The sequence below is a fragment of the Wolffia australiana genome, chromosome 16, assembly GCF_029677425.1.
Source record: "Wolffia australiana isolate 7733 chromosome 16, ASM2967742v1".
NCBI classification, from domain to species: Eukaryota; Viridiplantae; Streptophyta; class Magnoliopsida; order Alismatales; family Araceae; genus Wolffia; species Wolffia australiana.
In genome coordinates, this window is record NC_135850.1 from 1763786 (window position 1) to 1835874 (window position 72089).

Consider the following 72089-nt stretch of genomic DNA (forward strand, 5'->3'; position numbering starts at 1 on the left):
ATCAATCAAGAGGAGGCAATAACAGTCGAGGAAGAGGAAGGGGAAGAAACAAACCGTATCAGCCCAGATGTCAGATCTGCTCTCAATATGGACATAGAGCCTTGGAATGTCAAGAGTTTACAAAATTGCAAATTGGGAACAGAAGCAGTTTCCAGCCTCCTCCACAAGCATACACTGTAAGTACATCTGAGAATAATGTTTGGTTTCCAGATAGTGGAGCCACGCATCATGTGACAGCAGATTCAAGCCTTATCTCCAATCCAACAAGCTACCAAGGGAGTGAGAATCTACAAATGGGTAATGGAGCAGGTTTGAAAATATTGTCTATTGGATCATCCAAAATTTCAACATTTAATAAAAGATTATTTCTCAAAGATGTTTTACATGTGCCTGGAATTACAAAGAATCTATTGTCCATTCACAAACTTACTTTGGACAATGATGTCTTTGTTGAATTTCATCCCTCTTATTGTCTTGTGAAGGACAAGAAGACCAACAACACTCTGCTAAGAGGAACAATTAGGGAAGGACTTTACTGTTTCGAGCCGCAGAAGAGTCAACCGATGGCATTGGTTGGTGAAAAGGCGGATCCAGAAACGTGGCATTCAAGGCTCGGGCATCCTCAGTTTCGAGTCTTGAGTCAAATTATTAGAAAATTTGGAATCCCATTTTCAGACAGTTTAAAACAAATTGATTGTGATGTTTGCAGAGTTTCAAAGTCACATCGACTATCTCTCTATCCTACTCACAATCGCTCTAAATATCCACTTGAACTAATCCATTCTGATCTATGGGGTCCTTCTCCAGTTTTATCGAATCTTGGTTTTTCATATTATGTGGTGTTCATTGATGATTTCAGTAAATATACTTGTTTATATCTGTTAAAAAGGAAAAATGAGGTAATAGATAAATTCAAAGAATTTCAAATTTTAGTGGAAAAACAATTTTCCACTAAGATTAAGAGTTTTCAATCTGATTGGGGAGGAGAGTATCAGTCTCTCCACTCAATTTTAAAAAGTCAGGGGATCGTTCATAGGGTGTCATGCCCTCACACCCCTTAACAGAATGGGACAGCAGAGAGAAAACACAGACATATTGTAGAAACAGCTCTAGCTCTGCTGAATAATGCCTTTATGCCAAAGAAATTTTGGGATGAAGCAGTAGCTACAGCTGTATTTTTAATTAACAGATTACCATCTCCAATAGTGGAAAATAAATCTCCATTTGAAATTTTGTTCAAGAGATTACCTGACTATTTTTTTTTAAGAACATTTGGCTGTCAGTGCTATCCATATCTAAGGCCCTATGCTCAGGACAAGCTTGATCCACGATCAGAGAAATGTGTTTTACTGGGTTATAGTTCCATGCATTCTGGGTACAGGTGCTACTCGCTGAAAACTGGTAAGATTTACATTTCAAGGTACGTTTTATTTGATGAAAATATTTTTCCTTTCTCGCACTCATCAGATACACATTTGGGAATACTTGGACCAAGTCCAAATTTAAGCCTAAATGTTCCAAATATTGAAAATACATTGCTAACATATAATAATATATCAACAGATAATGCTCGAACTCAAAATTCAAGCTCATCACATGAGCTTGATAATGATCAGGTTCATACTTTATCAGAAACCAAAGACTCTCATACTGATGAAAATGAACAGATCAAACTTGCAGAAATATCGAGTACATTAGATCATACACCTGAACCAGGTGTTAAGATCAAGGTAAAAAATCTCATAGATGTGTATAAACAAGATAGGAACAATAAAGCACTTATAGAGGTTAAACATCCTATCCCAACTTGTTTATATACATCTATGAATATTGTTGAACCTACTTCATATGCTATCGCATCCAAAAACGAAAATTGGATGCAGGCTATGAAGACTGAATATGAGGCATTAGTTCAAAATAAAACGTGGGAGTTAGTTCCTAGACATCAAAGTTTACATATCATTGGATGTAAATGGGTTTTTAAACTAAAATACAAGCCAGATGGACAAATTGATAGATATAAAGCACGTCTAGTGGCTAAAGGTTTTAGTCAGCAAGAAGGGTTTGATTTTAATGAAACATTTAGTCCAGTAATAAAACACACTACAATTCATTTACTGCTTTCAATTGCTATCTCCAATTGTTGGAAAATACATCAACTGGATGTATCAAACGCTTTTCTTCATGGAGAATTAGAAGAGAAAATCTACATGGAGCAGCCGCCAGGTTTCAAAAACTCAACTCATCCTGATTTTGTTTGTTTACTTAAAAAATCAATCTACGGTTTAAAACAATCTCCTCGTGCTTGGTTTTTTAAGCTAACTGATTCCTTACGAAATCTGGGATTTTCTGGTTCAAAAACAGATACATCTTTATTTTTTAAGTTAGATAACAAGAATCCTATTTTCATTTTAATCTATGTGGATGATATTCTGGTTATGTCGCCTAATCATGATGATATTAAAAACATAGTTCATCAGCTACATAAGCAATTTGCTATTCGTGATCTAGGACCTGCAAAATATTTTTTAGGCATCGAATTAATCCCTCATTCAAAAGGCTTCCTTCTAACACAATCAAGATACTTGTTATCTATCCTTCAAAGAGCAAATATGGAAAACTCAAAACCATTGCCGACTCCCATGGCTGTCTCATCAACATCTAAAGGTGATAATAAACCTTTGGATGAAACATTTTATCAACAAATAGTGGGTGCATTACAGTACCTAACTCTAACAAGGCCTGACATAGCATTTGCGGTAAACAAGGCGTGTCAAAAAATGCATGCTCCAAATGCAGATGATTGGATTTCTTTAAAACATCTAATTCGTTATCTAAAAGGAAGTATTTTATATGGTTTACTGATTTACAAAAATTCTAACATGTCAATTAGTGCATTCAGTGATTCAGACTGGGCAGGAGACCGAGATGACAGAAGATCTACAGGTGGTTACTTAGTGTTTTTAGAAAAAAATCTGGTCTCCTGGAGTTCAAAGAAACAAGCCACCGTGGCCAGATCAAGTACAAAAGCAGAGTATAAATCTCTTGCAAACACCACGGCAGGGATAATGTGGATTCAATCCTTGCTCAACGAAATTAAAATTCATGTTCAAAACAAACCAATTTTGTGGTGTGACAACTTAGGAGCAACGTTTTTAGCAGCAAATCCTGTGTTTCATGCAAGGATGAAACACATAGAAATTGATTACCACTTTGTCAGAGAACAAGTGGCTGCTAAAGCGTTGAAGATAGAATTTGTTAATGGTGAAAACCAGGTTGCAGATGCACTAACTAAGCCTCTACAAAGAGTTCGTTTTTGTTTTCTCAGGGACAAGCTCAACGTCGTGCCCGCCGATGATCTTGCAGGGGGGTGATAAGGAGTTTTACTCGGCGAGGATCGCGCCAGGGATCTCGCCATCAACATTCTGTTAGGACTTTAAACAAGATTACTTAGTAAAACTCATGAATATTCTATACTCGTTAGAGGATTAGAAAATAAGATGAAATATAGGATTAAACATAGTTAGGATGAAACGTAGAAGAATTAGGATCAAAGATAGAGTAGGATGAAAGATAGACGGCTAGGATCAAAGATAGGAAGTTGTAACGGCTCAGATTAAAACGTGGGCTGACCATTATAAGAGATGGGTCGAGATTCAAATAGGAAGTATCCGTTATAACAGATGAGTCTCAGCACCGATCGACGGATGCGATCGGTGCACTCATCCTGTTATAACGGTTCGGATTAGAACAAATTTGAACCGTTGGAAACCAACGCAACGGAAATACAAACTACGCTACATGTAATATAAATACCAACCGATGTGTAGAGAAAATTTTTTGCGGAATAAGCAACGATCTTTCTTGCTTCTTGTGTCTACATCTCTTCTTCTCTTCTTCTTCTTCTCATTCATTCTATCTCTCTCTTCTCCCTCATTCTCGAGACATCATGAATTTTAACACTCCTCACTCCCGCGCTCTCTCTCTCTCTCCTGTATCTCTCCCTCGCTCTCCCTCTCTGCCTCGCTCTCTCTCCTCTTTCTCTCGTTCGCTCTTTCTCCTCTCTCCCGCGCTCTCTCTCTCTCTCTGCCTCTCTCTGCCTCGCTCTCTCTCCTCTCCCTCGCTCTTTCCCCTCTTTCTCTCTGCCTCGCTCTCTCCTCTTTTTCTCCCTCGCGCTTTCTCCTCACTCCCGCGCTCTCTCCTCTCTCTCTCTGGCGGTCTTTTCTCTCTCTCCCCGCAGTCTCTCCTCTCTCTCTCCCGCGCTCTCTCTCCGGCGCTCTTTTCTCTCTCTCCCGCGCAGCCTCTCCTCTCTCTCTCCCGCCCAGTCTCTCCTCTCTCTCTCCCTTGCTCTTCTCTCTCTCTCTCTCTCTCTCTCTCTCTCTCTCTCTCTCTCTCTCTCTCTCTCTCTCTCTCTCTCTCTCTCTCTCTCTCTCTCTCTCTCTCTCTCTCTCTCTCTCTCTCTCTCTCTCTCTCTCTCTCTCTCTCTCTCTCTCCTCTCTGTCTCTCCTCGCACTGTCCCCTGTATCCTCTCGCTTTACCTCCAGTAAGTCCTTAATAAGTCACTCTCCCACCCACCACATAAATATTGGATACATTGGCCCATCTAACACCTTGGCTCAGAATGTGGGCTTCAACTTCTTCTCCAAAACGTCGGAGCAAATCTGACCCATCATGTGGTAGAACGAGAGCAACTCGGATAGCTCCTCCACGGACATACTGGACATAACCTTCTTAGCCAGTTTTTCTCTCTCCTCCACCATTCTCAACTTCTGTGCGTAAGAGGACGCGTTCCTCACAGTAGCCCCCATCTGTTTCAGCCTCGTCTCCTGCTGAGAGCTCAGCGAACTATTCGACTGCACACAATAAAACCCAGTGTCGTCATCATCAATTACCATAATTATTTTTTCATTAAATGATAATTATCTAGATGCTGCGACGTGTCTCAAGGATAATCATATAGCTTCGCTTGATTTACCTGAAGGAATTCGGCTCCGACTTCCAGCTCAGACTCGGAGAAATCTAAAGTACCCCTAGAGGCGTAGAGATCTCTCGCTCTGGAGAAGCTCCGCACGATGATCTTCCTCTTCTTCTCCATCTCACAGTCCGAGGTCCCCAGAAGAGTGATCCCAGAGCTCGCCCTGTTCACCTTCTTCTGGTAGGCAATCACCGCCTTCACAAACGCCTGAAGGATCCAAAACCCATCAAAATCACCCTCCAATTGAGCTCCTCAAGCCCTACCAACAGAAAATGCACGGAGAAAGCAAAGACGGCAACTTTTTTTCACCTGGTAAGCAAAAGGGCAGCCAGGGTAGTCGAACTCGTCCGTGACGGGATGCCGCATCCTCTCAGGATGGAACTGGAGACCCATGATGAACTTGCCCTCTTCGGGATTATAAGCGTCCGGGTCGTAGAAAGCCTCAATAAGCCCATCACGGGACATGGCCATGGGCACAAATCTCTCAGCGAGCCGCTTCACGCCTTGGTGATGATAGCTATTCACCATCAACTCCATCCCCGAGTCCTCCTTCAGAGACTCCGAAAACCAGCCATGAAGAGGGGTGCTGTCAAGAACCCTCACTGGGTGTCTATGCCCATCGTAATTATCATAGTCTATGTGCTTCACTGGCTCTCTCCCTTCCTTAACCAATTCCTTGTCTATGTCGTGAAACAGAGTCCCCCCGCAGGCCACGTTGAGAATTTGAGACCCCCGGCAGATACCCAGATAAGGAATGTTTCTCTCTAGACAGAGCTTGGCCAGGCCGAGTTCTATGGAGTCCTTCTCGCGGTCGATGGAGGTGTCGCTCGCGTGGAGCCGTCGGATCTCGTCGAGCTCTTCGGGTGATAGGCCTGAGGTGTCTGCCTGATAGTGGGCCGGATCGATGTCTTCTCCTTCGCAAAGTAGCACGCCGTGGATCGGCTCGAAGCTCTCTAGCATTGTGTGGACGCCGGACACGCGTGGGACGATCACTGGCACCGCCCCATAGCTCACAATCAAGTCCAGATGGTACTCCCCTGCACAGATAATACGCTTAGCATAAGATATAGCTTCTATTAAGAGGAAAATAGATCCCTTAATAGCTTTTATTCACATCGATTTAAGAACCCGTCCCGCGAGAAGATAAAGAGGAAGAGTTATAGCTCTTATTAGCATGGTATCAGATCCCAAGTTAAGGGTTTGAATCCCAGGCAAAATAGGTTGGGTCTTAGCAACAGGTGTGTACTCCCTTCTGCGAAAAGCTTAAGAGAAAAGGTAGAGTTTTTGTTGTAAACTACGGCTTTTAGCGCTGAGTTAGGCCCCTTGAATCTTACCATGGTATCAGAGGCCAGGTTTATGCTTTTATTCCTATGAACGATAGACTAACACTTAGGGAACGTGAAAGACAGGACAACCAGCTCAGAGAAGTTTTTGGAGCTTAAAATTCTGTTCTTACCCACGAAGTCGACGAATTTGTTCTTGCGGACGGTTCTGCGGGACACGATCAGAACCCGGGGAAGAAGCTTCCCCAGCTCTAACGCCATGGACGACGCTCGAATCGTAATCTTCTTCTCTGTATCTCTCTCGAGACCTCTCTTCCTCTCTCTTTCGTTCTTTTTCTTTCGTTCTCTTTCTCGTGTCCGCTGGCTTCCGAGAACTGGAGCTATTTATAGAGAGCTGACTTTTTACTGGCGGTATGGGGACAATCAATCGGGCGGAGAAACGGGCTCTGGAAGCCGCATCCCAAGCAAGATCATCGAGAGCCCTCTTAATGACTGCCGACGTGGGCGCATCTCGGCCGCGCACAAGACGATCATCGGACACAAATCTCATCCAACAGTCGCCATCTCGGCTACTCCGCCATTTAGAAAGTTAGAAACTCTTCCGGCCGCCAACTGGGACGACGATATGTCAGCCACATCGTGATGCTCTCTCTAGTCACGGGACTTATCCTCTGAGAATCGAGCGGGGAAAACGTATCTGACGCGTGTCATGATGTAGGCCTTTGGATAAAACAAGTACCCCCGCTGCTTGTATGGCTCCCGGCACCCCAGCCAAGAAAATAAACCAAAACCAAAACTGATACCACAGCTGAGAATACGTCATCAGAGTTAATATTCTGACAATGAAAATTGTCGGTCAACTGCTGTGTGTTTATGTAGACTCGTTCTTCCTGTTCCGTGAGCCGTTCGGACACAGCTGGAGACAGCTCCCCGGATATCCCATTCGATTCTTTCCACGGTAAGAGTATATTAATACAATGAACAGAAAGATAGTGAAGAGACAGAGAAGATAGAGAGAGAGGGGGAGTGTCGTTGATGGGGAAGTTGTTCCCAAAGACGGCCGTCCACACACTTTCTCACAGAAATCTGCACAAATCCAAGGAAGAATTACGTGTCAAACTGACCCAGTTGGCGTGGGGCGACTGGATGCTCACTGGTAATTCGAAGAAGTCGAATGTACGGTCTAATTTGATAAACCTTTTACTATAATCATGTTTTGAGATTTGCAGAATAAGCCGTCTGAGTCAATACAGCGCATATTGTTATCCACCAATCCCCTACGGAACGCGTCAGCATCATGATCCTAGGGGTGTCGTGTATGATGAGACTTATCTGCATACGCCAACATGTAGTTTCTGTAATATTTGATGAGATTTCTTTTCTCCAACATGTAGTTTTTGTAATATTTGATGAGGGCTTTTTGGCATCTTTAAAATTATAATTATTCATTCAGAAACCAGATCGCGCCATGAAGAATATTTTAGTTTCCGGACCTTATCTACGAATATGAGACTGGTCCACCATTCTTCACCGTAGGCATTGATGGTTTTCTTTAAGCTTAATTTTGCATAATAATATAATTAAATGGTCACATTGGTATTTGTTTGCTTAAGCTTTGGGGGTTGCATCAATCAACTTTAGAGTATGTATGATTTATTCATCATGTGTATTATATTGGGTTTTGGGTTATGCACATGGACGATGACATAACTATGTCCTGAGAAAAGTTTTCAATGGTGTGATTGGGGGATGTATGGAATTGTTGAAAGAGACCATGGTAGTCCCTTCTAATCTATGTGTGAACTATATTTATATTTTCATATTATTTATACAAGTATTGGATGAAAAGGATGCCATTAAAATGGCACTTATAAATCCTAGTTATACATTATTTTTATCATTTGACTAACTATACAATGAAGAGTGACTAATAAATGAAAATAACTTTTTTAGAATTTATTTTACATATTTTCTGCAATAAAATGATACTACATATGTTTTATAGAGCTTAAAATAATAAATATGTTTTTAGAATGATATTTATTTTGTTTGGATTATAGGCATTTTTTGGAATTTCCAATAATATATTCATTAAGTGAATCATGCTGATGTCTGAATCTATTATCATGACTTGATATTGGCATGCCACATGTTGCAAAGCAGTTCTTAGTTGCAGCCAATCATTAGCTACATCCAATCTATGGCTGAGACCAATGGTCGGATGTGCCAATCATTATGAAAAGGTGCCTTTATTGCATTGCATGATGTGCCATCATGGTTTGTAGAAACATATGGCAGCATGAGAAAATCAAAGATTCAAAGTGCTAATAAATGTGAGGAGACACATGGCAGTAGCATAAGATCATCTCATCAAAATTTCAGTGCAGCCTTGAATCTGAGAAAAATTGAAACTATCATTGACAGGACACATTAAAATCTACTTAAATATATAATTCAAATATAAATACTCAGAGGATCTGTGGATTCTACTGACATATAATCTGGTTCATGGGTAAATGAGAAATAGAAAAAAATGTAATGGTTTGGAATCATCTAACTTAAGAATGTTACATTTAGCAATCTGGCTGAAATTTAAGAACAGCTTTGCCTATCTCTCCGGGTCCGTACTTGGAAATATAAATAAACCCACCCCACATGCATGTAAAAGATATATTGAAATTTCTCCTACATTGGCAGTTCTAGTGAAAGAAAGTGATTTTAATTAAATTATTGGTGAAAATTGTTCATTGAACTTTCAAGAAAAAGGATAAGTGGAGGAGCTCTCTATTGGGTTCTAGAGGCCTTGATTTAGATGAACAACTCAAAATGATCCACAACGGAAGGCTTTAACAAAATTTTAACAGCATAAAAAAACATGAAACGAAGCACCTGTGTACAGATCGCATCCTTGATTTCTTGGATCCTCGAGCAAGATGAGTCCATATGTTCTTGTGTGTAGTCTCTAGATGTATCCATGCAATCCTATGTTGATCAAAACTTCCTTCATGTTGACGAGCTCTGTACACGCTCCGTCGTTGTTTTTATGTTATCTCGATCACATTGGGAGTTGAGAGGAGGTATGGGGATTAGTGAGAAGAAGGAAAAAGCCTCTGAACAATTCTGACCTGGGTGAATTTTGTTCAGGGCCTTACCCTATTTATAGTAAATGGGTATTTTTCATAAAAACTCCCCAAACTTAAGTATATCTTCTGATGTTTAAAGACCATTTGTGTGTGACCCTCCAGGCCCATGTATTAGTCTAGTTAATGATTCTAGCAGCCCGATAACCTTTATTGGCCTTCAAAATTAATTAAATATATCATCATATAGATTAATTAAAGTCAGGTCGATTTAATCCAATCCATATGTTGAGTCTCCAACACGTGGAGTGCTAAGCTACTAATGGATATTATGTGGCCATCAAGCCAATCACACTACCATGTTTATTTAAGTTCATTAAATAAAATATTTGTGTTCATTATTATTCTGTGTGATGTTTATAATGAAGTCCATCAATACATGCAATGACTTAGTGAATTATGATGAGATCATAATACAATGATCACTAGTCTTTAAATATGTATTCTAAATATTCATATTCTATTGATAGTCGATACGGACATCGAATTATCCGGATAGAATAGCACTAGCTGATCCTACTTATACGATAAGTATAGCTGATCTTGTGGCTATTAGTGTGGCTACACTAAGGACAAATAGTGAGTACCCTTTGGAGAAAGAGTTCACTGAATTGATCCGTACGAATCCCTGAATGGTATTATACCTAAACGTTAATCAAGTTGATTCAAGTCACGGTTTTATAAGTGATCCGCTGACCTAAGACATCAACGACATCTCGTGAATGGACAACTACGTTTTGACTATGACTTAAGAGCCTTTAATCATGGGATTCAAATAAGTTATAGATCGGATGTGGTAAGAAGCTTACGGATATGATTGAGTTGTCAAGATGGGAGCATCCGCCCTTAGTTTAAGAGGAGATTGACTCAAGGAAGATGATGCAGAAAAATCTCTTGCCAGGGTAGTGAGGATATTAGAGGTATTCTCCAATGATCCATGTTACACATCAATACTAATCAAATGACGGATTAGGGTTTGACGATAAACCATACCCTAAGTCATAAGAGAGTTTCGCCCGGATGATGGATTATACATATAAGGTAATAGATGACGGTAAAGGTTCCATGAGAGAGTTCAAGAATACTCGGTATCTTCTAGAGCACGAGGTGTACCCCAAGGGCTGGAAACTTAACCTATCGATTGGGTTAAATTGATCCTTATTTAATTAATCTATATTGATGGAGCGCATCCAGATGACACCAACGAATTATCAGCGGAGCCATCGACGGCGTCATCAGCATCGCCACCGGTCCGTGTTCGGCCCGACCGACACGCCAAAGCGGCCGTGAAGACGCCTAGGTTTAAACAACCCGGGTAGAGCACATCAGTGCCCGTATCACATGTTTTCGTTATTTGTTTTCAGCCGTCTTGATGTCTGTTTTCAGTCGTCCATTTTACATCGTCTTGTCCGTTGTTTTATTTTATGTGTGTTGTAAATGAAGGGGGAGATCCTTAGTGGACTTTCCTTTCTGAACTCCATGTAAGGGCCCATCATGGCCCAATATAAGGCCATGATGGGACCACGTTGTCTTGAGATCTGGAATTCTGGTTGCAGTTACTTGCGTTTCAGATCTCACCTTGTAGAAGAAGGGAGTAGAGAAGGAAGGGGAGAAGGAAGTAGCGCTTCGTCGCCGCTCTTGGTCTCTCAGGTGCAAGTCCGGTCGTTCTTGCGTCGAGGGCCCCCGGTTACTACCACGAGTCATTGACCCTCCAGTGCAATACCTCTTCGTTACTTGTGCGGATCACAACGGATGCCACACCATGGACCCCGCGGCCCTGCATATCCACGACGACCGAACCGTCGTTCGGTCGCCAGGCGCGTCACGGGAGATTTGCTTGGTATCCAAATGCACCAATTCTGCGTGTACGTGCACTCCCGCGAATGATAGAGGTCGGTTGAGTCACTGTTGTGCATGCGAGTGGAGCCGCCAATCTAGCTGTCACACCACTGTGTTGCCAAGAAGCGTCATCCCGGCTCATCTAGAATAATAAACACATGTGGCAGATCGCCGATTAACCCCACAATATTTGTCACTTCGGGTGCATCATGCATCGCGCAAGGACTCTGGACGGCCAAACTCAGCACCGAAAGTTTAATTGCCGGCCTGGTCAATGCCTAAGTATTGCAACAGCGATACTTCACAACAACCCAGTGTGAACGTGCCTGGCCATCTGGTTGATGCACAAGCCATAGGTTTTGGTCGACGTCCAAGCCAGTGCATAAGTTCATTGTCGTCAGGTCTAGGCTCGAAGATGCCACTAAGGAACGGAACCGGATGATACGTGGCCTTCGATCAAGAGGCGTCACCTGTTGCACGCACCGCCGCGCCTATTGAAAGAAGTGTCGACCTTGTAGTCCAGCCCGTTCATCATCGTTAGCTGTCACCGACAGTCGCCTCATCCGCGCCACCGACTCTCTACTCTACGCTCTAGTACCGCACCTTCGTATGTTGTTGAGTTATATTGTGTACCCTCCACACTTTCTCTGCCAACCTACCCGCGTCGGCCTGTGCATCGACGATGAAATCGACAAAGGATACTATCACCAACAAGCGCTGCAACGACGTACGTTATCGAGCCCTAAAGCTCTTGTTCTTATTCTCGCCGCATCAGCTCACATCGGTACCTGCATTGACGACAACGTGACGACGAGTATCACTATCAATGAGGTACACCGTACCCCCTTGCTCGTCAGTTTAATTAATTCTTTCAGTACATTTTCGACTGCACTCCACCGTGCTCAAGTTAGATTAGGTGAGAGATATTTATCGAGAAAACTACGAAGTTGAGCATCTCCTAGGCATGGGCCGAGCCAGACCATTACGTGCGAGCCCTACGGACTTGTTTCGTTTGGCGCCGTAGTCGCCATCGTGGGTCAGAAGGTCACCGTTATCATCACCAATCGTCTGCTTCAGAGCTTGGAGTTCGGCGAATCATCACGAGTCAAGGCATGCACATACATTCTCCTAGGTTACATCGCATCACGTAGTTACATTCACTTAGTAGTTTTACCCGTCGGATGATGCCATCGTCGATGTCTAACATCATATATGTTGATATAGTTAATTAATAAGTGTATTCAATAAATGTTATTGGGCCGCTAAAGCTATTAACTAGAATGATACATGGGCCTACAGGATCACACGCACAAGGTCATAAGGGCATTGGTGGATATATTTTACTTTGTACAATTTTTGAGAAAAATCTTAAGTGAAATATAAAGAGGGAAAAAGGGTCTCATTTTAAGCACCCAGGCAAGCCTAATTTGAGAGCCCCTCCCTTTCTCCACTTTCTTCTCCACTCATCAAAGGAAGAGTGTCTTCATGGTGCGGAGATCTTCAAGATTTTCAATAAGAGTGGAGATTCAAGCGCTTAGTGTTTGTGTGGATACTTCTAGAGGTCGGACGCATGAACGGCTTCAGAACAATCACAGAGTAGCAAAGTCAAGGGTGGAACGAGTTCCCCAAAAGGTACTTTCAATGTTTTGTTTTAAAGATTGATTGTGAATCAATCTACACGCTTCCGCATCCATGGAACATGTTTTCATGGTTGAACCAAGGCACAGAACCCAACAGCTACACCTCTTGCTCTAGAAGATACAAAAAAGTGTATATTGACTCACTCATAGAACTTGTTTGTCACTAGTTAACATGTATGTATAGTCCCTCATCCACTTGATAATCTTAGGATGACTAAGGGTATGGTAGCATTGCAAACCCTAGTCGATCATACGAGTTAGTACCGATGGATTTAGAAATCATTCAAAGAACTCTTCTCTGATAATTCATTACCTTAGCTAAGGACTTCATCGCATTGTCTTCCTTGAGTTTTCACCTCTTATACCAAGGACAGATAATCCCATCTTGACCACTCAATCATCTTGATTCGCCCAACTAAGACTGTTCAGAATCTCATGATTAGAGACTCGTATGTCTAAGTCTCCATCCACAATGCATTTTTGGTGTATCAGGTCAGAGGACCCCTTACACAACCGTGACGTGAATCAACCTAATTGAAAATTTGGTAGAATACCATTCAGTGATTTTTACGGATCAATTTAGTGAAATCCTTTCACTATATAGCACTCACTATCTATCATAAGTGTCTCCATAGTAATGGCTACGGGAATGACCATACTCATCATATGAGTGAGGCTAGATAGGGTTATTCTATCTAGATACTTTGATGTCTTTCTTATAGAAGGAAATCTCTTTGATCTATCATAAAATAAGGATCTAAGGTGAGTTACATGTGATGGATATTATGTGGTTGTTACCCCAATCACACATCTATATTTTGTTTAAGCTCATTGAAATGAATGTTTATTCATTCTGATTCTTGTGTGATGTGTATAATGAAGTCATGAAATATGTGAAATTACTAACTAGATTTTGATGTGAACATAATACAATGATATCTACTTTTTAAATTTATTCTAACTACACATATGCAAAGGATGCTCGAGACAGACATCAAACTATATAGAAAGAATAACACTATATGATCAGATGTGTATGATTAGTATGGTTGATCTTGTAGCCATTAGTGTAGAGGTATTAAGGATAGAACTGGGTGCTCTTTAGGAAAAGCGCTCATTAAATTGATCCATATGAACCCTAAATGGTATTATACTTGATTGTCAATAAAATTGATTCATGTCATTGTCATATAATTGGTCCTTAGACCTGAGAAACCAAAGTCATCTTACGGACGAAAGACTATGTTTAGACTATGATATATGAGTCCTTAATCACATGATTCAAATTAATCTTAGCTCAAATATTAAATAAATTGTAAAAAGATGATTGAGTGGTCAAGATGGGGTCATCTGCCTTCCATATAGTAGGAGATTGACTTGAGTAACAAGATAACCTTAAATCCATGATCATGGTAGTGGAGATATTGAAGAATATATTATCTAGTAATTACCATTACACATCATTATTAACTCTAACGATGGATTGAGGTTTGATAGTTAACCATACCCAACATTATTTAGGAGTCTCATGTGGATGGACGAATGTAAATATGTGGTAACCAATGATGATAAAGGTTCATAAGAGAATTCAATCACTATTTTGTATATTCTAGATCATGAGGTATAGCTTGGCATCCCAATGCTGAAAACTTAACGTCCCTATTGGGTTAAAAATGTTCTTGATTAATTAGTAAATATGTTGATATAGGTAATTAATTAGGTTGGCCAATAAATGTCATTTGGAAATTAAAACTGTTAACTAAAGTTGGGCCTAGAGGGCCACAAGCATAAGACATGGATTCCCCCACCCCTTGTCTTCTCTTACTCTTAAATCACTCCCTCCATTAGTTGGAAAGGATATGATGGGGATAAGAGTTACAAGATCTTTAAGAAGAGTTAGAGAATTCAAAGAGGAGATCCATTGTTGCATCAATTGCATGGATAATTATAGAAGCTTGGCACATGAATGACCTGAAGACACTTTTGCAAGGAGAAAAATGAGAGTAGAACAATTTCCGCATAAGGTGTTATGATCATCCTTTTTATTGAATCTGATTCAATTTACATTGATTTTATTACATGTAATGGTTTTGAAGGATCAACCAAGCCCAGATAATTTAAAGACCTTGAAGTTACATTTTCATCATATTATCAACATCCTTAGGTTAGATCCATCCAAATAAATTGCATGAATGTCCTAAAATAATAAACACTTATTCAAGAGAGGGCTAGAGTATAATACTAATGAGATGTTTACCTTGCTGAATTCCCCAATTATAGGATGTAAATCCTAATGTATACATATATTCTTTCATTAAAGTAAAATAACTACCATATATGGTTAGATATATCCTTTATCAGAGATATTTTATTTATTTCATAAATAATTAATTTGATCTTAAGAAAAGTATTGATGATTTTAAATCAATATTATAATATTTATAACAAAATCAACAAGCATGTTTTTTTCAAGAAACACAAAATTTGAATAAATAAGAGTGAGAATGCATTCATAAACATGTTTTTATCAGTAATCGAGGCTAATACATTGTAATATCCAGAGTAATGTTTTGATGAATATTTAAATATAATCGTGAATACATGTTCTAAATCTGGTAGTCAAACCCTAGTGAATTTTCAATCCTGGTTGTTCATGGTTTTCCATGGATATATGTTTACAAGATCACATGATGTAATTTAACGAAGAAATAAATCCAAAAGTATTCACCTTCTTCTATTTCTCTATGATTTATGATTTACCTTCATCAAAGGAATCTGGTACCTCATAAACATATAAAGGCACTACTTTATGATTTACCTTCTTCTATTTCTCTCATTTCTAAGGTATCCTCCTGATGAAAGAAAATTACGTATTAACTTTAGTGTCATTGTAATTTAAATTTTCCCCAATAAAATAAATTTGATAAAAATAGAAAACTCTCTCAATTGTATATTAGGAATGAGGTTATGTCCACAGGGACTGGCCTTTATTTGTGAACTCACTAATTGATTTATAGTTAAGGAGAAGTAATAATAGGAATAAATATGGAGCATATAGTAAAAGATAAGTAATTAGTAGGTAGGGGCTAGTATCTAATGTATTAGAGAATTTAAGATTAGATTCAATAATAATGAATAGTATTGATGTGAGAGATAACTAGAGAAATAGAGAATTTACTATATTATTATACGTTTTTGTAGATACTAGAGATAATAAAGAAGTAAGATTCATGAAATGAATTAATTGTGTTAGAACTATAGGTGATGTTAATGTAGATAGTGGAAGAAGTAGATAAGATTTATATGATATATAGAATAGTATAATATCATTGATAGAATATAGGAGGTTATTTATTTAATTAATAGTAAGTTATATCTTAGACAGGAGATAGGTATAATATTGATGGACTTTTAAAATTTAATTACATAGTGAAGAGTAATTTAATCCTTAGTAAGATGTAAGAAGTTAATTAGTAGGAATAGCTATTGTAATAAGATGTTAGAAGAAGAAGAACAAGGGGAGTAGAATTTTGATAGATAGGGAGAGATTATTTAATTGGATATAGATTAGTGAGCTAGAGAAATATTTGTATATGTTAAGAGGTTAAGATTAAGATAAAGATAGGTAGGAGAGAATGGATTATCTAATTTATAATATAATAAAGTATCTAGAAAGATATTAATGAGGTAATAAAGAGTCATATATGTTAATAGCTTAATAGATATAGATGAGAGTATAGATGTTATCTACTTTTTAAGAGGTTATGTAATTAAATTTATAGGAGGCTAAGAGAATTTAGAGAGGGTTAAAAAGAGAGAAAGCTTAGTATATATCTAATTACATATGGTTAGGGGTTTATAATGATAAGATGTGGTTTATAGAAGTTTTTATATATAATATGGAGAAAATAAAATAAATTGAGAAAAGCTCCTCGATGTGTGGCAATGTTTGTGAAGATGTCTCAATGAAGCTAAACTACTGAAAGACATTCAGAACTGGATTGGAACATGGATTCCCACCCAAAATCAGCATAGAATCACAAATATTAACTTGATATCTACTAAAGAAAATTCAGAGAATCACCAGGAACACCGTGATTTGGGCGGTTGAGGATGGGGACGTTGTTCATCATCTAGTGATTTCAGCATGTGTGTCTGCTGACCTCCTCCATGATGGCACACTCCCAAGATATTATAAACCTCCTTCGACACCTTCCTGAGCATTTGGAGCTGTCAGGATGTGTCAAGGCACTCCCCTAGCTCGTCCCACGATAAGAAGGGAATCCCGCCTCCAACGGAGCATACGATCGGAAGATATGTTATAGGGTGCTCTCAAGGACTTTTTAAACCCTTTGGAGGGCCTCTGATAGTCATGGATGAAGTAATCTGGACAGGGAGACCCTTTTGAGGTCGTCAAATTGCATCTGAAAGCCCCGTAGGGCTGGAAACCACCGTCCGACCAACAATGTATGTGGCCAAGGGAGCAAATGGATGGATCTTCCCTTGACCATCTAATCTCCTTCACATGGGGTCCAATGGCTGTGATTAAATTACACCCGTGGACTCCCTTTAAGTTTGGTGCACCCACGAGCCATGTCAGCACCCTGTCATCAGCCTCCTTAGCCATTTTCTCACTCCTGATTTATCGTCTACGGGCCCCAATCATCATTGACACTTGTCGTGGCCAATCAGAACCCTATAAAAGAAATAAACGAACAAAGGTTAAATATAGTGTGGATCATCTGATAGTCGTTAATGGAGATTGGACGATAGAGATTAAACTCTTACTTATGAAGTGGCCCCTTATGGTGTAAGCTTCAAGCCAAATTAGTCTGAAGCCCAATCACAATTCCTTTTAGTTTTATTAATATCGAGGCCCGTTGGGCTGCAATCCCTTTGTTGATTCTCGGCCCGGCCCAATGCTGAGCAAAAAGGAACATGCAAATCTAATCTCATTTCAGAAAATTTTAAAACATATAATGCTATATAAATCATGTCCAATATTCTAGATCAAAATGAATAAAGACTCCCCTCTCGAGCGCATACACGAGCTGTTGTGGGCTCCTTTGTGTGGGCTCCTTGGTGGATTGGCAGGGCTTTTGCCGGGCGCCACCGCTTGCTGGCTATGGATGGGCTTGAGCACCCTGCATTCGATCACCTATGGCTAGCTTGGACGCTGGTGCACACTGACTAAGCCTAGCTGCCCACCGAAAACTATTTTACATTATTATATATATAATTTATCCTTCTATCTTTCTCTCTTATTTCTTTCTTCAACTTTGATTTCATCACTGAGAAATCAAAGATTTATATACTAGAGGGAGCATTAGTCTCATTAAAATTAATAATGTTTTAAACACATTTCTACTACAAATGCTTGGACTCATAAAATATATAAAAATTCCATGAAAGTGCATTGTTTTATCAATTGCTTCATTTAGTGCTTGAGATTAAAATTCTTGTCTAGAGGAAGGCAATACACATGAAATGATCCCAAAATGACTTTAAAATGTGTATTTTATGCCTTAATTAGGGTTTATCAACTCCTCACTACAAAAGGGTAAGAGAATCTTCACATAATTTTTGAATTATTGTTGTGTGTTGTTTGTTTATCTTCATAGTATCAAAGCCCTTGGTACATATGGGGTTTTCCAGTAACATATGATGTGAATATTTGATAATGGGGATCCCTCTATGATACAAGAAACTTTTATCCTTTGTTGTGAATGAGACATGTGTCGATGCCCCTGACCACCTTTTTCTCCCATTGAAAGGGTGATGACGGACGTCGTCGAGGACGTCGTCCGGTCGGCACCGAGTATGATGGCTAGGTACCAAAATAGATGGTGGTATCGAATGTCGACGGTGTCGTTGTCCAGCGGATAAAACCCTAATGGGGTCAATGTAACTACGATGAAATGCGCCCTACATGTGGTACGTACAGGCTCTGACTTAAGGGAGGCGCCGAGCTCCGAACTTGGACGGGGTCACCAAGTGACGGCGATGGTAGCCTCTCAAATCTCGTCAGAGCGACAAAGACGTCTATGGTTGAACGAAATCAATCCGTAGTGCTCACACATAATAAACGGACTCGTGTGTACCAGTAAGACGCTCAATTGAATCATAATTTTCTCTCAATTACCTCTCTCACCTACCTAGCCCGAGTGCAGTGGAGTCAAGATGAAACTGTACTGCAAACTCGTGGTGTAAATATATGTGGTCGGCAAGCCAATCACACATTCCACATCTCATTTTATTTTTTTACTTGAACATATTCATAATGGTGCTCGTATGATGCTTATAATGAAGTCCATGAATACATGATCGTACTTAGTGAATTATGATGAGACCGTAATACGGTGATTACTAGTCTTTAAGCATGTGTTCTAAACATTCCTATTCGAAGGATACGCGAGAAGGACATCAAACTATCCGGATAGGATAGCACTATCTGGCCTCACTCATATGATGAGTATGGCCGTTCCCGTAGCCATTAGTGTGGAGACATCTTGTGAACGGACGCTTGTACTTTGGGTATGGCCAACGAGTCTCTAATCATGAGATTCTAAATTGTCTTAGTTTGAATACATCAAGAAGTTCATGAAGATGATTGAGTGGTCAAGATGGAATCGTCCACCCTCAGTATAAGAGGTGACCGCTCAAGGAAGATGATGCGATGAAGTCCTTGGCCACGGTAGTGAAATATCAGAGAAGAGTTCTCCGATGATTTCCGAATGCATCAGTACTAACTCGGATGATCGATTAGAGTTTAACAGTTGACCATACCCTAAGCCATCCAAGGAGCGTCAAGTGGATGAGGGATTATACATACATGGTAACTGATGATGAACATCTTCCATGAGTGAGTTGATACACACTCCTTTGTATCTTCTAGAGTACAAGGTGTAACTTGGCACCCCACGTGTTGGAGACTCAACCTATCGATAGGGTTAAATCAATCCAATGTTAATCAATCTATATGATGATATAGTTAATTAATTTGGAAGGCCAATAAAGGTTATTGGGTCACTTGACTCGTTAACTAGACTGATACATGGGCCTAGCGGGTCACATGCAAATGATCTTTTGGACGCCAAAATATATAATTAAGTTTTTTGGGGTTTTTATGAAAAATACCCACTTAGTACAAATAAGGGAAGGCCCTGAACAAAATTCACCCAAGACAGAATTGTTCAGGGCCTTTCCCCTTCTTCTCCCTTCTCCCTACACCCCCTCTCCATCCCCGATGTGATCAGTATGACGTAACGATGACGACAGAGATTGAACAGGGCTCGTCAATGAGAAGGAGGAGATTCGACGTGCTGAGGATCGTGTGGATACGTCTAGAGGCTGCACACTTGAGCAGCTCGACTCGTCTCGCTTCAGGATCGAAGAAATCACAGATGTGATCCGTGCAAAGGTACTTTGTTTCAATATTTTTGTTAATGCCATTCAATTTTGCAAAAGTCCTCTGCATGTCATTTTCATTTAATCATCCATGTCAAGGCCTCTAGAACCCAACAGAGAGGACGGTGGGTCGACCAACGGCGGCGTCATGGGCTCGAGCAACTCTGCCAATCCAGTCGGGTTAACCTACGGTAGGCGGCCCGAGTGGTCATATAGCAAGTGCGAGGGGTGGCAAAAATTTTCCGGCAGATACCAACCCGAACGCCTACGAATCCGCGGCCACGTCCAGTCAGTTCCCGTTCAATGATCGTCATGTTACGCCTCCGTTGACCATCTGCGATGTGACCATAATTCCCAGTCCGAAAGCGTGCGATGGCGACGGCTAATTCCTCCCCAGGTAAACCAGCCACGGACCAAGGTGTCCAAGCAATTCACTGAGGGCTAAGGTGACCCTGGGGACTTCCTGCAAGTTAGCCTGGAAATCTCGGCAACGGTGAGACTCTCGGCGTCGGGTCAAGGTCCAGGGCGAGCAGATCGGATCCTCTAGGGAATCACAGGAATTCAGTGGGGCATTCCTGTTGGGATGGGCATGAGCGGCGCCACCGATTTCCTTCTCTTTTTCTTCTAACCGGTCGTGGTTCCGAGCAGCCTGTGGAGAGAGTGAAGATTCGATTCTCGCCATGGCCTTCAGCCCCACGAGAATTCGATTGGATTCTGGACTCTTCAGTGCCTCACTCGGTGGTCACGATTTTGGGTGTGCAGCATTCAGGGAAGAGGCGGCGAGAGACAATCGTTGACCGAGCGAGTGCGGGAAGGAAAAGAGATCGGTAATTTGCGGTCGGTTGCCGTGGACAGTGCGGACCTGTTTGCTTGTTTCTTCCACGGTGGACGGAGCTGCTGGGGAGCTTGAGAAGAGGAGAGGGCATGGGGGAAAGTCTTCAGAATTCCCTTTGCTCACTCCAGCTGCCTCCTCCTAGGGGTGCCTCACCGTCTTCTCTCCTCCCCCTCTTTGGATTTCTCTCGATGGAGGGGGTGAGACTAGAAAGAACAAACAAAACCTCAAATTGATTTCTTCCTTGTCCGAGTCTTAGGGCGCCCCCCCCCCCCTCTTCCCTTATAAAAGGGAGATCAAATGGGCCCCTAGATGGGTCAACAAAGGGGAATAGGGTCCATTAGGGGGGGGCCTTATATAATGGGCTCCCCCATTACAAAATAAAATAAAAATGAAAAAATAAAAAGAAAAGGGGAAAGGACTAGGGGCCCCTCCCCATGACGACGATAACGGACTTACGGGACGCGTCGCAATGCGATGAAAACAAAATGACGAGTGCAAAAATCACAAAATACGACTAAGAAGATGGCAAAAATTAAAATGTGATAACAAGCATGCTTTCATCTGGCGGTCGACGATGGTGGCAGGCTGCGGTCGACGACGGTTCGAGGTGGTGTGCGCCATCAAAGGGTACATGGAAACACCACCCTCATGGCCCATGAGGATGTTGAGAATGTCTTGGCATCTAGTTACCCTTTCATGATAGTACAGCCAGGAATATGCTCAGTCTCTCTATCTCATTATCCAGTGACAAATGTGTTTGTCAACTACCTTTAGAGCATGTGAGTAGCCATCTATGGCTGAAATTGTGGTACCTGGTTGGTAAGATTTAGATGTTTGTTTCTCCATATTCATAGCTGGGTATCCTTCCTTTATCATCCACTATCATCACTGGAAAACATGTCTATGGAGGTGTGGCTGGCTCAAGACCAGACTGTCATGGCCTAGATGTTGAAGAAAGTGTTCCATCTATTGGTGGATCAATGTTTTTGATTTCTTTGTCCACGTTTATTTCGAATGCATGGGTTCACATGTTTGGATATCATTTCAACATGTCTTGTATAGTTTAAAAGCACGTAAATATCTTCAAACACAAAAAAGACATGTCTAGCATTTTGGGATTTTATCATATTCTCTAAGGTCTCCTCATTGAGCTTTAGTTTTACCAATACTACACACTGGATCTTGAAATACAATGTTCCAACAAGAGGAGATTGATGCACCCATCTTCCTTGTTGAATAAGATTGCTCTCTCACTTTAGAAATTAAGATGCCCATCCTGAGTGAGATGACACTGACAAATGTTGGATAGTGTTGGCCATGATTGATTATTAAAACATGTAGATGAAGTGGAAAAAATGCAAATAAATCATGATTGAACTCTAACTTCACTCATGATCCTATCACCATGTGTGGAAATTTTTCCACTCTTGTCTTGCTCCTTGGGAGAATCTCTTCTAGACATTGATTATTATGGCCCCTTGATGTATCTCTTTGATCAGTGTGATGCTGGATCTCTTCTTCAACTTCTTCCACTCTCCCTGAAGATCTAGTGGATCTTCTCACCATCAAATCTCACTCATTAGATAAGTGAAGAAAAGATACCACCCATGTCTGGCTGGTAAGGGCACCTAGAAAATTAGTGGCCCCTTATTTCTACTTGGAAATTTTCATAGAAGTCTTTATAACTTAAGTATATTCACAAATGCCCATAGATATTATGAATGTGACCCTTAAGGTCCATGTTGTAGCGTAGTGTCCCCATAACATGTTTTATCCAACCTTATTAATTAAAAATATACGCATATAGATTAATTAACTAAGGACCAATTTTACCTAATTCAAAGTTTAGTTTATAGCACATGGGTTCCAAACTACACCCCATCCCCTCGAAGATACAAAGTAGTGACTGAATTGTCTCATATAACCTTTGCTACTGATGAGTTCCACATATGTATAATCCTTCATCAGTGTGAGACTTCCAAATGACTTGGGGTATGGTTAAACATCAGACCTTAATCCATCAATTTTTGAAGGACTTATGTGTAATGGGGATCATTGGAGAATCATTCTCCAATTTAGCCATTACCTTTTCCATCGTTTTAATGCATCAGCCTCAAGTCAATATCCTGATATACTGAATGTGGATGATCCCATATGATAACTAGGGTTTGATGGTCCCGGTCCGGTCCGTACTTTTAGCAACGAACTAAACCTTACCTAAGGATCGGTCTGGTTCCGGTCCGATCTCGTCCGGTTCCCGTCCAGTCATTTTGACTAGTCAAAGTTGAAGAACAAAAAAGTCCGGATAAAAAAATAGTATGGACTTCTCATCAAAGGGAAAGTTTGTTTCAAAGTCACTTATGAAGCCCATCTTGAAAAATGAAAAGAAGAACAAAATGAAAATAGAAGAAGAAAAGAAGGTTGAAAGAAGAATAATTGAACAATAAAAGAAGAATTAAAGAAGAACAAAGGAAGATCAAAAGAAAGAAGGTAAAGAAACATGATTAGAAATAAGAAAATCAGGAAAAAGAGGAAGGAGGAAATAGTAGGAAAAAGGTAACAAAGAAGAAAAAATAAAAGAAAACTTGAAAAGGAGAAGAATAAAATTAGAAGAAAAGAAGATGGAAAGAAGAAGAAAGCAGAATAAAATAAGAAGACAAGAATAATAAAAACGAGGAGAAAAGAAAGCAAAAGAAGAACAGATGATGAAAAGAAGAATAAAATAGAAAGAGAAGAAGCCTAAAAGAAATGAAGAAAACTTGACAGAGTAGAGTGTAGAGTGGAGAAACCTAACATAGCTTGAAATACAACAAAACAAACTTGACAGGTTGGAGAAGAGAAAAAAACAAGGTTCAACTAAAAATTCTCAAGATTGAGAGCAAGAAAGAGGGACTCAAAGACTGGGAGAAAGAGAACGTGAGAGAGAGAGAGCGCGCGCGAGAGGGAACGGGAGAGAGAAGAGAAACCGGAGAGAAAGAGAGAGAGAGAGAGAGAGAGAATGGGAGAAAGAGAGAGAGAGAGAGAGAGAGAGAATGGGAGAGAGAGAGAGGGAGAGAGAGAGAGAGAGAGAGAGAGAGAGAGCGTGAGAGAGAGAGAACAGGAGAGAGAGAGAGAGAGAGAACGGGAGAGAGGGTGTGTGTGAGAGAGAGAGAGAACAGAAGAGAGAGAGAGAGAGAGAGAGAGAGAGAGAGAGAGAGCGGGAGAGAGAGAGGGTGAGAGAGAGAGAGGGGGAGAGAGAGAGAGAGAGAGAGTGAGCGTGCGAGAGAGAACGGGAGAGCGAGAGTGTGTGAGAGAGAGAATGCGAGAGAGAGAGAGAGAGAGAGAGAGAGCGGGAGAGAGAGAGAATGGGAGAGAGAGAGAGAAAGAAAGCGAGGGATGGAGGGAGAGAAAAAGCAAGGGAGAGAGAGGGGGGACGCGACCAGGCAGGGCAACACGATCGGTGGAGGGAGAAGCAGGGATTTTTTATTTATTTATTTTAATCCGGTCCCGGTCCGGTTTGACCAGCGGATGGGATATGGCCCGAACAGCCGGGCCACCCTAAAATGGTGGACCGGCGGTCCCGATTCGGTCCGGTCCGACTGTTCCCCGGTCCAAAATGTCAAACCCTAAAGATAACTTAATGACATTTTTGTTCTTCTTAATATATCCTAGCTAAGACTTATTTAAAACCTGGGACTAGTAATTCATAAATCATAGAGAAAATGTAATCGTCCATACAAAAGATGTATTGGTCCCATATCATTGGACAACTTATAGGACGATGACATGAATCTTCTACATTAAATAGATTTAGGCTTAATACCATGTACGTATTTGGAGGAATAAAGTTATTGAACTCTTTCTCTAAAGAAAACCCAACATATGGCATTTAGATATGCACGCTAGTTACAATTGGATCGGCCATACTTATCCTATAATGAGTAATAAATTATGTTACTCTTTTAAGATCGTTTAATGTCCATCTTGAATATTCATCAAATAAATATATTTAGAATACATGTTTAGAAACTAGTGATGAATGTATTATGATCTCATCATAATTCATTAAGCCATAACACTTATTTTAGGACTTCATTATATACATCACACAAGAATAAATAATGAATAAATATTTATTTTAGAAACTAGTGATGAATGTATTATGATCTCATTCTAATTCATTAAGTCATAACACTTATTTTAGGACTTCATTATATACATCACACAATAATAAATAATGAACAAGTATTTAATTGAATGATCCTAAAATTATATCAAAGTGTGATTGGCTTGATAGCCACATAATATCCATCACCTGCACTTGGAAAGACCTTCTCTAGGGCCCATAAGTCCCAATTGGAGCTATGATACTTTATACTCTCCCACCTTTTGATTTTACAGCTATTCTCGCTACTTTAAACCAAGGGAGGGGGACAGGATATAGTTGAGATTATGATTGAGGATGTGATGGCCATGGTAGGAGGTGGAGATGCAATAGAGGCTACTGCCCTTCGTGTGAACAATGCAGCAGATTGGGAGCTAGTTGCATTGATGCTGGCAAAACTTCAGGAGACTACACAATTTTTCCAACTTCACCCCAATCAACTTTACAAAGACTCTCCTTACTATGATTGATAATCACAAATCACATGCAGATTTAGTAGCACTTACATGCATTTTTATGTATATATTTTTATTTTAATGGTCATAAATGTATATGTATATATTTATTACACCTTTATAATGATATTCTGATTTTTCCAAATTTTTGGCACTTATCAAAATTTTCTGTCAGTAAATTCATAAATAAAATAAATTATACATTAGAAAATAAAATAATGAATATATTTGAATACTGTTTTTCAATTTTTTATGCCTTCCTAAAATTTGTTCACATGATATCTAACAATCCATAAGGATGTTTTAGCTGAAAACTTGTGGGTATTTTATCTTTACCTCCTCTATCTATCCAGCATCTCCAATCTATAAACAGACTCTCCCGTTCTCTTGATAAATATACCCTCGGATTTTATTCTAATTAGAGTTAACAGGGTGGTTTGCTCATTCAAAATCTCATATGTGTCTGCCCTAGCATTTCAAGAGTTAAGTATTGAAGGAATGACATTTAGATCAAGACTCATGAAGAGAAATAACGACCTCAACAATGGGGCATGTAACAACATAGTTAGTGTGATCTTCATCTTTTTGTGTAACTTATGCCTTAATATTTTTTCTAGGGATATCAGCAGTAATAGTCTAGGGTTTCATCATCACATACACTACCTACAACTCTACCTGTCATTAAATTTTATATGCCCCCATCTCCATCTCCATAGACAATGGTAAACCCGTCAACACTCACCCCCATCCTCCGTCATTTGTCAGTGTATAACTGCAGTCACCTCAGCCACAACTCATGATGCTCAAAATCATCCCCTCTCTCTCTATTCACACCACCAACGTCAATCATTAGTCAATGTTCCCCTAGCAGCAAAGATATTTATTTAAAATTATCCAGTATCTTTGATTATAAAGTTCTATTAAAATCCTCAAATTTATTTCATTGAATTCCCAAATTCAATGAAATTTATTGACATGCGAGCATCAGCCCACATGTAGTTCTTACTTATCAATTTTCTAGTTTACATAAAACTGATTTATATCTGTCATAGATGGTCGTGTATGGCTTTTGATAGGAAAATTCATGAAAAACCCAAGATCCTCTATTCATTTATCCAACATAGTCTACACTCCAAATTTCTATCTTACTCTTGTATCCATCATTGCCATTACCCAAACCTTGTTCTGTTTCAACACCTTATTTCCTTCTCACTGGACATTTCAAGGATTGTAAATTGGGAAGATTGATCTGTTTAGGATGCAAGGCTAGATTTGTCATCTACAGGCTGGTTCAACACTTACTACCTACTAGGCTTTTTGCCTCATGTCTCAGTCAAAAAGCTCCCTTTAATTGCATCGTAGTATGGGTAATTTGGCCATCATTAAAATTTATAACCCCTTTGAATTTGAGTCTTGTCAGCTAGGGAAACACCATCACTCTTCATACAATAGACTAGGGTTCATCCATAACCTAAAACCTTTTTTATCTTGGCCAATATAATGTGTAGGGAACCCCGTACTACGCATGCACTTGGTTCTTAGTTCTATAGTGTCTTTGTTGATAATTTTTCTCATGTTTCATGGGTTTGTCTTCTTAATGATCTCACCAATGTCATGTCCTTTATTCATTAGCTTCTCCAAGATATTTTGACTCAAAACACTACCATCCATTAAATATTTTAAACTAACAATGCAAATGATTTTGTGTTTCTCTCAACATCATTCATCAAACCACTTGTTCTCACACATTTCAATGAAATGGTGATATTGAATGTGAATAATGTTGATTACTTGGCATGATTCCAATTTCCTCATGGAAAGGGGATTATCTCTCTATCTTTGGTCTAGTGATCACCTCACTAGCACTACCTTCCTAAACATCAACCTTCCTCTCCTTTAGCTAGAAAAATTTTCATTCATCAGCTCCACCTATTATTGGTTTATAGGGCATTGATATGGATGAAAACTTTAATTGATACACACAGGAATAATTAAATGGAAAAGTAACAACATCAATAGAAAATATGAACGGAATCACCTTGGCACAAATCACATTGGTGATTTATTGGATCCTCGAGGACATCTGATAAAATTGGGACGATACAGAGAAGATTAGCATGGCCCCTGCACAAGGATGACATGCACTAATTGAGAAATGGTCCAAATTTTTAGGGCCAAGAAGGTCACACACAAATGATTTTTTGGATTTATTGGATTCTCAAGTGAGATGTATTGTGTTGCTCATGTGTATAGCCTCTCAACATATCCGCACAATCCTTGGCATGTCGGATCTCCTCCTTCACCTTGACAAGCTCCCTTCACCCTTCATCATTGTCATTATACACTCACAATTGGATCGGGAATCAATAGGCACAAAGAGGAGAAGGGAGGAGGGAAAGAGCCCTCACAAATTCTATCCCGAGAGAATTTTGTTCATAGTGTTCCCTTATTTATACTAAGTGAGTATTTTTTACAATAACCCCTCAACTTTAAAAATATTTAGTGAAGTCCAAAAATTATTTGTATGTGACCTTCTTGGCCCATGAATCAGTCTAGTTAACGACTCTAGTTTCTCAAAAACCTTTATTGCCACCATAAATTGATTAACTATATCATCATATAGATTAATTAATGATGAAACAATGTAATCCAATCGATAGGTTGAGTTTCTACCCCTGTGGGGGGCCAAGGTACACCACGTGCTCTAGAAGATACAAATGAATATGTATCAACTTGCTCATAGAACCTATCTATCATTGGTTAGCATATATGTATAGTCCCTCATCCACTTGATAATCCTAGGAAAACTTAGGGTTTGTTTGAAAATCACCCTAACATGTCATCCGAGTAAGTAAACATGTGTTTGAAAATCACCATAGAAGTATTCTCTGATATTTCATTGCCATCTCCCTGAACTTGATTGTATCATCTTACTTGAGTCGTAGTCTCTTATGTTGAGGGCAGACGATCCCATCTTGACCACTCAATCATCTTTGTGAACTTCTTGACACAACTAAAATAAGACTGTTTAGAATATCATGATTAGAAACTCGTAAGTCATAGTCAAAGTATGAATGTTTGTCCACAACACATCTTTTGTATCTCAAGTCCAAGGACTACTTACACAACCATGATCCGAATCAACCTGAGTAACAGTTTGGTTTTATACCATTAAGGAATTTATATGGATCAATTCAATGAACTCTTTCCACTAAACAGCACGCATTATCAATGTTTAGTGTCTCCACACTAATGGCTACAAGACTAATGAAGGGAATTTCATTACTAAATATATACACGTTTAGAGCAGTTATATCCATCATTTTATTGATAAAAAATCTTTATTTTACAAAAAAAGTCTCTCCGTGCATTAATCCTTGAAAGTCTTTAACATGATAATTTCTCCTGATTAAAATTCTATCTAGTGTTTGAAGGCCATATTTTCTTAACTAATTTAGAAAATATTTTGAAACTAGTATGTCTTTAAACTTTAAATGGATTGAATAAATAAAAAATAAAGAAAAAAATAGTTTCTAAGTGGCCAGCTAAAGAAGAAGCCGATCCTCACCAAGTCGGGCTCATAAGAAATAAAAGTGATTGTGGCCCAACAAGCCGCAATCTTAAGAAATAAAAATGGAGACTATGATCGGGCTTTGAGCGGACCCGACCCGACCCAAAGCCCATGTCATTTTGGACAATTTTTTAGTAGAAACATATGATCTTAAATGTCTGATTTTCTTAATGAACATAGAATGGTTAGATTTATGTATAATTTTCTTATTTCTTTTCCAGGATTCTGATAAGCTCTGATAGCTAATGAGGATGAGGGGTACCCATCTACAAGCGAAACACATATGCATACGCGGACTGGGCAGGCTAATGAGACAATCGATGGGGTAGCTGACACAGCAAAAATGGTGCACCTCTTAAGAATGGATCCACGATTGCAATTTAATTGCAATCGTCAAACTAGTTTAAGGGGAGATGAAATGGCTGGGGGCAATATCATCTTTCTCTGCCCCCAGCCGTTGTCCTCATCAGCCAACCAATGGAGGCTGTCAACGATGGGATCACATGCTGATCCAGCAGCCCCAAGAGAGCCATTGGATCTAGCCTTATCCCTTAAGGAGTCAAGAGAACTTCTCTCCAAGGAAGATTTGGACTACTCTAACACCATCCTCCGATCCAAAAAAGAGGCACTTGCAAAGGACCCTTCAAGCAGCGGAGCTAGTATAAGGGGAGATTGACACTGCTCTAATGACTACAACCATTCAGTATGGTGCTAGAGAGAGTGAGGATAGACAAGCATTCATGCCAGCACGAAGGAGAAGAACCAGGATGATTATACATTGAGGTTGAGGTCAGGCGGCGGTGACTGGTGCCACCACCCTTGCTCGTCAAATCAGGGCTAATCAGGTTGGAGCTCTTCTCGATCTGGTAGAAAATCATTTGATGCACATTATTGAGTTGATTATTTTCCGTTTGAAAAGAAGAGAAGATTGATTTCATTAGGTTTTGTGAATCATTTTCTTTTTGGCATTTCATCGAGTATGTAATATGCCTTCGAAGATATCAACAAATTTAGTTAAGTCCGTATGGATTCTGCCTTATAAATATATATATTGAACTCACTTCTGTTTTCAGCCTCCTAGAGGCATTCTGTCGAACACCTGCTAGGTGTCGACAGATATACTTGCATTACTTCCAATGTCCACTATTAGAAAATTCCCTTAAAAATATATTTCTGAAATATAATCCTTATCTGAACTTTATTACTATCTATCTAACATACTATAAATATAAAGATTGTCAAAAACACCTTAAGATCTATCTACTAAGTATTCTCAGCCTCTCTATTCTTTCCTTCTTTCTCTCTATGACTTGAGTAATTCCTCAGTTCTTTTCTAAACTTGATATAACATCTTCCCCTTAAACCCAAAAACATCTAGATTTTTATAGATATGTATATATCTAGATGTATCTATATACACACCAATCTCTCTCTCCCTTCTAATTACTATCCCTTTTACTTAAGCTTTTCCAAAATAAAACAAAATTAATTAATCTATCTATCTAGTTAGCTATACTACCTTAAATATTCTTCTGACCTGTCTAATCAATTATCTTACTTATCTCTATACTTCCACTTATATTTCGTTGTGCCTTCATTTCATTTAATGAATTATCCCTCTTGATAACCACCATATTAAGAATATGAAATCCTTGATCATCATTTGATATGGACATGGTACGTACTCATCACTAGATAAAATTACTATGTAAGTACATGTTTATATTTTTATTGAATAATCTGATATACCAACGACAAATTAAAATCCTTATCGTGAGACAATCAATTAGTGCCATTGTGAGGGAACGGTAGCCATTGAGGGTTTTATTTCTTTATTTGGAAATTTTCTTTCAACTAATAATCTTGATTAGAGAAGTTCAATCAGCTCCACAATTAGGTAAAATTGTCATCTCCAGTACTCCTTAATCTTTACGTTTTCTAGTACATATCTCATCATGAATGGTAGATGATCACTAACACAAAATGAAGATGAAAGTGAAGGAGAAAGAGGGGAGGCTTAGAATAATAGAGACAATATCCTAAATATGTTATTATAAACAAAAATTAAGTAAATGGAAGACGAAGATTAAAAAAATATTCTGATCCAATAGGATCTGAGTCACTTACTAAGATTAATGCTCCCATAGATGAGGGCTCAAATTTCAATATTGATCATCATATGATTCACTCTCTCCCTAAATTTCATGGTTTATCTTAGGAAGAGCCATACCAAAAATTGGAAGAATGTACTTTGATTACTCAAACATTTCACTTTCATAATGTTACAAGTAAAGTTATAAAAATGTGATTATTTCCCTTCTATCTTACAGATAAAGCTATAATTTCATTTACATCCCTATCTGTGAATTTTTATTCATGGAAGGAAATGGAAATAATTTATGTTGGAAAAACAAATTTTTATAAAGGAGCAATAAGAGAATTTTGTCAAGGGCCGATGAATCCCTAGGTGAAGCATTGGAAAAAAATGTACACACCATGAAAAAAATATTGGGAAATTGTTTAAAACTTTATGAATGATTAAGGAATCAGAGATAAAGATGATTGATTCAAAAATGGAGGTGAATTTATGCATAAATATTTAGATGAAGCACTAGGAATTTTTGAAACATTAGCAGAAAAATGATGCTTATTATGCTTCTCTTAATCATAATGAGAGACATGCAAGTTCTAAGAGAGGTGGGATATTGAGCCTGATATATGAATTTCACAACTAGTAAAAAAATTTCCTGATTCACGGATTGATAGTTTAAAATTATCTGATTATTCTCATCTTTCTCAAATAGACATTCACTTTGCCATAATTGCTCGAGAGATAATCATGTAGAAGTAGATTTTCCATTGCGTGAATAAGTTATGGCTATTCGATAGGTCCAAGGTGGATAGAACTATAGTTCAAAATTCGTCGAATCCTACAGATAGTGGATACCCCAGGAATAACATGCTATGAAATGCATATCAAAATCCCTCGGTATAAGGGAACCATATGAGTAAATTGCATGCAATTTCAAAATTGAGAAATGGAAAAAAAATTACTGATATTTCTGAAGTTCAAAGAGAAGAAACATAAGTACCTCAGGAAGAAACAGATGATTTTCTAAGATAGAACCAAATCCAAAGGCTTATTCTCCACCTATTTCTTTTCCTGATTTTTTGAAAAATTATAAAGTTAAAGCAATTCCTCATGATAAATTATTCTCCAAATTTTCAATCAAGTAACTTTTAGTATTTCATTGGCTGAATCAATACAACATATTCTGTCGTGTACAAATTTTGTGAAAAATATGTGCACACATAGTCGAAAACACACAAGAATTCAAAATCTGAAAAATGTAATTTCTATTTTATAGAATCTTCAAGAAAATGTAGGGATCCAAGAGCTAAATCTTCAAGTGTGATTTAGGATGAATTTGTTTTTCAAAGTCATTAATTGATTCAAGAGCTAGTGCCTATATTTTGACGAAAGCATTATATGATAAATTCAAATTTGGGGAATTAGAACCAGCCGACGGCTTTATCAGGGAACCCTAAGGATTATTAGAAGATGTTTTCATTATTATCTGTATGATCAGAAAATATACCTATCTTACGACCCAATAAATATGATCTAAATTTATCTAATGCAAACGCAATAGCTAGCAATTCCTTCTCAGTTGTAGTGTAGTGTACCTGAGCATCTCCTTAGGTCGTGCTAGCATAGTAGGTGACCATTGGCTTCTTTTCAGTCCATTGATCAAGCATTGCCCCTATGGCAAAATCAAAATCGTTGCACATTAGTTCAAAAGGGTGATTCCAGCCTGGAGTTTGTAGAACTTGTGCTTTCACCAAAGCCTCCTTTATCTCTAAAAAGTGTGTTTTCTTGCATTGATAATTTCAAAATTCATATCTTTGGCCAATTAAGTTAGTAAATGGTTAAGAAAATTTAACAAAATCTTTAATGAACCACCTGTAGAGGCCTGTGTAACCAATGAAGCCCCTAAGTTCCTTAGTGTTGGTGGGGAGTGAAAGGTTCTAGATCACCTCCACTTTGGCTTTATCCACCTCAAACCCACAAATATAGACCATGCGTCCTAGTTGCATTCCCTTTTTGACCATGTAGTGGGACTTTTCCCAACTAAGCGCTTGCCATCTTGTCACGCATATTAGCAAAACCCTTTATAAATTAGCCAAGCGTACACCAAAATTTTAACCAAATACAGAAAAATCATCCATGAAAATTTTTAGAAAATCTCCAACTAGTTCTAAAAACAAGGCAGTCATGCATCTTTGAAATTTACCAGGTGTATTACATAGTAAAAATGACATTCTTCTAAATTCAAAAGTTCTAGATGGGAAAGTAAAAGTAGTATTTTATTCATCTTCAGGGTGTATTTATATCTAATTATATCCTGAATCTTCATCTAGAAAACAAAAATGGTTTTGCCGTGCTAATTTATCCAAAATTTGATCAAGGAAAAGCAGCAGATAGTGATCTTTTTTGTAACTTCATTGAGGTTTCCATAATTGACGCATATCCTCCAACTAGCTCTCAGTCTAGTTTGATTTTCTTCCCTGTGTCAATTCTGGTTATAATGATTCCTCATTTCTTAGGGACGACATGCAAAAGGCTTACCCAAGGACTATTAGAAATCAAGTAAATAAATCTCTAAATGGTATAATACCTAAAAGTTAATCAACTTGATTTATGTCACTATTGTATAAGTGATCTGTTAACCTCAGTGATTACACCTAAATTATGTAGTTAAATATGGGAAAGCTACACTTGTTATGCATTAAAATGGATATAATTTTACATGATCGAACTTTTTTTTAGATTGATATTCTAATTTTTGTGATTCAATTAGATTTTTAAATTATTTTTCAAACATTTTATCCTAAAAGAAAATAATGTTATGATTCAGAATATATTTATCCTTAAATAAACATTCAATTCATTGAATGTCGACTAACTACGAGTTCTCGTAATGACTCGTCATCAATTGGTTGAGTTTCCATACCATGGGGTGCTAAGCTACACCTCGTCCTTTAGAAGATACAAATAAGTCTATATTGAATCACTCTTAGAACATGTTCGTCACCAATATTTCACTACATTTAGTCTCTCATCCACGTGACGCTCGTAGGATGACTTAGGATATGGTCAATTGTCAAACTCTAATTGGTCATCGCAGTTAGTATGATGCATTTGAAAATCATCGGAGAACTCTTCTCTGATATTTCACTACATTGGCCAAGGACTTCATTGCTTATTCTTCTCGAGTTGCTCTTATTCTAAGGGTGGGGCAATCCCATCTTGACAAATCAATCATCTTCGTGAACTTCTTGATGCTCCCGAACTGAGACTGTTTAGAATCCCATGATTAGGAACTTTTTGGCCATAGTAAAAAATAAACCGTCCATCTACAAAACATCGTTGGTGTCTCAAGTCTAAGGACTACTTACACAACCATGATGTGAATCAACCAGATTGACAATTTGGTATAATATCATTCAGGGATTTGTACAGATAAATTTAATGAAGTCCTTTTGCTGAAGAGCACTGACTATCTATCTGTAGTGTCTCTGCACTAATGGCTATGGGAATGACCATACTCATCATATGAATGAGGCTAGATAGTGTTATTCTATCCAGATACTGTGATGTCCTTCTCAAGTATCCTTTGAATATTTAAGAACAAATGCTTAAAGACTAGTAATCTCTGTATTACGATTTGATCATAAGTCGCTAAGTTCGATCATATGTTCATGGCCTTCATCATAAGCATCATGCACACTATAATGAGTAAAATTTATTAATGAACGAAATATGGATGGTGCGATTGGCTTATCAGAAACATATATTTCCATCAATAAAAACCTCTTTGAGAATTTTGTAAAAATATTAATATTTATTTATCATTGATAACACCCTAATTTCTGTCTTTATTTCATGTTATTACCACAATTTTATGCATTTAAAGAGCTTAAAATGGGGTTGTTATCACATATTTACATGAAAATAGTGTTTTCAAGTGATTTATGATTTTCCCCTAATTTTCTGTTAATTTTATGAATTTTAAAGGAATTATTGAAGCTCGAAATAACCATTTTTGAATGAAAATGGCAAATTTAATATTTAATTTAGACATTTATCAGCATGGGGATGAATTAGTGAATTTTCTAGAATTTTCTAGAATTTTTTACGAATTTTTAGGATTTTTCTGAGATTATTTGAAGAGGAAATGTATTTATTTCAAGGAAAAAAGGTATATTTATAAGAAAAGAAAAAGTATTTTTATAATTTTTGAACATTGAAGGGCCGTTTTGCAAACTTTCGTTGCAAAAAGACCCTGAAAACAGCTCTCGGTCGCCACTACAGGCGTAAAGATCTAATTTAAAATTCTCCAGGGTTTTATTGCAATTACTTATTTATTGTTTTAATATTTTAGAAGAAAAGCGGAGGAGAGAGAATGCGCAAAGGGGTATATCTATAATTATTTCTGGGCGGCGTCGGATAACAAATATTTATTTTGTAAAGAACTTACATGAAAATTGCAGGCCGATTTCTTGGAGCGACTACGTGGCCTCATCACGACCGTCAGATGAAAATCTGACGGCGACCAGTGATAGAGGCCAGTTGCAGTAAGATGACCGCCCGTGCGACGCATGCGAAGCGCATGCACGGGCGGTGACGTGGCAAACTACTGAAGGGGAGATCAGTGAAGAAACGCACATGGACGTGCGTATCGGAACGTATGCAAAACGCGTCGTTCGAGTTTTCTTTTTTTTCTTATTTTCGCAGGGGGTTACGTGGCGCAATGAGGATGCGCCCGCCTGGAGGAGTTGAAGAGTCGTCGTCCAATAAGCGGACGACGCGTCAGCGATCGGGGGAAAAAAATATAATATGAATAAATGATTTAACTCCAATGGTTAATCTCGGTTTAAATTCATTTATTCATAACTTTTGATCCAGAACTTCGATTGAGACGATTTTTTTATGGATTTCTCGTAATGATCCCCTCTTTCTATCTGTATGGTTGGATCAGTGAGATCAAGCCTACATTGATAGATATTAGTGAATTACTAATTAGGGGTAAAAGGGTCATATTTTCCATTTTACCTTGGTATAAAAGCCAAATTTCGAGAAGGGGGGATCATTCTTGATGGTTCTCTATCACAGCTGCAAGACAGAGAGGAGCCCCAGCCTGGATCAACCTGTTTGGTACTTTTTCCCTTCATTGTATTTGAATTTTGATGCATTTTGAATGAAATTAGTTAAGTTGTTTGTTCCTTCTTCTTGACTCTGATCTGAACTTCTAAATCGCTTGGCTTGAGCGGCATGTACAAGCCCTGATTAGGATTGAGAGGAGAAAGTGAGGAATTTAACTAGGCATTCAACTGCATTCCCAAAGAAAAATTCTTAAAAAATTAGATTTAATTTTTAGGAGATTAAAGTTCCCCCATTTCATTTCTGAATCAGCAAACTCACAAAACCAACCAAACTCAAATCAAAAATTTCTTCCAACCTCTCTAATTGACTTCTTTGACCATTTTATTTGGATCAAAGAAGCCAATTTAGAGCTCCCCATTTCTTCTTTTCATCTCATTTCTTCTACCCCCCTTTCTAAATTTCTCTTCTAATTAGGGTGAATGATCCTCATTGAAGATCAAATTCACTCTAATTAGGGTTAAACTACCAAGAAAACCATCAAATTGAATTCCTTACTAGCTTCCCTTGGACGACACTCGTACTTATCACTGTACACTTTAAGTAGAGTCTTTATAAATTTTATTGCATAAGCCAAAATTTACAACGACAAGGGCTAAAAACTGCATAATTTCTACCCCTATTTTTGGCTTATCAATCATTTACTTCCAGTTTATGTGCAATTAACCCTTGAACCTAAACATGACGAACCAACTAGTCCACCCTAATATGGACCTACAGATCCAGTTCGGTCCTTTCTGACTGATCCTTAGTCCTAAATGTCCAATCCTAGTTGTATGAGCCATAGTCGAACCTCGTCCCTGTCATTTATGGACATCATTTGCATGGTCAATCTGCATCATTCCCATCATTTCCATCTATGAAGTTCCTTTGATATTTTATTTTATTTATTAAATATTCATCCATAATTCCATTATCCTCATCATCTGGTTTATCATTTTCTTCATGAGCAATCTTACATCTGTGAGGGATGATTCTTGACTGAATTCGATTCATTCAGTCATCAGTCCATAACTCTAACAATGAAGAATGGCAAATTTGGCTGAATAGATGACAATCCAGCATTACAACAAGCCTAGAAACTAAAACTATTGTGCTCAGATATTACCCTTCTATGGGATATTATTTAATTGTTTTATTTTTTCTTGCCCAAAGTAATTCATAGTACTAAGATAAGATGAAACCCAGTTATATTGTTGTAGAGTATATTTCTCCCCTCAAAAAATATAGGTGTAATAATCAAGTGGAGATAAAAAAAGAGCAAGATTTATATATACAACTAATGTAATAATAGATAATGTCTAAGACATTAGAACAGGATAAAAGAATATGGTGGCTGATAAACTTATGAATTTTTTGCATAATGAATTAAAATGGTTTCATGGTCAAGACAATTTTTTCAAGTCCGTTAATTGGTAAAATGTCTTCATGAGTATAGTTGGCCTATGGGACAAATAATGATATAGGATACTAGCAACTCTCGAAGACATCATGAATTCAGTAAAGTGCATTGTACCTCATTTTATAAATGTTGTCTTCTAGTATTGGAGTTACCTTTGGGGACAAAAGACATTTTTCAGCCTGGGTCTGTAAGGCGATAAGATCTAGAAGATAGTATCTGTAATCCTTAATTATCAAGACAGTAGATAATCCATTAAACAATGAATAGACTCTTAACATAGGTCACTGCTATCTGCTCTGTCTTGAGCATAGCTGACGAAAAAAATTGCAATATAGGGTACACAATTTCGTGAACAGAAAATTTTGGATTCAAGCATTTTGCTTCATACTACATATTTCATTTTCATAAAGGTAATACTTTTACTCACTATGAGTGTTGGTCTTAATTACTTAAGCATTTTGCCAATGGGTGGCCATTATGCGCCAAAGAGGTTGTATCAAGAAGCCATCCGCGTGTTACCCCTTGATTGCTGTGGTTTTTGTTCAGCGCACAAAAAAGAAAAGTTCAAGGAGAGTGATTAAATTTTACCCAGCCAAGCCCTTGGCTCAGAACCCGCCGTTCCAGCCGAGGTGGCTCACCTGAGGTTGCTGGTATGATCCCACCGGACCCGTCTGCGCCGCCACACCGGTGGGCGGTGCCGCCAAATGGTGGGGACCTGCCATTGCAGCCTGGTGGTAAACCCCCGGAAACTGCACGTGCGAATACGCCGCCTGCCCAGGAACATTATAAAACCCCGGCATCTCCCTCTGCGGTTGGACCCAAATCTCCGGCCCCTCCACCTGCCAACAAGGACTCAAGTCATCAGCATCGGCAGCGCCGCCAAACCACGGCACGACGTATCTGTCACCAACCTGAGGAGCAGCCATGTAAGGGCCACCATCCTTGAACTTGACCCTGCTGACATCATCACTGGTGTAGAGGGGCTTGTACTTGGCGCCAGGCATGAGAACGTAGCCGCTGCCGGAGGAGTAGCTTGGCATTGCCATCGGCGGCACGTACATGGGTGACAGGATCTGCCGATACGGAACAAAGTTGGGGTAGTGGGTGAGATGCATCTGCGGGTACAACATCGCCTGCTGCTGCATCATCGCCAACCCGGACGAACCAACCACCTGCCGAAGGCCCCAACTAACAATGAATTAATCCGATATACAATAACCATTGCGGTAAGTGGGCTGTACCTCTGCAGGGGAGGACAGCCTCGGTCCATGAATGCCATCTTCCAGCCCTGAGCTGAAGAAGTGGGCATCATAGCTGTGCTGTGGGTCATACGCTTCGGAAAAGCTTGGAAGAGGAGGATTCGGGTAAGAGCTAGTCTGCGTCTGAACCAAGCCAATGTCGGCATAGTTCACACGATCATCAGGACTTGATGCCTCAGCTTCTTCGGGCGACTCAGCCTGAGAAGTTCTGCACTGACCATCCATCGCGTCGGCCCGCTCAACAAAGGAACGGTCTTCGCCAGATATTGGTGAGCTGTGCACGTTGCAAACAAGCCCATAAAATTTATTTTGAAGGAAAAGCAAGCCAAGCGTATAACTGAAATACTAGTAAATACTGGGCAAGGATGGGGGAAAACCTTGCAGAGGGTTCGATGGGGGAGGCAACTTCGGGTGCGGTGTACGGCTTGACGGAGTCAAAGGTTGACCCAAAGCTGCCAAAAGTCAACCCAACTCTGTCTGCCTCTGGGACCCTGAGATGTTGGGGGATGATGACGTGCTTGCTGTCAGAGATTTTTACATCTGAAGGTGCATCCGGCGGAGCAGCTGCTTCGACATGGGAGGAGTCATCCGCGGCAGTAGATGAGCCCTGTTCAACAGCGTTGACTGATTTTTGACTTGATTTAGGCCTCCATTCCATATTGGACTGAGAGTGCATCTTGCTGTGATACTGATGACTGGAGAATGGCTTATTAGCCGGAATAACAGACTCTGAGGAAGGAGGTTGACTTGGCAGACCAACAGTGGAGTGCCCGACAGAATCCCCACTCGGAAGTGAGAACGAGTGAGCAACAAGACGATCAGACAGATGGCGTCTGCCACCAACCACCCCGACTTCGCGTCTGATTGCTCCAACAATGCCCGCTGATCTTGAATCCGGAGATGGCACATGAACAGGGTCTGAGGACGAGGCGTAGACACCACTCGAAGAACTCGTCACTGCCAGAATCTCAGACGATGAACGTAACCCAGACCCGACTCCTTTTCTCCCTTGTGGCAATGACCTTGCCGATGACGTACCGGCCTCAGGAGTTGACTGCCTCTGAGAGCTGCCTGCGTCAGCTACTTCAACATCATCGCCATCCTTCAAAGATGCATTGACTTCTTCAGAGAAGGACCGGTTTTCAGTTTTTGCAGGGGGATAATTCGTAGAATCTTGGTCACGCGAAGAGCTACAAGAGATTTAAAATGACGGTTGAGAGAATAATCACTGAATTACTTATTCAAATTAGATGTTTTTGGAAACACATTTTTTCAACGACAGGAGAAGTTTGTATTTTTAATTTATATTCCTTCCCTTTGCGAAATTATACAATGAGGATAAGTTTACTATGACTTGTTCAAAATAAAAGTTTTCTATGATAGTCTGGGAGAGATAATTGAATTTCGAGACAAAAAACCAAACCTCTTAATTCTGAAGCTTGGTCCAGATCGATCATCACCTAGTGAAGATCGGTGAGGATTCTCTGGATTGTGGTCAGTATTAACGTTCTGATTTTCCCTGTTGTCTCTCACAATACGAAATTCCCGACCAGCACCTGCATCTGCACTATAGGTTTATCAATCATCAGAAGACAGGAATTTGAGAAATAACAATAAACATACAAAAATGTCAAAAAGAGTAATGAGATTCGTTGCATTTGCCATCCCAGGATGAAGTCGTCATCATTATCAAGAAATCGTCATTAACATCATAACAAGGATGGGTGACGATGGTGTAGAAGATGATGAGTATCAAGTAAAAACTGGATGAACATGACAACTAGACTAATAATTGAGAGACAGAGAGATGGGAGATGGATGAAACATGGCGATAGGGAGAGAGAGATGTGGAAGAGAGGGAAATAAGTGAGGGAATGGGATTCACAGATGACGAAAAGAAGCGAGAGAAAGGGATTCCAAACGATGGAGAAATGCAAGAAAGAGGGAGAGAGACAGAGGGATAGATCTGAGAGGGACAAGGGGAGAGAGATGGATGAAAGAGAGAGAGATAGAGTCGCAACTCGCAACATGCAAAAAAGTTTACATAACTGAGCAGAGATAGAGAGAGACAGAGACAAGGATGAGTTTGTCATTGCCAACCTAGTTTCAGATAGACGACAAAGACGATGGTGACCCAGTCATCGTCATTATAATCCTGGTAGCAACAAATGATGATGACTCATGATTAACCTCTTGATATCATCATCAGGAACGCAGAAATCCCATACATTAGCAAGGAACGAAGTGCAGAAAATTAATAGCTGAGTTTAAAATTTTCTGGGTAAGCAAGTTACAGGTGATACAGGAAAACAAGCCACATGAGAGGAACATGCTAGAGAACTAAGAATACTGAAAAATAGAAAGTAGTTATCCTGAAGGAAATTGCATTCCCAAAGCCATTACATATTGAGATGAAATAAAGCAATGTCTCGAACAAAGTTTATTACCAGGTGACCGATTTCTCCACAACCTTCCAACTCGAGCACTTCTGTTCACAGGTTTATACGTTCTTGCTGACGGCAATGAATGATCTACCAAAACTTGGGGTTGTTTTGGATCCTTTGCGCTTGGGTTCTGGAATGAAAAGAGAAATATCAGAGATGTCTTCCATGAAGACAACCCTCAATTAGGCACATTGAAAGAAAATGAAGCAACATGAAAAAAATGGAATCCTCTATTTTATCTTGTCATGCTGTTATTCACCAAGATGATAGGGAGAGAGAGAAAGAGCATTTCAAACTCCTAGCATTAAATTAAAATTTGTTGAGATACACAACCGAATCTATCATTCCAATGTTAAATGCTTCGTTCCACACGAAAAAACCATGAATCTGGTAGATTGAGATTCCTCAGAGACGAAACAGATTTCATTCCTTTTTACGAGTGGGAATCATTCGTTACGGTCGTTTATATTTTCAAAGTGCGGATGAAAGAGAATCAACGACTACAACAGAGACGACACTATTCCGTGAAAAATGTGATAAAAATGGGATTTGCACGAACCTGTTTCTTCTTATCCCTCCTCCTCTTAACTTCATGAAAGGGGTCTGTAGCATGATAGAAACGTCAGTTGAATACATGTCAAACAAATTAAATCCACATACATTGCGTAAATAAAAAACCAGATTCCACATGATCTCTTATTTTAGAGTTTGACGCATTTTATGTTCTCATTAGATAATCTTAAACGTAGAGCATGTAAAGGATTATGGAAGACTTAAATGTAAAGCGATAAACCAGTCGAACTCGTGATCGACGAATTATAGTGAAGAAATCATCATAGAAAATTTTCTTCCTTATTATTTAAAGATCGATTTATAAAAAGTAGATTTCAGATTCATCAACTGCACTACGGATTCTTTTCTGAGCAATTCTGGATAGAAATGGGTTTAAAGAGCGGAAACAATACATCCAGGAGATTGGGAGGTATACCAAACGATAGCAAGAGAAAATACTGTTCTACTACTCTAAAAGAGCCTTCATTACCATCAGTTCCTCGACAAACTGCTTCATGACAACAAGAACTCGAGGCATTATAATATCCCCAACTCGCATGTACCAGTATATAATATGTGACATTCAAACCAAACTAGATGACAGTACTATGCGCTAAAAGGGCAGACCTAGCCTATAATCGTTTCGCCATTCAAGAATTCTTGCTTAGGCAGTTCATATCATCCGTGCATGACGTTTTGACACAAGATTACAAGGCTTCATCCCAAAACGTTTAAAAAAAAAACACCGCAAGCAGACAATCTCCGACGAGAGGCGCAAGCAAGAACCCACCAACTTTCTCGCAAAAAAATTAAAAAAAAAGAACTTTACCCTGATAGAGCAATCTCTGCACGGTCTCGTTGGGGTCCATATTGGTCTCGCGAAGAACAGCAAGAATCTCCGCCTCCGAGTGCGCTCCCACGATCTCCCTCACCGAATTGATTGTAGTCTGCAGCTTCGATGAGAGCTTATACTGCGGAACACCCAAATCACCCCTCGAGCCTCCGACCATCGCTACAAGAACCCTTCTTCCGACGAGAATCACAGGCCGGCTACGCGAGCGCAGACTGGAATTTGAAAACCCTAACAAGGAGAGGGCGAACTGGAGGAGAGAAGGGAAAGAGGGGAAACAGGCAGATTAAAAACTGAACTGGATGAACTGATTGCTGTTGGGCCCCTAAAATAGAGAATCCAAAGTATTCTATATTGGGCCCTTTCATTGACTTGACAGGAATAAAGTCTTGTTCTGCATGTATATAAATAAACCTTATATAAGCTCTACAGCCAGCATGTTAATAAAGTTTTTTGTATAATTTAAGGTTTACAGTGGAACACACAGGTAAGCCACCACTTTTACTTGACATGAATAAATTCTTGTTTTTTGCATCTCATAACTTTAATGTTGGGTCCTATGGCCTTGATTGTGATGAAACTAAATAGATTCATGCAGTGAACGATGAGTATTGGAACTGGAACGACACTTACAAAATGATGATCAGATCACATGTGCATGGACTGAATATGTGATTTCTCAGTTCCCCGTGCGGGACGGATTGAGTTGTTCATGTATCCACATGATGCCTGGCATTTTGAATCTTCTCCTTCATCTTGATGAGCCCCATTATCACTCTACGATCATCCTTATGACAGTGCGATCACATTGGGAATGGGAGGAGCAACAGAGAGAGGGGGTAAGAGTAGGGGCTTGAATCATTTTGGCATGGGCGAATTTCATTTTGTGAATTTCACATTATGAGCATTCCCCGATTTATACTAAATGAGATTTTTTTATAAAACTGCAAAAACTTTAAGATAAATCTTTCAAAATCCAAAATACTATTTGCACGTGACAAATCAAATGGGGACACGTGGCGAGTGCATGTTAAAGCCAAAAAATTAGATTATAAATCATTATAATTAAATAATAAGTCATAAAAAAATAATAACTATATGTATTTTGACTTAGAAAATTCATATACGTACGAAGATAAGTCCAAAAAATTACAAAAAATATATTCTTAATTAAAATGTTAAGTTCTTTAAGGATTTGATGTCAGAAAATTTATTAAAATCTGAATAAATCCCCAAAAATCAGAATATCAGTCTAAAAAGAGGTTTAATCATTTAACTATTGATAACATGCTTTTATATTCAGTTTAACGCATAAAAATGTGTAGTTATCCCAAAGTAACCCCATAATTTTATGTGTATGAGACCCCCCCCCAATTCAGTTCATTGGTAGTCCCTTAGGAATGGAATTAATTATCCTTGGATTGTTCCCTCACATTGTGACCTCTGAAATATTGGTATGAAGTGTTTATGATATCAAGTACACCTCTAAGTAGGAATATCTCCATGCATTGCTAGACTACAAATATAGAACTCCCTCATGGTTTAGGAAAGACCTGGTGGTCATGAGGAGGGAAGCTTACTTCTCGCCGGGTATGATACTATAATCAAGGTGAGGCTCCCTCTTTCCTTCCAATCTAAGGCACTCTCTTACTTGTAATGGCTACTTTAACCTTTGGAGTTCCCTACTAACCTTCCTCCCACTTGAAAGTAAAAGATGAACACTTTTATCCTTTTCTATAAACACACAATATCAATTGTGTATCGATGAAACATTGATGGCGAATAATGGAGGGATGCTTCTAACTAAGGGTAAAGAAATAAGAGAATGGCGTATGGCTCAAAAGAACGGGTACGGGGTAGATGAGGGATATCAAATGGATGGGTAATACTTAGATAGCTTACTCACAATAATAGATGAATGAGCAGAATGCACCGGAATGTGTGGAGAAAAATGATGATAAAGCACAAATTTCAAAATGGTGGGCTACATAGGTCATGTTCACATAATCATGAGATGATGCATATAATAATCCTTAATTCCTCTAACTTATAAGCACGTATGCTTTTCGAAAGAAACCCTATTTTTTTTATTTTTCTCTTCTTTTCTTTAAAGGGGTGAAATAAAAATGGAAGCTCTATAAATAAATAGATTTTTTATCAAGTAGTATTCATAGACAATTATTCTCATGCTACAAGAAAATAATGACATAGAATAAGACAATGTTGACAAAACCAAAGGGAAGGATAAAGATGAAAATATATCATGAAAGAATGATACAACAAAGGGAAATAAGAGAAAGATATGGGAGTAAAGAATACCATCATTAATTATGGATGATGGGGTATAGATAGGTTACTATAGGGATAAATAATAATGGGTGAAATGTCTTAAGTAGGCTAGGAGAAAGGGTGAAGCATATTCATATTTATAGGTTTCAAACATAACTTAATGTGGCTCAAGAAAATGTGATTCTGTGTTTTAGGACTTGACGAAGTAATCACCTCTAACTAAGCAAGATTCCAATTAATGGACATCCCTACCATTTAATATATTCAGCTACTAGAAAGGGGTACGATGGGTAGTTCACTCAGTACCGATGGAAATATATGTGGTCGGCAAGCCAATCACACATTTCACATCTCGTTCTATTCTTTTAATTGAACATATTCATAATAGTGCTCGTATGATGTTTATAATGAAGTTCATGAATACATGATCGGACTTATTGAATTATGATCAGATTGCAATGGGGAGATCACTAGTCTTTAAGCATGTGCTCTAAATATTCCTATTTGAAGGATACGCAAGAAAGACATCAAAGTATCCATATAGAATAACATTATCTAGTCTCACTCATATGATGAGTATGGTCATTCCCATGGCCATTAGTGTGGAGATACTAAGGATAGATAGCGGGTGCTCTTTGGTGGAAAGAGTTCACCGAATTGATATGTATGAATCCCTGAATATTATTATAATGAACTGTCAATAAGGTTGATTCACATCATAGTTGTGTAAGTGGTCCTTAGACTTGAGACACCAAAGACATCTTGTGGACAGACATTTTTACTTTGACCTTTACCGCCTTCCTTTGACCTTTACTTTGACCTTTACTTTGGCCAAGGACTTCATCGCATCGTATTCCTTGAGTTGTCACCTCTTATATCGAGGGTGGATGATCCCATCTTGACCACTCAATTATCTTTGTGAACTTCTTTATGCACCCGAACATACGATGACATCCTTATAGGATGTTTTACATGACCACAAAGCATCGTGCAATTTTTCACTTTGATATTTACCGTCTGGCCATATTATCTTTTGTATGATCTTCTTGATTTCTCTATTACTTGCTTCAATTTGAGCTTCAGCTTGAGGATGGTACATGAGTGTTCTTCTTATCATGTACTCCACATCTCTTTCGTAAATGTATGAAATGAGAATTGTTAAAATGGGATCCCCGTCACTAATTATTCCTCGTAGACATCCAAATCTAGAGAATATATGTTGAGTCAAATATGAGTATTATGGCATGTTTTGAAAGTCATCAAAAAGGGGGAGATTGAAGATTAAGCTTTAAGGGTATTTTAGTAAAATGCTTTCAACTATGTTTTGATGAATGTTCAAAGTAATGCATGCCTCAATAAGGGTTGTGATCAAAGCACAACAGGTCCTCAATCAACTAGATGATTGATTGTGAGTGAAGATAAAATAGCAGCCTTAGTTATCTTAAAAGGCTACTTAGTTCGCCCATACGGTGGACAAGTCAAAACATGTATTTAGGACTTTTATTTTCTATGACATGAAGATAAAAATGTTTTATAAAACTGTAAAAATATTTATCTGAAATTGAATTCATTTGATTTGTTTAATAACTTATTCGAATTCCTAATTACTACCTTCAAGTATTTAATCCTGAATTTACTGATAATTTAATGAAAAATAATTACATAAATATTTTACTATCCAATGGTGATATCTTTATTAAAATGATGTGATAAACATACTTGAAAGTTTAAGATTATTTTAAAGTTGAAATTGTTGGTATAACGGCTAGTTTTTACTTGTCACACTTGAGAGATATTTTCAACTTATGACAAAATAGTATAGAAAAAATTTTAAAATTAAAATGATTATTTTTTTATATTGTCTACTCATAATCAAAACATATGAATTTTGGAATGTTGAAAATTTCCATTATGCCCTTTCAGATTTCTAAGTTCATATATACAGTTTTAAGCCCTCATTTCAAACTCTCCTCCTTTCCCTTTGATAATCGTAGTCCAAAAGCTAGAGAGATCTTTCAATCCCTAAAGCAATTTTCAAACAGTTTTTGAGAATTATTATTTGTTTATACCATCAATCCAAGTTTATATAACTCGGAATCATGGTTTTTGGCACAAACTGATTTAATATTCAAAGGAAAAAGGCTAGCCTCTGAAATTTGCACATCCTCGACCTTGCGATAAGTTTAACATCTTTAGCAGACTTTTTATATTGATTTTGATCTTTTGTTCAGCTTATGGATAGTTTCTAACATCCATACAAATCCAAAGGAATTAGAATCACATCTTTTGGTTTGGTTTTGAAAGAGTTATAGGGGTTTGAAGTTGGACGCTGAGGAATTAGGTGGTAAACTAAGAACCCGGAAAGATTGATATCTAGATATTTATTTGATTTTATTTTGAACATTTTGTGCGAGATAATAATTGTCTGAAATTGTGTTACAAAAATTTTCAGGTAGATTTGTTCCATTTGGTGCAGGAATGAAAAATATTTTTGAGTATTAAGCACCAAAGGTCAAACACGAATCAAGAAATTTTATCCATAGAGAAATGTGGAGGAAAAGAGGACTTGAAGAAGGAACGACCCCAAACAGGGAGGTATTACTGAAGGGAAGTTATGATTACATTTATGAATTTTTATTTATGATTTAATACATTTCTGATCTAAAAATCTTCCGGTGTAAATATGTGAAATTAGTATGTGTCTTTAATACTAATGAAGGAGTTGTCATACTATAGTGTTCTTGAGGAGAATATATTTTAGAACCATGTTTCTCTTGCTAGATCTTTGTGGTCAGTTAGGTTAAGGCTTTAGGGGCCATGAGAAGAAGGCTTTGGGGGCCAACTCGAAGTAGGTCAAACGGCATCATTCCATGGAAGCCCTTGGGGGTTGAGGAGGATATTGCTTCATTGACTTTTTCATTTTTTTGTTATCTTTGTTCAGCCCTATTTTCAATTTTTCTTGGGGGCATTCTCACAAACATGGTTAGGGCATATCATCACCTCGTCACGGATACCCCCAAACAACATTAAGGATTAGCCTAAGCAATTTAAAAATAATAATTGTGTACCCCATTCCCTTTGCCTCATTTATTAGGAAGAAAAATCTTAGACAAAGATAGAGAACCTAATTCACACCCACTTAAACTAACACATCTTTTTCCATTGACACGCCTTTACTTACCTACATTTATCTATCCACCTCTTCCCATAATTGTATCTTTCCATCCCCCTCCATCTCTCTCACACTCATTCATTTACCTTCTATAATCACTGTCTCATGTATGTTATTCTTCATATTACTTGCCTCGATTGTATTAGATATTAAGTATCACCTTCTCAACTCACCATTCATGTAGCATCTCTATCTCATATTTTACATGTATGTCCTTTCATTTCTTTAATCAACATTAAAGGAGTCTAAAATCACTAATTGTTGTTCTCTATGGAGACAATCAATACTCATCACTAGCTAGATTTATTTATTTGATGTATTCATAAATTTATTGATCGAACTCAAAGCCAAGATCGTTGATAAATTATAAACCCTATTTAGAGTTTATTCGTTTGCCAATATAGGTTATGGGGACTTTAGATTTCTTAATTAGATTGATAGATGGGATTGAGGGTCACAAACATAATAATTTTTAGTGTTGGTGAATATACTATGATGATAGGCCCTTTTATGACCAAGTGCATGAATAAAATAACTAGGCGAGGGTTTCCTTTTTGTACCCCTGCAAACCATACTTGGATGGCTACCTTCTACTAAGATTGGATAGTGTGGAGGTCCTCTCAGAGCTCATGTTAACTTTTTTGTGTGGGAATGATGACTATATTTAATGCTATGAATATTATATGGATTCATTTGAAGTAAAAAAACCTCAATTGCTCGAATAGACTCATTTGAAGAGCCCTAAGGTAGTGACACCTATTCTATGAAAGGCGATATGATCATCTATTGACTTAGTTTAGTTTGACATGATTCATCTTTGATTTAAGTTCTTCTATTGCGCTAAATTGATTTTGGATCATCACTATAGGATAAAAACCCAAATCACAATGTTATCATCACTACAACATTATCATGCGGAGTTGCTGGTATGCTTCTGCCAAGGAGTCATTGAATATTGCTGCAAAGGCTGCCATCATGGAGCTACTGTCTTGGCGTCAAAGACTAAACAAGGGACATGATGTTAGGGAGGGTCTATGGGTAGTATGATAGGAAATAGAGAAATTAGTTTACACATGTCACATAACAGAGTATGTTTAAAATTTTAAGTCAAAACTCTAAGAGTTTGGTTATTTATTCATCAAATTAATAAACCAACATCTTCAGTTTCTTCAAAATGACCATTGGATCTACAATATTCATCTTAAAAAAACGGAACTAAATGAACATTCACTAAAACCTTTAATGTCCTTGAACCAACGATTGACACATCCATTTAGGTCACCTTATAGGAGTAAGTTTTCACAATATTTTTTACGATTGGCAAGAAATATGGTGTGGTGTATAGTCAACCGGAGGATAATGTTTGTAGACCAATCCAGCCTTGCCCAGCTGTCATCCACAAAGATTTATACATCTAAAAGTTTGGAATTCGGTAGATTCTACATGCATGGAGTGAACACAAATGTCTCAATTTACGCACATACCCCATTTGTCCATCCCCACTATGGAAAGCAAATGCATACAATAGTCATATCTTGGCGAGTTGCTAAGTAAGTCTTAGATGCAATGAAATAAAAAAAAATGCAAGGAAATAGTCCTCATCCCCATGGGCATTGGTGCATGAAAGAGATGGATGGTGACATCACCTTGTATGTATCTTAGTAGGAACTCCATGATGCAGACAGCGCATATGTGGGTATTTGTTTGTACTGGCCTCTCTTGATCCACACAATTCAGGAACCCAAAAGTTATAACTCATCTAATTTCCTCTCTGGTGCTAATTATATATAGTTAATTGCATTTAAATTTACTGCCTATCACGATCCAACATTTTTAGATTACAGTCCTAAGTAGAAAAACTTATTGAAACCCATATAACTTATTTATAAACATTAAACCGAAATAATATTAAATAGTAAGACACTCTATAATATTTTAAACTCAATCAAAATATTAGTGCTCATAAGTGTGATATGCTGTTCTCACAATATAAATCATTTCATACTTTAACTATTTTAAAATTCTATAATATTTTTACTGCTTAAATCCGTATAACATCACATCCATTAGTTTGTTAATTTGATAGAATTTCATGTGATGAGTTTTTGACTTTGTGAATATCTTATGTTATCTATATTATCGAACTTGCCTTGTAAATGCATCGAAATAATTTATTGTGTACTGTAGCTTCCAGATTATTACCCAAATAAACTACGTCACCAAGTAAATGCAATCCATACTTTAATGAAAATTATTAATTTGGTTTCAAATCAACAATCTAATTTAAAATTTATGTCTGACAGAATTTTTTGTGAGCGAAACAGCTGTCCAGAAACTGTAACAATTATTTATCAATAGAAATAAATAATAATAGATTTAGAGAAGGATGAATCATGAACAACAAAAATGTTCATCTCCAAAGAGACCTTGTTGGAATGCCTAGACATGTACTATCTTTAAGAGAATGACACGAATACATACAAAATCATTAGACACGGCAGAGTCACTTAATTCATTCAACATCACGAACAGACCCAACGAACTGAACACGAACATGAACAGTAATTTTTGGTTGTCCGCTCATCGACAAATACCGTGCACTCGACGTCTAAACACCATACTATCTCCAGGATGGAATTAACAATAACAATGGCGAAATAATTATCGCCATCTGCACTCTCTACACTTCTACCCACAAGATTACGGGTCAAGATGACGAGTGATCATCATCCTCATTATTCGTCTGCGGCAGGATGAAGACAACGATGAACAAATCATTCTCATCTGAGACGACGTTGACAGCAATGATGATGATGACGATGACGATGACAGTGACGATGTCTACAAACACAGTCTATACTCTCAACCACTGGTGAGTATAGTTCCGGGTTGTCCGTGACGTGGACGATGGATGGGATGCGGACGGGACGTTTTTTTCGTCCACTCTAAAACCGTCCAGTCCAGAGGTCTCAGAACGAATTTCCGTCCCGATTTTCGTCCAACTTCGCGGACGGGACGATTTTTTCGATTTGGGACGAAAAAACCGTCCCGTCGCGTCATGCAGTATAGTAGTGGTGGGAGCTATGGACGACGAAGACGAGCTTCGTCATCCTCCCAACAGTATAAATCCAACTGCCAAGTTTGAATTTTTCATGTTCAGAGTTGGGAAAGGGGGCTCGCCGCGCGCCATGGCGACCGCTTCCTCGGACATCGCCGGCGATCCGGCGATCTCCGCCAATCCGCCACCGTCGGCCTCCGGTAAAATCTCTTCTTCTTCTCCTTCCCCTCTTCTTCCCCTTCCATCGCCATTTTCAGCGCAATCTCTTCTCGGGAGGCCCCCCAATCCTCCCGCCGGAGTGTTCTATTCCGCCCCCGGAAGAGGGTTTCCCCCGCGGCCTGTCGCCCTCGCCCGGGGTTACTCCTCTCCTCACATGGTCACCGTTGCGAATCCTGCTGGGTATATAAGGAACAGCAACCCCACTGCTGTCGTTGCCCTTCAACCGCGGGCTGGTGGGTTTCAATCAGATCATGGGGTTACTGTGTATCAGCATCATCCGCAGCGATTTCAGAGGCAGCAGCAAGGGTCTGTTCATCAGATCAGGCCTTCCTTTCAGCCACCGCAGTCGAGGACTGGAGGGAACGAGATTAGGGCGTCTCCAAGGCCTGATTTTGTGGCTACTGTGGCGGCCCCTTTTGCTGCCAAGGTTGAATTCTCCCCTTGATTCCCTTTTTGCTTCTGAGATTTTCTCTGTAAGGGTCCTTTTTCATTGATATTTCTTCTAAAATTCCGTAGGTCTCATCGTTTCCGGTCGAGAATTCTAAGCTAGAGCAGAGGTAGACTCTTCCAACGAGTTTGAATTTGTATTTTTTAGTGGTCTCTGTTTTGAATCTAATGTCTTCTTGGTATTTTTGAAGGGAGAAAAACAGAGATGATGGTACTTCTCGAGTCTATGATCGGAAAGTAAGGAAACATTATTAAACCTTTTCATGTTAGTTTATTTGAAAATTTTCCCTGTTCACTCAAAAGAAAGAAAAAGTTGACCGAAGCATTGGCCATGGTCACTGAATAATTAGAAGGGCATGTATTGTTTAATTTGAATTGTAATCGATGGCATTGATGAACTTATGGTTTTGGTTCATTAATGAGCACTGATATTGTTTTTGAAAGAAATAATTTGTACTGACAGTGGGCTCTTTTTTCTTCACTTCTAGGTTAGATTGTCAGAAACTCCTTCCGGTTCTCTCTATGGACTATGTCGTTCCTGGCTACGCGATGGTTTGCACCAAGAAATCCAGGCATGCTCATCATTATCTTCAAAATTTTTTTGATCTTGAGGATCTTTTATTTGGATACAAGTAGGACTTGGGAAGCAGCATAGTTCAGTATCCTGCACAACAATGACGAGTGGATAGTGACAAATCATCATCGTTGCCGACATCTATTGGTTAATGATTTTTTTTGAGAAAAAAGAGGGAAGATCACCTGAAACCAGTGATCAAACCGAATCTATTGATTATTGATGAGTCGTGATCATCATTGTCCTCCAATTTCCGAGGATCATCTTTGCCATCCATCTGTTTCCAACCTAAGATAAAATTTAATCATGTGGTCATCATCATCATCCAGTTTCCAAGGGAGGTCATCATTCATCAGTTGAATTCATCATCATCATTGTCATTTGTCCCAGCCATGCATGGATGACGATGAAGATGACAGAATTTAGGGATGAAGTCGGCGGTGAGGATGATGATGAATTTGGCATTGTCCGCTAACCCTATTGGTAAGCAAAGAGATTTTACGCTTACTATCTTAGTGCCTCCTCAGCTTCTTGAGAACTGTCTAGATTATGGAGAGAATGAAATATTCTCAATGTCTTCAACATATGAATATGGATTTTTAAAAATTTGTTCCTGCTCTAATTTCTTGCTTGATGACCACACACATCAACATTTGAGAAATATTTAACATTAAAATTATAAAGATAGTATATTTCAAAACATTGAATTTTTATCTTGACAGTTGCAGTACAAATGGGACCTGAAGATTGTTAAGTTTCGTGCTAACTTAAAATGAAAATCAATCTTTTGGGTGTTCTCTTTGATAAGTGGTGGGATTTACGTTCAAGCCTCTCTGTTTCAATCTTTTCAGCCGAAGTTTGGCGATGGCGCTCAACTCCTTCCGAAGCCCTTGCCCCATAAAACATGTGGTTCCACCTCATTAGGGAGGATCGCACTTATTGCTGAAGATGAAGATACTGAGCCTGAAGAGGTTAATTTTGATTATTTTTTCATAATTTAATTTTCTAAAACGTTTGGATTTCAACCTGTTGCTTTGAATAAAATAAAATAAATATTTTGTGGAGTTAATCACATAATTTACAAAGTACATAAGCTATGCCTATCGAAAACTTAACAAACAAAATGGTATCTGATGGAAGGCATGATTAAACGGTAAGAACTCGTGCACAAATCAGTTTAAAGAGGGGCTGTTTTATCCAAATTTGGAGTAAATCAGTTTTTCGCGGTTTCTTCTCTGTTGGCTGTAGGGTTTGGTGTGATCCTGATTTTGATGGATTGATAGGATCGATCAAAAGGATCAGACCATAGCCATCGATTCAATCGATCAGTTGGATCGATCTTTTTAATCGATAACGATCATAGACCAAAGAAGAAGAAAAAGCCCCGGTAATTAATGCATTCAGCCTCTCGTCCCCTCTATCTGTCGCTCTCAAGTTAGATCGATCGATTGACCCGTCGATCAGGATCCACTCAATTAGATTTAATCAATCAATGGCCTATTTTGAGCCACCTAATGGGCCGATCGCATCAAATCAGTCACTCCAATCTAATCAAGATCTGCCGACTCTGTCCAGTCTGGACCTTACTGTATCAATCGATCAACTCTATTACAGATCTTGATCTGTTTGATCGAATTGTGGAACCCAAGTTGGCTAATGGTTAACACTGAATTGGTGAATTTATTTTATGTATTTTAATGTTAAAAATATAATATTTATTATTTTCTTTATTATTAGCTGTTTCATATCATGTTCTTGGCAGAACGAAGAATCTATCGGTAGAAAATCATCTGCTCGCGATTTGCTCCAAAGACATGTAAAGCGTGCCAAGAGAGTGCGGGCCTGGTAAGCTTTCCTGCTTACGTTAAATCTGTGCTAATTAAGTTCGACAGTCACCATCATCTTCCCTTGTTATATCATCTTAAAAAATTAATTTATGTGGAAAAAAATGCAAAATCTCCGAAACCGTCTTTCTTTCTAATGTTCCTCGGCAAACTCTTCGAGCAACAAAAGAATTTAAGTACGAAATCAAATCCCTGGAAGTTTGTTTATTTATTGTTTCAAATCGACTATTTTTTCTGATTTTTATAATTTTTGGATGAAAAATGAGACATGTTTATGTACCTAGATGAAGAATCTTGAGGATGATGTAATCATGTTATCAGTTTCTTTAGATCTTTATTCATCTTATTATATTGATGTCTGCAGTTTAAGAGAAGAACGGCTTCAGCGGATCGAGCGGTACAAGCAGAGACTCGCCCTTCTTCTCCCCCTTCCTGCGGATTCTGAAAGATCCCCTGGATCTTGATCTTGAGTAGAGAGAGAGAGATAAATATAAGAGAGAGAGATAGACACTTGAGTTCCTCAATCCGGGCATACAAGTCAAGTCAAGCTGTAAAAGCATGCCGTTTCATGTGTTTCATGATCTTCTTCAATAACAAGTAACATATAACACGGCATCTCTCTCTCTTCTTGAGTAGTGAGAGAGATAAAAATAAGAGAGAGATAGTCACTTGAGTTCCTCAATCTGGGCATACAAGTCTTGTCAAGCTGTAAAAGCATGCTGTTTCATGTGTTTCATGATCTTCTTTAATGATAAGTAACATATAAACATGGCATCTCTCTCTCTTCTTCATCTCTCTCTCTACCTGACTCCCAATTTTCAAGTGTTTACGCGTTGCGGACCTTCAAACCGCCGACACTTTTTGGCCGCATGCCTGTGCCGTCTGTGTACCTCACGTGACTCTAGTTTGACTAATAAATTAATAATTAAATATTAGAATGAAATTAATGAGAGAAATTAGGCGAGAAAAAGTCAAGGGCATTTCTGACATTTCCCTACGTCACCGACTGGAAACGTGACGGTCAACGTCAAAGTCCACCTCACACACGGTTATTCATGATAACATGATCTGTAGGTAAGTTTAGGCCTGGCCCTCCGCTTATTTTTTATTTCTGAAAACCATTGTTTTTTTGTATTCTTCCGATACCAACGGCACCGCAGTCCCCCCGGCAGAATAAAAATTTCATAGGGAAGAATAAAAAATAGGCAGGCAGGAAAGGGGCTAGAGTTAAGAAAGTGACGGTCAACGTCAAAGTCCACGTCTACGGCCCACAGTGTACGTGAATCCGTACGCGAGTTTACGGCTGGCCCTCCGGTTCTTTTTCAATTCTGAAAAGCATTGTTTTTTTGAAATAACGGCACCGCAGTCTCTTGGCGGAATAAAAACTTTGTAGGGAGGAATAAAAAAGAAGCAGGAAGGAGAGGGGCTAGAGTGAAAAACGGGTGCTTTCTGTTGTATTTGAGAGTTAATGCATAAGAGAGAACAAGTTGCAAGTGACTCCACCACCTCACACGCCTCGGTTTCCGAGCGGCTGAAGAACAGCTTCATTTGCGGGCCGGTTGATCTCGATCGTCGCTCATTGCCAAATTCCTCGGCGAAATCTTCGTCCAGCGATCTCCGATTGTAAGATTCCGTGATAAGATTGCTTCTCTGATCTGTTTTTACTTCGATTTTGGCCATGGCAGACGCCGCGAAGGCGAGCATATCGTTGTCGGAGCTCGGAGGCTTGATCTGCGCGATGCGGACGAAGAAGACGAGGCTGTTCGCCGTCGGATTCGCGTTAACTTTCATCGCATGCACTGTTTTCATCGTCTTCAATCCGTCCTACGGCGGGAATAGCAACATCATCTCCTCCGCTTCTCTGATTAAGTCGCAGTTCAATTCTATCTTGTCGCTCATCTTATCCGATTCTTCCGCGTCGCCGATTTCTCCGCCGCCATTGCGGATTTCGGATTTGATGAACAATCGGACGGCTGATTTGAAGAATCGGACGGCTGATTTGAATAATCAGACGGTAGACGCCACCGGATTCTCTTTCAACGGCCGGGATATGAAGAATCAGTCCGGAACAACAAATTATACTAAGAGCGGAGTATCTTCCGCGGTGAAGAATCTTACCTGGAGCGCTGAATCTCTTCTCGGCTGCGATGTTTTCCATGGAAGATGGGTGGAAGACGAGGCGTATCCTCTGTATGAACCGGGATCTTGCCCTTTGATTGATGAATCTTTCAACTGCTTTGTCAATGGCCGTCCCGACCTCAAGTTCCAGAAATTACGTTGGCAACCCTTCGGCTGCAACATCCCGCGGTAAGACTTTCCATTAAATCTTTTACCGCAGAAAATCGGTTAAAATTTCTTCTTTTTTTTGTGATCAGATTGAATGGGAGTGACATGCTGGAGAGATTAAGGGGAAAACGCCTGGTTTTTGTGGGCGATTCTCTGAACAGGAACATGTGGGAGTCCTTAGTCTGCATCTTGCGCAACTCTATCGCCGACAAGAGCCGAGTTTTCGAAGCTTCTGGAAGGCACGAGTTCAGAACCGAGGGCTCTTACTCTTTCATTTTCAAGGTTTACCCTCTTTCTTCAGTTTAATCTTCTATCTCTCTCTATATATATTATACATATCTGGTATATCTCTGATTTCTTCAAGGATTACAACTGTTTTCGGACTTCTTCTGGTTACCCTTGAGTCCAATCTTCTCTCTCTATCTATCTATCCCTCCATCCTTCTATTAATCTATCCTTCAAAGCTTGTTTATTTATCTATCAAACTTCCATCTATCTATCTATTCTTTACCTAAATCTGTGGTTTTTTGAAGGATTACAACTGTTCGGTGGAGTTCTTCCGATCCCCCTTCCTAGTTCAAGAGTGGGAGATGGCGGACGCGGGGGGGAGGAAGAAGGAGACGCTACGGCTCGACACTATCGAGAAGTCGTCTTCGAGGTACAAGGATGCTGACGTCATCGTCTTCAACACCGGTCATTGGTGGACGCACGAGAAGACTACAAACGGGTAAAAGTGAAGAACAAGGGTTTATTCATTGGCTCGCCTTGGCCCCTGTTTGTAAGTCTGTCCTCTTCCTCCAGGAAGGATTATTATCAAGAAGGGAACCGCGTTTATGGCGAGTTGAAGGTCATCGAGGCATTTCAAAAGGCTTTGAGCACCTGGGCTCGCTGGATCGACGCCAATATCGATCCCCGTCGCACCCTCGTCTTCTTCCGAGGTTACTCTGTCTCCCATTTCAGGTAATTTTCTTTTCCCATGATGGTGATGAAAATTCCAGGATGATGATGAAATTATCAGAAATAAACTATGATGGTGACGGTGGCGGTGGTGGTCGTTGTGGTGGCGACAGAAGTTGCGGTGGTGTTGGTGAGAATGCTGATAATACCAAAATTTAAGATGGTGATGCATTAATGATGATGATTATCCCTGATAAGCATGATGATTTCTCAGAAGGTGATGATGATATGCCAGATGAATATGATTTCCCGAATCATAATGATGAAGATGATATTATTGATGATGATCCTCTGGATGAAGATGATGACGGTGATACCAATGGTGATCTTCCGGAGGAAGATGATCATGTTGATGATGATCTTCCTGAGGAAGATAATAATAATCATCTCCCGAATGTTGCTGATCTTGATGTTGATGATGATACCCTGGATGATGACGATGATATTGATGATGATGATGATGATGATGATGATGATATTGATGGTGATGATGATGATGGTGATGATGATGATATTGATGATGATGATGATGATGATGATGATGATATTGATGGTGATGATGATGATATTGATGATGATGATGATGATGATATTGATGGTGATGATGGTGATAGTGATATCCCGGATGACGATGGTGATGACGATGACGATGATGATAGTGATATCCCGGATGACGATGATGATGACGATGACAATGATGATAGTGATATCCTGGATGACGATGATGATAGTGATATCCTGGATGACGATGATGACGATGATGACGATGATGATGATGATGATGCTGATACTTACATCCGGGATGACGACGACAAGGATGATGATAGTGATATCCGGATGACGATGATGATGATGTTGATGATGATGATGATAATGATGATAGTGATATACTGGATGATGACGATGACGACGACGATGATGATAGTGATATCCTGGATGAGGACGATGATGATAGTGATTTACAGGATGATAATGATGATGACGACGATGGTGATAGTGATATACAAGAGGATGATGATGATGACGATGATGACGACGACGACGATGATGATGATGATGATGACGACGATGATGCTGATGATGATGATGGTGCTGATGCTGATGATGATGATGATGATGATGATGATGATAATAATAATGAAATCTCGGATGATGACGGTGATGATAATGATATCCTGGATGATGGTGATGATGATGATGATGATGATAGAGATATCCTGAATGATGATGATAAGGATTTCCGGGATGATGATGATGATAGTGATATTCTGGATGACGATGATGATAGGGATTTCCTGGATGATGATGATAGTGATATTCTGGATTATGATGATGATTGTGATATTCTGGAAGATGATGATGATAGGGATTTCCTGGATGATGATGATGAGAGTGAAATTCTGGATGATGATGTTGATGGTCTTGATGTTGATAGTAATATCTATGATGATGATGTTGATGATCTTGATGGTGAAAGTAACATCAAGGATGATGACAGTGACTATATCCTGGATGATGACAGTGACTATATCCTGGATGATTATGATGATTATGTACCGGGTAATTTTCATTCCTTGGACACCCAAATTCTCATCATTTTCCCCGCATTTCTTCAGCGGAGGGAGGTGGAATTCCGGGGGACAGTGCCATTTTGAGACGGAGCCAATCAAGAACACGAGCTACCTCTCTGCCTACCCACCAAAGATGAACGTACTCGAGTCGGTGATCCACAGCATGAAGACCAACGTCAGCTACTTAAACATCACAAGGATGACCGACTACAGGAAAGACGGCCACCCGTCCGTCTACCGGATGAAGAAGGCGATGGCGACGGAGGACAAGTACCAGGACTGCAGTCACTGGTGTCTTCCCGGCGTGCCCGACTCCTGGAACGAGCTCCTCTACGCCCAGCTCATCCTACGACTGGATCACAAGGTAGGATAGGTATCTCTCTCTCCTCCATCCTCTACCTTGTATAACGCCAAAGAAAATTTCATAATTCCGTCGATAATCGCCCTGGGTTTGCCAGGGCCTCGGTTTTCGTTTTACCCCCTTTGAGTTTTCGATGATATTGTGGTACCGAAGGTCGAGATTGTAAAGAAATATGAGATCCATTTGACATTCTCATTGAAATTGTTATATGGCTAGCTGGATAGATGGATGAATGATATGGGGCCGGATCAATCAAATGTTCATTCTATTATAATCCTTTTGGTTTCGGATGGATGGATAAATTCGACCCACCCTACTGGTTGCAGGGACCCTCAATTTTCTTTCATAATGAATTTTCATTTTTGAATTTTCATCTTAAAAGATCGTAACAAATGTGGATAACTTTGTGTTTTTTATATCTGAGGCTGTAAAAAATCACAGAATTCCAGCATAATTCAGGTCCTTGTTAGCAGTTATAATTATCTGAGTGGTCGGATGGATGGATAACTTCCTGCTCATATGTATATAGAAAATCATGGAACCCCAGCATAATTAAGGTCCAAAGTCCACACTCCACCGAGTGTGAATGTATATATATATATATATATAAGTGAAAACAATGAGCCGGAAGTCCCCACCGAGGAGCATGAAGCCAAGATATATATATATATATATATATAGATAGATAGATAGATAGATAGAGAGAGAGAGAGAGAGAGAGAGAGAGAGAGAGAGAGAGAGAGAGAGAGAGAGAGAGAGAGAGGACATAGGTGTCCACCTAGTCGTTCTGACCGGTACTGCTTCCTTCCCCCTACAATGCTCTTCGCCTCCTTTCACCCTAATGATTCCCTCCCCCCTTCAGTTAGGGCCAGTGGGTCTGCTGGGGTTGTAATGGGCCCACTAGATTCCTCTTGTAGCAGCCCTTATTGGGGGCTTATCATCACTGCCTGCATCAAAAGCCACCTGGTCAGCCAAGTGGAAGCCAGGATAGTGGCCAGTGATTTATGCAGCCAACTCCCATGCGCTGTCCTTATTGGATGAGAACCTCCCGACATGTCGTCGCCCGACAGATATTGCAGACCAGGTCTGGTCTCGTGGCCACTCGTAGCTGGTCGTCAATGTCGCTAGGGAGTAGTGTTTGTCCAACCGATATCCGATATCCGGAAAAAACTAGGACGGTGACTGATATCGGATATCGGATATCGGACGATATCCGTCCTTTAGGTGTAGACGGATATCGAAGATGAATATCAGATGGGTAAGGATGATCCGGATATCGGATACCACATATCAGATTTTGATATTCATCTATCGGAACCGGTATCCGGATATCAATATCCGGTATCGACAGAAAAAATAATATTAATCATCACATTTGATGATTTATGTACATCCAACGCCATATACTTTTAATATTTGTCAACCTCGGTTAATATATACAATGCAAGATTTTTATTTTCTTCCATATGGGATAACAGGATTCGGAGTTTACATTAAACTTCGAATCCTGTTATCCCATATGGAAGAAAGTAGAAATCGTACGCTGTATATATTAAACAAGGTATAATATTTATTTTACGATATAGTAACATATTCATATAAATTCGGTATATTTTAAGCCGGCTATATATGTAGTAGATTTAGGATATTAATAACTAGTCCAATAAATAGAGCCTGAAATTTCTATTTTCTTTCATATGGGATAAAGGATTCGGAGTTTGATGTTAAACTCGGAATCCTGCCGTTATCCCATATGGGAGAAAAAACAAAGTTCGAGCTCTATATATTAAACGTGCCACTTAATAAATAAAAAGCTCCCAACTACCCTCTTCCGCACGACGAATCGTCTAATTGCTGCTTGATAATAGTTAAATTATATTTTTATACAACCCTTCTAAGTTGGATATCGGAATACGATATCCAACACCGATATCCGTTATCGTCATCCTCCCCGTGAGATGGAGGCGGATGACGATATCGAGACGGATACCCGATATCGGATATCAGCACTGTAGCAACCGATATCTGATATTGCTATCCGATATCCGGATATGGGAAAACACGGATACCAAAAATTTGATTTTCGCTATCCAGTACAGGATCCGTCTCGATACCGTAATCCGATACTGGTATCGGAACGGGCAAACACTACTAGGGAGTCATTGTAGATTTGTGCTAGCTCCTCACTGTTTCTTCAATTAATAGATGTGGAAGAGGGGTGGATACCTTAGCATGCTTGCAAAGCCAGCTGGCAAGGCCAACTGGCATGCAACCTAGCCGATGTGGTTAAACATTATAAACAGTCCATTGTACCAAACATACAACTTTGAAACCTTTTGTGAATTCATGGTATTCATACAATAGGGTTGACGCTTTATGAACGCGCGCATCACCTATTGAAAGTTGCAAGTTGTAGTGGGGCTCATCTGTTTTGGTCTTCGATGCCTGATAGACATGGTCCCTTTCTTCAATCTTCATGGCCAGGGGTTCCACAACCTCAGCTTGGGCACAAAATTGAATTAACAGAGGGGGGTCTTGGTCGTAAACTGCTTTAAGAAGTCTTCAAGGCAATAATTTACCACTTCATATTGTCTGTTAGTCTGGGGGTGCTACGTGGTGCTTCACTTTAATGGGGTCCCTTGTAGCTTGAAGAGATTCTCCAAAGTAGCTGGTGAAGATTTTATCTGGATCCCTGAACATGAAGCAAGGAAATCTGTGATGGATGACTATGTGAGCCATAAATGTCTCGACAATGTTCTTTGCAAAAGAGGGTGATGTAGGGATACAAAGGGTGCATACCTAAATGGTCCACAACTACCAGGATGGTGTCACCATCCTTGGAGCGTGGAAGTCGCTCAACGACATCAAGGGATATGTCATTCCAAATCTGTTTTTGAAAGAGGCAGGAATAAACCCCTAGTGATTAATAAACTCAAATTTAGTGTTGAAATTAGTTCGTTGTTGATTTTGAGTGAAACAATGAAATTTATATACCAATACTCACTGAAGAAGTCTAGTGGGTTTGATGAGTACAATTTGTCTCCACAATGAACAGATCTTTGGGATTTAACTATTTCTAGATAGTGATTCGGGTAAGATGAGAAGGAATGGTATTGGGTAGGAGAAAAGGGGTGGTACCAATTATTTAATGAGCATGTGATGTTTGATAAGAAGAGAAGTAGGCAGGCTTAAGTGAATGGGATAAATGGAAATTGGGAAGATGACACATGTAGAAGATGAATAAGAAGATAATGGGAGAAAATTGGTGATTTAGGGTTTTTGATTTTAATGGAGACAGGTTGTATGATGATGATGATGAATGATGATGATATATTGGAATAGAGGTGATGAAATTATGAAGATCTTACTTGTGTATAGGTTGAAGAATCATCAATCTAAGGCAAGAGACTATCCCTAAATCCGTAATTCCTTTTAGGATCAAGGCAATTTCCTGATGCACATTGCCTCCCCACTTCTCTATTGACGTTATTCAAACAATCAGGACACCAAGAAGCCTTGATGGATCTTCAAAATCCTCACGCTCTTTCTGTCAGTCTTTCTAGGAAGAAGTGAGTTCAAATATATTTTTTACAAATATTGGGGGCTCATTTTATAGATTCAATTGAAAGGATGGATAGAGGAGAGAAAGCCAAAATCACCATTACAGTTTCACCTCGATCTGCCTTAAGGATCATCGAATATCAAGCCCTGAACATGGACAATGTCAGGTTGTTGATTTAAACCAAAGATGTTTCTTTCTTTCTCTCTTCATCCTCGTAGCCACCGCCATGTTGTGTTTAAGTTTTGACTTAAGTTATATAATTCAATGTAATGATTGATCAGGATTCTCTCACGTCATTCTCTATCAATGGCTTATCTACTGTCACATGTCCCTATAGGAAAAATACAAGAAAAAGGAATAACCGTTCTTAAATAGGGCATGTGTTTTGTAGCATCGCATCAGCCATCACTACAAATGCACTCTATCTTTCTCATCCATTGAATGATCAACACATGGGTGTGTCATATACTCATGAGTGATGGAAATATATGTGGCCGGCAAGCCAATCACACATTCCACATCTCGTTCCATGTTCATTAATAGAACATATTCATTATAGTGCACGTGTGATGCGTATAATGAAGTCCATGAATACATGATCAGACTTAGTGAATTATGATGAGATCGTATTACGGAGATCACTAGTCTTTAAGCATGTGTCTAAACATTCCTATTCAAAGGATACGCGAGAAGGACATCGAAGTATCCGGATAGAATAGCACTATCTAGCCTCACTCATATGATGAGTGTGGCCGGTCCCGTAGCCATTAGTGTGGCGACACTAAGGATAGATAGTGGGTGCTCTTTAGTGGAAAGAGTTCACTGAATTGATCCGTACGAATCCCTGAATGGTATTATACCGAACTATCAATCAGGTTGATTCACGTCACGGTTGTGTAAGTGGTCCTTAGACCTGAGACACCAAAGACGTCTTGTGGACGGACGGTTGTACTTTGGCTATGGCCAACAAGTCTCTAATCATGGGATTCTAAACGATCTTAGTTCGGGTGCATCAAGAAGTACACGAAGACGATTGAGTGGTCAAGATGGGATCGTCCACCCTCGGTATAAGAGGTGACAGCTCAAGGAAGACGATGCAACGAAGTCCTTGGCCAAGGCAGTGAAATATCAGAGAAGAGTTCTCTGATGATTTCCGAATGCATCAGTACTAACTCGGATGACCGATTAGGGTTTGACAGTTGACCATACCCTAAGTCATCCAAGGAGCGTCAAGTGGATGAGGGATTATACATACACGGTAACTGACGATGAACAGGTTCCATGAGTGAGTCGATACACACTCCTTTGTATCTTCTAGGACACGAGGTGTAGCTTGGCACCCACGTGTCGGAGTCTCGACCTATCGATTGGGTTAAATCGATCCGATGTTAATTAATCTATATGATAATATAGTTAATTAATTTGGAAGGACAATAAAGGTTATTGGGCCACTGGAGTCATTAACTAGACTGATACATGGGCCTAGAGGGTCACACGCAAATGGTATTTTGGACGTTGGAAGATATACTTCAGTTTTGGGGGTTTTTATGAAAAATACCCACTTAGTATAAATAGGGGAAGGCCCTGAGCAAAATTCACCTAGGCTAGAATTGTTCAGGGGCCTTTCCCCTTCTTCTCCACTCTCCCCACACCCCCTCTCCATCCCTAATGTGATCGGGACGACGTAACGACGCTAACGGTGATAGAACGAGGCTCGTCAACGAGAAGGAGGAGATCTGACGTGCCGAGGACCGCGTGGATACGTCTAGAGGCTGCACACTTGAGCAGCTCGACTCGTCTCACTCCGGGATCGAAGAAATCACGGATGCGATCCGTGAAAAGGTACTTCGTTTCAATGGTTTTTATTGATGCCGTTCGATTCGCATAGAGTCTTCCGCTGTGCATCGTTTTGATTTGTTCATCCAGATCTAGGCCTCTAGAACCCAACAATGAGCACCACGTAGACGTGGCTTATTCTGTGTCTCCACGTGTAGATACTGCAAATATTGATTAGTCAAAAAGCAAATGACATAATAATTGTCACATATTAAGTTTGGTCTTTATCGGTCCTAACACTACATTTATCTAAAAAAATCCAGACTTTTTTATTAGGTCACTTCACATCTGTAGTTAAAACATAACAAATGGCATCAGTAATCAATTCCCATTATGACATTGAAAATCACAATGCCATGATGGCATGTTTTCAATGACTAGTTGAGGCCAATCATTAACGAATCAAATGGCAACACGAGAGTAGCAAACATTAAACCTGAAACTACATTAATAAATTAATATACACCAAAAATATAAAAAAATATTATTTTCACTTAGAAAATTCATATCTTCATAACAATAATGTCAAAAATTCAGGAAAAATCATATATCGATTCAAAATTTTATTTTTGTTCAGAATACAACATCATTAAACCAACAAATTATGTCTAGAAAATCATAAAGTTCAAACCCTTATTCAAAAACTATATTTTAATCATTTTAGGCGTCATAACTTGCAGAAATAATCAAATTAGTCCAAATAAACATTTAATTATCCACATATTAACCTATTAAAAATGTGTGTTATTGGTGATAAGCAAGAATATGTCACCCATTGGCATGTCACAAGATTGGACATATTGATTATCCTTGATCTTCAACCTGATGAACTCAAATTTTAAGTGTTTTAATTAGGCCGTTGTTGTGATTTGAGCGTCCTGTAATAAACATATATAAACTCACTTAGTATATTATGTAAGGGTTGATCCTCAGGGAGCCTAGGCGATGAGGCGAAGTAATTTCTAAGTGATGAGATATAAATATTTTATAACTATATGAAAGTGATTTTAGGTGAGAGATAAAGAATTATGGAAGTTGCGAGGGCATCAGAGAATAAGAGAGAGAAAATACTATGCAATTAAGAATTAGAGGTGGTGTTTAAAAGGTTTTTGGAGAGAATTCGATGGTAGGAATGAGAAATGAGAGAGAGATGATGACGAGAAACAAGAGGTGATTATTTGAGGTGTCTAATTGAATTCCAATGATTAGTTCCACTAAAATAAGAGATAAATAACACCTAAATTATCCATATAAGTGAATACAAGGAAAACCCATATCCAAACCTACACAAAACCCCCAATTCATGCCAGTCCTAGGCCGAGTGATGCTAGGCTTGCTCTGATTGTGATCCTTCACTTGATCTTGCTCCTAAAACACTCTCTATGCACCAAAAAATTAATAGAATGTGCCTTGAACCTCTCCTTCATCTTCTGGTAGCCTTGTAATAAGGGAAGAAAAAAAAATCCCCGAGTATAGAGAAAATGTGGGTTTATATAGGGCCACTTAGGGTTTGAGGGGCATCTGGGTCATTTTTAAAATTCATAATATATTTTAAGCTAAAAATCATGCTCCAATCGTACTAAATTAAAGATAATTTTACAAGGAATTTTCCATTAAAATTTTAGTCCAATCGGAGATGTGGATCAAAAGTTATTAATGTTTCAAGTTGGAGCATTTTGGACCTTTTGATAAAATGTTCCAGCAGATGCAGCACATGTTAAGCCCTATTGGGCTTGACAGTGTCTTATTTTTTTGAATTATGAGGTAAAATCTATTATCAATTGGATAATGGCATGGACCTTGGACATTTTGCGGCGCACTCTATTATCCATTTGATAATGACATGTACACTCTATTATCCATTGAATAATGTGATGTAACTTTTGTTAATGTAATAGTTGGTAGAAAAATATGGAAAATTTCACAAAACTGCCAAAAATCCAAATCGGTATATCTCTTTTATTTCAAGTCCTTTTTACCCCAAATTTTATCTATTAGATCAACAATTCAATTCCCTATAATCCTAAAACATCAAGTACCTAAAATCATGAAGATAAATAGCAGTTTAATCAAATTGAACCCAACCTATGCACGGAGTAGTCTCAGATCTGGACTCAATCCCCTGCTGATAGGAAATTGACCGGTTTGAATTCCTTGATGCATGGATCATCCTAAATAGAGATCGATGATCCTTTAAACACTTGAAAACCTTATTTGACTCAGTGCCAAAGTAGATGGCATGTCCGACCCTCATTGCATTATCGTTGCACCCACACCGTAGTGTCTTTCTTATTTCCTTGCATCCAAATACTCATGCCTGATTCTCGTGCAAAAAGACCAATTTAAGGGCAGGGTTTCTTCTAACAACAAGGCACTGAGGCAACTATTCAATTAAATGATATTCAGCATGTTTCCCCTCTCTTTCTCTTCTCGAGAAACAAGTGGGGCATTTCTTTCCAAATTGTGGTCAATTTCATATGTTGTAATTCTTCCAAGATCTCTTCGTTAGTTGGGGGAAGAATCAGAACCAATCATATTTTTTGAGGAATGTATCGAGAGTGAATTTGATTTGGTTAGAAAATGTGTGGTTGGTAAACAAGGATCAGTTTTTTAGCAAGGTACAGAATGTGTCGTCAAATCTTCAATATGATTCCACATGATCTATTTTCATTCAAGTAACAAATTCTAGCCAATTGAAAGGATCTTCTGATCAATCCAGAGATTATTTTGATTCCATTAGAAATGAGGATTCATAATATTACAAATTGTTCGATAAAACAGAGATTCAGCAACTAAAAGAAATATCTATGTCAAAAATAAACTATTTGACTTTAGAGAAGACAAATGGGGCTAGTATCCCAAAAATAAACACAGAAAATGCATAAAATGATGCACGATGGGATTAAAATGTGCAATTCATGTAAATGTGGAATTTCATCGTCAATATAAGAATAATGACACAATTTCATAAGGAATTATCATCTAAAATAGCATTTTGATTGATGTATATAGTGACAAATTTATGCTTATCACTACCTGAAAATAGGGAACGGCATGTCCGGGACGTGATACCCTAGACGTGATGGGACGGATGATGACACGTGACAAACGGTGACGTGACGTGAAGAGTGGGAAATGTTGGCAGACTTCCGCGACATTCTAGGGCCTTTTTATCAGACGACAAAATATGTTAGTGGCTCGAAGACAGTGAGAGTTGTGGAAGTGATCCGCATCATGAAGGCGCTGATGCGACATATCGACACGATCTTGCTGAAGTTTGATATGTCTACAATATTCGCATCGGAAAGAAGGATGACCGCTGCACAAATTGCGTCCATCCGCAAAGCTTGTGAGAGCATGAAGTCGAAGATGTTCAAGTATGAGAATATGATTTCGAAAAACCGAGCAACGACAACAGCTGCAATTCTTGACCCTTTCAACAAGGTAGCATCACTTGATCCTAGTGGCATTTAGGATGCACTGGCATTTGTCCGCCGACTTATGCCCCAACATGGTGAGCAAGACCTAATCTGTAGCAACCCTGAGGATGAGGACTGGCTCGCAGAACTTATTGATGGCGTAGCGCCAGCTAGAGAGAAGGAATGATGAGTACCAACTCCAACCAAGGAATTGGAGGCGTATCTATAATCAACGGAGGGGAAGGACAACGAGACAGCGTTGGGATGGTAGGCACGTATAAATGCACAAACCTACCCGCGGCTTTATACACTTGCGCAAGAATTTCTCTCGGTATGTACAACCAGTGCCCTGGCGGAACGTTTATTCTCAGCGGGACGTGCAGTTTTCACTTTCAAGCGGGCACTTCTTAATTCTGAAAGCATCGAGCTTCTGGTCACAGTCAATTGTTGGTTGCGTGCTGAGAACGCTCAGTTGTGCGATGGAGATAGGGAGAATGACTTTTCTGATGACGAAGACTAGTGTAAGGCTTTACTCTTAATTTAGTTCTATCGATCCAATCTTTTAATGTAACTTCAATGGACAATTTTTTTTTGCAGCAGCAATCTTGGTGAGGAAAATTGACTCGTCCATTCTTCTTCCCCAATCGGTCTTGAATGGCCAGCTGGTGTAAACGGGTTAATCCATATTTACTTTTAATCTTTTCAATTATTTGTGCATCCATTTGTTTCCAATTTTTTCATAAAATTGAAAACTCCGGAGGAATTGAGTCTGTATCTACATTTTTCTCTATTTTTTCTAACTTCTGATTCTACCATGATTTTCTATCTTTTTTTCCTCAAGATCAAATCACACCAAGCATGAAGAAATACTAATCCTTAAAGTTGTGTTCCTCCATTTTTCAAGTTTCCAATTTTACAACGATTTATTTCATCCTGTATAAATCATATTGTCCAATAAACAGTCAAACCCTTTCATTTTCTCCAACTTACTTAATTTTCCTCCTGACCAAATCACACCAAGCATAAATAAATTCACAACCTTTGATTTTCTAGCTCAATTTTCTTCCATTTTTCTAGCTTTTTGATTGTAGGATGATTCTTTTCCTCTAGTGAAAAAAACACAAATTATTAACAAATCACATAAATTCAATTCTCCAACTTTATTACCTTCTGATTCTACTCTAATATTTTTTCCTCTGTATCAAATCACGCCAAGCATATAGAAAATCATATTTTTGGATTTTCTAGCTCAATTTTCCTCCGTTTTTCTAGCCTTTTGATTCAACAGATTCTTTTCCTCCAGTGACAACACACCAACACTAACAATCACATCCACTCATTTCTTCCATTTTTTTTACTTCTGATTCTAATATAATTCTTTTATCCTCCAGATCAAATCACACAAGCATAAAGAAATTCACTTCCTTTGATTTTCTTGCTCCATTTTTCTAGCTTACTGATTCTGTTTTTTATCCTCCATATCAAATCACACCAAGCATAAATAAATTCACTTCCTTTTATTTTCTTGCTCCATTTTTCTAGCTTACTGATTCTATGTTTATCCTCCAATCAAATCACACCAAGCATAAATAAATTAACGTACTCTGATTTTCTGGCTCCATTTTTTCATGATATATTTTCTCCATTTACTCTATTTTTTCATTTTTATAGCTTTTGATTGTTCTATGATTGTTCTTTTCTCCTCCTGATCGAATCGCACCACACATAAAGAAATTCAAATCCTTTGATTTTCTAGCTTTAATTTATCTTTTTTTCTTCAGGATCCAAATCATACCGAAAAAGAGAAAATTCACATTTTCTTTTTTCAGGTTCCATTTTTTTCTATTTATGGGAATTATTTTTTTTCTCCTCATCGAATCTAACCAACCATTAACAAATTTACATTAATTTTCACCATTTTTCTGCTCTCTAATTTAACTCTTGATCGAATCATATCAAACATGTATAAATGTACATCTATTTCTAGATACAAATTTTCTCAATTTTCCTCTATTTTTCTACGTTCCAATTCTATTTCTAGATCCAAGAAAATTTCGTAATTCCGGGAAAGACCTTTCTGGAATCGAGTCGCTTGAATTTAAGCACAGGAAGTTAATTTAGAATAATTATATAATCGTACTTTCTCAAGAATAAAGTCCATGATTTTATAATCGTACATTCTCTAATTATATTGAGCCAATGGATTTTTTTCTTCATTTTTTAACATCCTGGTGGTTTATTGGTACAACATCTAGGTGTATGAAATCATCATTGAAAACTGTTTTGATGTCAATCGTACCATGAAAAATTTCGAACATTATGGTTCTTTGTTCCAATTTTTTTTCGCCTTGAGGTGTTCCTTTGAAATTTGAATAGAAATTATGGATTGTGGGTATCCCCAGAATCTGTCACAACAAATATTGAAACTGTACATCACTCAAGAAGGGATCATGTCTCCGTTTTCTTCATAGGTACGATCTCTGTTCAAAATGGATACACTGTAGACTTTTTGAATTTTCATTCAATTAATCTCTTTCATTCTTTCAGTTATGCCTTTGATTTCATAGCCTGTGGAGAAGCCGGTGCCAAACGCTACTCTTCAAGTAACAGGAGCTGTTGGTTGGAGCCTGGAGGAGAGAGGGCCTTGTTTACAAGAAAAAATGAGGTGATTAGATATTTTTACAGTTTCAAATTCCTTTTATCATTACGTTATCTTGAGCAAACTTCAAAACAGATACCTTTTTTATAATCACTTTCTAAATTTGGCATTTTCTCTATCGTTTTATTAATTTACTATATATTTTCTCTATCACTAGTGAGTCACTAAATTGTTCAATAAATTAATAAATTACTATATTAATTTGACTTTTTGAAGACTACGTCAACAGGTTAATTATTACATTCATAATTTCACATTCTTAAAAAAAATTCTAATTTTTTCAAAATATTTTAGCTAAATATTTGAATTCCCATACAAGAACTTAAATCTTAAATTACTTATATTCCCAATTTGATGTCAACAATTTTGTTATCATAACATATTAAACCATAAGACAGAAAATACTATATTTTTCCAACAGGATATTAATTCATTAAGTTCTTATACTTGGAATTTTCATTATTTAAATGTAACTAAAAAATTTTAAACCGTAAAAAATTATTCAATTCTATTGTACTTTGCGTTAATAAATCCTTAATTTCTCGGTCAATAAATTAATTAGTACAAAAAATTTCTTACATCCCCTGACAAGTGGCAACAAATTAGTTATTTAACTGTATATCAAAAATATATAAATGTGTTCACTTTTCTGTCAACAAATTAATTATTATATTCTTCAATTTTTCAATCAAGAACTTAATTAATAAAATTTCTACATTCCAAATTTAAGGTCAATAATTTGATTATCATAACATATTAAACCATAATCTCATATTAAACAAAGTAATTAATAACATCTATTTGATAAAAAATA

General features: G+C 38.6%; 4 protein-coding genes and 1 non-coding gene across 7 annotated transcripts; 3 read left to right on the top strand and 2 right to left on the bottom strand.

The window, feature by feature from the left end:
- Window positions 1-4548: 4548 nt before the first annotated feature.
- Window positions 4549-6630, bottom strand: LOC144713621 (putative glutamine amidotransferase GAT1_2.1). The gene is made up of 4 exons (XM_078588266.1): window positions 6432-6630; window positions 5285-6012; window positions 4976-5182; window positions 4549-4853 (listed from the first exon to the last, which is right to left on the bottom strand). The coding sequence occupies exons 1-4, from the start codon at window positions 6517-6519 to the stop codon at window positions 4617-4619; spliced, it is 1260 nt and encodes a 419-aa protein (XP_078444392.1). The 5' UTR covers window positions 6520-6630; the 3' UTR covers window positions 4549-4616.
- Window positions 6631-27787: 21157 nt separating this feature from the next.
- LOC144714060 (U6 spliceosomal RNA) lies at window positions 27788-27888 on the top strand. The gene has a single exon (XR_013584223.1). It is a non-coding gene; the product is annotated as a U6 spliceosomal RNA (small nuclear RNA).
- Window positions 27889-38361: 10473 nt separating this feature from the next.
- LOC144713579 (dentin sialophosphoprotein, putative (DUF1296)) lies at window positions 38362-43303 on the bottom strand. Of its 2 annotated transcripts, none has more exons than XM_078588190.1 (8): window positions 43001-43303; window positions 42179-42222; window positions 41623-41749; window positions 40599-40731; window positions 39553-40365; window positions 39158-39449; window positions 38828-39088; window positions 38362-38755 (listed from the first exon to the last, which is right to left on the bottom strand). In XM_078588190.1, the coding sequence occupies exons 1-8, from the start codon at window positions 43179-43181 to the stop codon at window positions 38522-38524; spliced, it is 2085 nt and encodes a 694-aa protein (XP_078444316.1). In that variant the 5' UTR covers window positions 43182-43303; the 3' UTR covers window positions 38362-38521. The 2 variants fall into 2 exon arrangements, with proteins under 2 accessions (XP_078444316.1, XP_078444315.1); XM_078588189.1 differs by having other exon boundaries at window positions 40599-40737; window positions 43001-43302.
- An 8319-nt stretch (window positions 43304-51622) lies between these two features.
- On the top strand, window positions 51623-55403 carry LOC144713916 (uncharacterized). The gene is made up of 7 exons (XM_078588660.1): window positions 51623-52186; window positions 52276-52316; window positions 52398-52443; window positions 52695-52778; window positions 53632-53751; window positions 54543-54625; window positions 54989-55403. Exons 1-7 carry the CDS (start codon window positions 51635-51637, stop codon window positions 55086-55088), a joined length of 1026 nt encoding a protein of 341 aa, XP_078444786.1. The 5' UTR covers window positions 51623-51634; the 3' UTR covers window positions 55089-55403.
- Window positions 55404-56100: 697 nt separating this feature from the next.
- LOC144713656 (protein trichome birefringence-like 1) lies at window positions 56101-60008 on the top strand. 2 transcript variants are annotated; one of them, XM_078588308.1, is made up of 6 exons: window positions 56101-56247; window positions 56310-56931; window positions 57000-57192; window positions 57444-57637; window positions 57712-57870; window positions 59484-60008. In XM_078588308.1, the coding sequence occupies exons 2-6, from the start codon at window positions 56363-56365 to the stop codon at window positions 59809-59811; spliced, it is 1443 nt and encodes a 480-aa protein (XP_078444434.1). In that variant the 5' UTR covers window positions 56101-56247; window positions 56310-56362; the 3' UTR covers window positions 59812-60008. The 2 variants fall into 2 exon arrangements, with proteins under 2 accessions (XP_078444434.1, XP_078444433.1); XM_078588307.1 differs by having other exon boundaries at window positions 56105-56931.
- The last annotated feature ends 12081 nt before the right edge of the window (window positions 60009-72089 follow it).

Bases quoted from the DNA above. Each gene is read 5' to 3' on its own strand.
- LOC144713579 (XM_078588189.1), bottom strand. From the start codon at position 43,181: ATGGTCGGAGGCTCGAGGGGTGATTTGGGTGTTCCGCAGTATAAGCTC. The intron at 42,223-43,000 runs GTAAAGTTCTTT...ATCATGCTACAG, and splicing joins GCAGAGATTGCTCTATCAGG to ACCCCTTTCATGAAGTTAAG. The intron at 39,089-39,157 runs GTACAGCCCACT...GGCCTTCGGCAG, and splicing joins GGCTGTCCTCCCCTGCAGAG to GTGGTTGGTTCGTCCGGGTT.
- LOC144713621 (XM_078588266.1), bottom strand. From the start codon at position 6,519: ATGGCGTTAGAGCTGGGGAAGCTTCTTCCCCGGGTTCTGATCGTGTCC. The intron at 6,013-6,431 runs GTAAGAACAGAA...TTATCTGTGCAG, and splicing joins CAAATTCGTCGACTTCGTGG to GGGAGTACCATCTGGACTTG. The intron at 4,854-4,975 runs GTAAATCAAGCG...TATTGTGTGCAG, and splicing joins TCGGAGCCGAATTCCTTCAG to TCGAATAGTTCGCTGAGCTC.
- LOC144713916 (XM_078588660.1), top strand. From the start codon at position 51,635: ATGTTCAGAGTTGGGAAAGGGGGCTCGCCGCGCGCCATGGCGACCGCT. The intron at 53,752-54,542 runs GTTAATTTTGAT...TGTTCTTGGCAG, and splicing joins AAGATACTGAGCCTGAAGAG to AACGAAGAATCTATCGGTAG. The intron at 54,626-54,988 runs GTAAGCTTTCCT...TGATGTCTGCAG, and splicing joins GCCAAGAGAGTGCGGGCCTG to TTTAAGAGAAGAACGGCTTC.
- LOC144713656 (XM_078588307.1), top strand. From the start codon at position 56,303: ATGGCAGACGCCGCGAAGGCGAGCATATCGTTGTCGGAGCTCGGAGGC. The intron at 56,932-56,999 runs GTAAGACTTTCC...TTTTGTGATCAG, and splicing joins TTCGGCTGCAACATCCCGCG to ATTGAATGGGAGTGACATGC. The intron at 57,871-59,483 runs GTAATTTTCTTT...GCATTTCTTCAG, and splicing joins TACTCTGTCTCCCATTTCAG to CGGAGGGAGGTGGAATTCCG.